The following is a 72,089-nucleotide window of genomic DNA, read 5'->3' on the forward strand; positions in this document are numbered from 1 at the left end:
TTGGAGGAGCTGTTGGAGCTTCATCTTTGAAGAAAGTCAACAAGGGTAACAATCTTACCTTTATATTTCCCTTTTTTGCATTGTATTTTTACCTATCTTAAAATCGTTTTTGAGCTTGGTGTATAATACAAAAAAGTTCTATTTTTTAGCCCTCTTGATTGTTTATTAAGAGTGTTTTTTGGTTTGGAGGTGTTTGACCCCTCTTAGGCCTTGAAAGGCCCCATTTTGTGCTATTTTGTGCAAGTTTCGAGACTTTGGTGTTTGGGCCTCTTCACCACTGAAATCTTGAGGGATTTTAGTGGTGGAGATGGTGCCTTGAAGTCTCCAAAAGGGGAGGGCCACCCCCTCTCCTTGTTGTCCTTGAAAAGGACCCCTTTTGGCCTCTTGAGAGAACATCATGTTAGAGTGTGTATTGATCATATCTTGGTTGTTTTCCATGCTTATTATGCCATGATATAACCTTGTTGTGTGTTGGTTTTGGTACACCATGCATGCTTAGCATACCTACCATGTAATGCCATGTTATTGCCTTAATATGCCTTAGGTTGTTAGCCTTTGTTCGAGCATGTTTTAGGCTTAGCCTTGTGAAGAATTTGTGCTCATTTTGCCATGTTTTAGGTCTGTCCTAGGTTGTTTGGGTCGGATTTGGCATGTTTAATATAGCCCCTTTGCATTTTGGCTTGTTGGCCTCAAGTGTGTGAGTATATAGCATGCATTACTTGCTTCATTCTAATGATTTGGCATCATTTATAGCATAATTTCAGACCTTATAGCATGCTTGTATGCTTGCCTTGGACACCTCTTTAATGCTTTGAAAGCTTGTGTAGCATGTTCCATGTTTTGGCCATTGTGCATGCCTTTGATTTTGAGCCGCTTAGATGCCATCTAGGGGTCCCTTTTGCATGGTCTAGGTCTGCCTTGAGCCTATTTTAAGCCCTCTTAGCCTTGTGAGGCTTGGTTGGCTTAGCCATGGTTCAAGTCTCTTTGACTTGCTTCAAGTACTTGGGCCATCCATTGCATGCTTGGTCTATTTTGTTTGCTTGGTTTGACACCATTCTAACATGAGTTTCAATGCTTACCTTGCATGCAATATGCCCATGATTGCCTCATTCAAATGTGCTTAGAAGTAGCCCTTTGAGGCTTGAGCATTTGTGCCTAAGTGTTGGTCCAACTTACTTGCATGTGTGTATGTATGTTTGATTCCAATTCCTTGACTTTTGGCCACTGTTTTGGCCCTTTTTAGAGCTGCCCAAATCATGTTTAAGTCCAATCTTTACATGTTGTTACATGTCTCACACTTCGCATGCTTTGATTGCACCGTGTCTTGCATGACCATTAGCTTGTATGCTTGTTCATTGCTTGCTTGCTTGCATTGCCATGTTGCATCCCTAACTAACATGCCTAGGTTGCATTGAACATGCATGTCTTGTCCCTTGATTTAGTGATAGGGATTGGACCCCCTTGGTTTGTTGGTTTCCATTACACTTAACATCAAAATGTGCACACTTGGTCACTTGGACCATCACGCATGGAAATGCGCGATTGATGGTCCGAGAACCAAGGAGTATGTCCCTTTGAGTCACAAACATGATAAGGGACATGATTGGTGCATATATGCCTTGAATTGTGCTGCCATGCTCTGCCTTGCCTTCTGTTGCTGTCAATTGCAGATTCTGCAGGAACACTCTGCCGACCGGCAGTGCCAAGTGCCGACCGGCACTCCTATCTCTGCCGATAGCTTCACCAATGGCCGGTAGCTATATATCACTACCGGTGGTAATCCCACTCGGCCGGTGATGTCTTCCAGTATCCAGAGAAGCAATCCCGAGGTTTTGGCAGCCTCCAGAGGAGTAAAAGAAGGAAAACAGAGGCAGCCTATGCATGGCGGTGCACTTCTGAGCAAGACCCGAACACGCGCTGCATCTGGCTCTCCTCCCGAGGCGGTTTATTGCTTAACTTAATTAGTTTGTTAGCTAATTAGGTAATTTGTAATATTTAATTAGCTTGCGTAGTTAATTAATTTGTATTATTTATTTGGTCCCTCCGAGCGAGGGCAAATCTGTAATAAGTGTGGGTGAGTGTGTGTATGTCTTCTAATCCCCACTTCTTTCTTCCCTTTTATTTACCTGCTTTGATGGTTAGTATTAGGGCACGTTTAAATTAGCATACCTCATGCAATGCATGCGTGCATTCATACACTTGCTTTGCATGCACCGGGCTCGGTACATCATGCTAACTGCATTTGTACTTCAATTCCAAATTGAATACGTGCATCAATTGACTGCATTTCACATGCCATGCTTAGGTTAGCCGAGCCTACTCTAATTGCATTTTGCATGCGTTGCATTAGCCACTCTAACATGAACTAGGATCACGCATGTTTGCTAACTAGTTTATTGTTTTGGCACGGAGTACTATGTAAGTATTTATGCTTTAGCATCTCGCATGCGTGTGAATGTTGCCATGACAGTATGTTTTCCATGTGGCTAAATGCTTATGTGATATTACTGTTTGAATGCCCGTGGGTGGAGGTTGGATTGTTTGAGTTGGAAAAACTCGTTGAAATCCATATTTTAGCCTACTTGCGAGTAGCAAATTCCAAAGCGCTTTTCAAAACAAACGGATATGCAATGCTTATTTCCAAATTAGACAATCTAGTCTATACTTGTTTGCTGTGCGCATAACATAGTAACGCTAGGCTAAATAATTGGAATAAGAATACATAACGTTTTCAAAATCGGATATCATGGTTAGTAGAGGCCGGTCTTCGGACCGAGCGAAAGGGGGTGCTCATAGCTGACCTTCTCCGATCGTACCCTAGCTCCCGAGCCGAGACAACTCCGGTGATGACGGACATGTGGCCTTCGGCACCGAGTCAGGGTTTCCTAAATTCCCCCATTTTAAAATATTTAGGTGGCGACTCTGTATCTGGCAAAGCAGTCCATGTTTGGCACTTCTTTTCAAAAATCTGTTTCTCAAAACGATTTGTCGGATTTGGACTCTTTGGTTCAAGATTAAGAACCGTGACAATTTGAGAGTCCGAACTGTAGTGACCCCACAAATGAACAGAACGGGACTCACCCTCCCGGGGCATTCGGGGGACGTCTACAAGAAGCCTTACTACTGACAGACATAAATAATTACAATAGCTATTGTCATTTTTTGGCTTGAATTTTGCTGCTTGTTGAAGTGAGGCATTATCTTCTACAGACTGGCTATTTGTCTTTTTCCTCTGATCATCTTGAAACCAATTATTGATGTGGACATGTAGATGCTTGGCTGATGAAGAGAGTCTTCACAGTTGATTGAGTAGTAAGAAAGTGCCAAGTATGATGTCGGAATCAACAGCAGCAACAGCAACATCTTTTGAGATTCATGAATTGCTAGGGTTTCAATTTCATCCCACAAAGGAAGAACTTCTTGGATTCTACCTCAAAAAAGTAATTTTCGGCAAAAAAATTGCGCAATGATATCATCGGTTTCCTCAACATCTACCATCATGATCCATGGGACTTGCCTGGTATGCATTGCTTTTCAACTCTTACAAATGTTTTTCTGCTTTGTTTATTTTAATTGAAAAATATTTGTCAAACAGAGTTATATATATATATATATTAAAGGTCTCATGGAGTGATTTAGAGAAAAAAAAAATTCTATTAGTTTCAATCTTCTCTTTAGATTGTTAAAGATGAGAGAAATCGGAAAAAATGAAGAAAAACTTATTTATCTTACAAACACTTTTTTAATCTCTCCATCTTTCACAACCACCATTACCCACCCCTTGCTATCCTACCCACCTCATGCCATCTCCACCTCATTTTTAACTTCATGACGTTGAGAGAAGGTGGTGAAGCAGTAAGTTTCCTTCTTTTTTTTTCTTTCTTTTTTTTTTCCTTTTACTCTTGTACTCGTTTTTCCTTAACTAATAATTATTGCTTTAGGTCTATGAGCATAGAGGCATTTGAGAGATGGGTTTCTTATATTATTTTAGTCACAATTGAATTTGTTGGATGAGGTGGTTGAACTTGGTGTGCCAAGTGTGGAAGGTAACACATGGTTCTCATTATTTAGGTATATAACTCATGTGCATCAATATACCAATAAAATCATTGTGTAGCTCGATTCAATTCATTTTAAATGTAGGTCACACAGTATACGAGTTAAATCTAGACTACACAATAATTTTTAAAATATTTTTGCGTACACGTACATATCTTTAGGTTGTATTCTTTAAATAAAAAGTGAAATATTTGTGTCTGTTTTATTTGTTTGTCTAACAGTGAGTAAAGTCATTACAAAAATCAAGATAGAATTTTTGTTGTCCCAAGAAGTACTGAATGTAGAATGCATTGTCTAAATGGTGTCGGATGTTAATAGATGTCATGTTTAAAAAATTATTAGATAATTGTAGTATATCATGTAATATTACTAATGTGATTGTGTGATTCATTCAATAAATAAAATAACGGCAAAAACACAAATCATCTTTTGTTTTTTGTTCTTGTTTTTTTTTTTTTTTTTGTGGTAAAGATGGGCGTTCATTCATTAAACAGAAGAAACATTATAGTACAAACGGGGGGATGCATGACTCCTCTAATGTCATCAAGTAACAATTTAGCAATACATAAAGAAGGGAAAGTAAAAACATGAAAGTCATCATCCCGCAATAGTTCTAAGTTTGCAAAGGCATTTGTATATGAATTTGCTTCTCAATAGATATGACTAGATATAACTAAACATTGGTGATCCTACTTGAGCCATGTGCTAAGCTGATGATGTGTATCTAACTCACCCAACACAAGTTGTTTTATCATGAAAGTGTCGAGTTCAATATCCAATCATCTTCTGTTTTTCAATTAGATAGGATAACTAAGATAGATAGAAAAAATATATCTTTAACTCTAAAATTTTGATATTACAAGACTATTAAATAATACCCACCATGTTTAAGTCAAGAATTGGAGGATGTCCATTTTCCTTTCAACAGTGTATATCATTTTATGGTCCTATGAACAAAAAAGATGAAGATTGGGCATAAAAATAATTTGATGCCACTACTAGTAAGTGAATGTAAAATGTTGAATTCTTGCAATTGATGATTAACACTAATTATTCACATCCATTTATAAAAGAAGTTCATTACAATCGTGGGCATACATTCCTACATGAAGAGCTACAGAAAATCAATTTAACTTCTCATGAAATCTTCATGTGCAAATCCTTCAAAATACAGACACTTCTGTAGTTCCACAACCAACATAGGAAAGGTAGTTAACATCAATTTACCAGTAAGTGAATGTAAAATATTGAATTCTTGCAATTGATGATTAGCATTGATCATTCACATCCATTCATAAAAGAAGTTCATTACAATCGTGGGCATACATTCCTAGATGAAGAGCTACAGAAAATCAATTTAACTTCTCATGAAATCTTAATGTTCAAATCCTTCAAAATACAGACACTTTTGTAGTTCCACCATCAACATAGGAAAGGTAGTTGATATCAATCTATCAACTTCTGTATGGTTGATTAGCTTGCCTTATTCAAAAAATATATTGAGTATTAATTATTATTGACAAACAATTATAATGATTGTTTTAAACAATACTAACTAAATTAAAAAATAATTAGCACCTTACATTCTTTGAATAATTTCCAATATGGGTGACCACATTTCTTACAAAGCGAACAAGTTCCTCAAGAGTATTACCATAATGACAATAGCTATATACATCATTCAACGAGTTGGGTTTAGGAATAAAATTATTCCGAATGCGGTGGTTAGCCACCTACCATTGCAGACGTATTTTTGCCACAGCTGAGTTGTGCCTTTGCCTATCAAGTCTTGATAGGAAATGTCATATGTCCCAAACATTTCTCATGAAGGTCAATCTTTCCTCTGATTTCCACAGGCAACAATGGTTATGAACCAAGTTCTCATCGGTGGACCTGTCAAACAAAATAGCATATGTTAACAAAATCACTCATAAATAAATTTAAATAAATGGTAATGTAAACAACCATCTCGACAAGGTATGAATAAAGTCATCCAGCTCTGAAAGCTTCTGAACTCCAACATAACTCTATGCTAGTTCTTCAAATTGTTGACATAGGCTCTTAAACTTCTTAAGTAGTTCTCATAAACAACATAGTATTCATCTGTGGCATTATCCTGGACACTTTTGTGTCCATGAAATGACCGTAACATGGTTTCATTCCATAACTCATCAAACCATGTTACAGTCATTTCATGGACACAAAAGTGTCCAGGATAATGCCACAGATGAATACTATGTTGTTTATGAGAACTACTCAAGAAGTTTAAGAGCCTATGTCAACAATTTGAAGAACCAGCCTAGAGTTATGTTGGAGTTCAGAAGCCTTCAGAGCTAGATGACTTCATTCATACCTTGTCAAGATGGTTGTTTACATTACCATTTATTTAAATTTATTTATAAGTGATTTTGTTGACATATGCTATTTTGTTTGACAGGTACATCAATGAGAACTTGGTTCATAACCATTGTTGCATGTAGGAATCAGAGGAAAGATTGACCTTCATGAGAAATGTTTGGGACAGATGGCATTTCCTATCAAGACTTGATAAGCAAAGGCAAACTCAGCTGTGGCAAAAATACGTCTGCAATGGTAGGTGGCTAACCACCGCATTTGGAATAATTTTATTCCAAAACCCAACTCGTTGAATGATGTATATAGCTATCGTCATTATGGTAATACTCTTGAGGAACTTGTTCACTTTGTAAGAAATGTTGTCACCCATATTGGAAATTATTCAAAGAATGTAAGTTGCTAATTATTTTTTAATTTAGTTAGTACTGTTTAAAACAATTATTATAATTGTTTGTCAATAATAATTAATACTTAATATATTTTTTGAATAGGGCAAGATAATCAACCATAGAGAAGTTGATAGATTGATATCAACTACCTTTCCTATGTTGATGGTGAAACTACAAAAGTGTCTGTATTTTGAAGGATTTGAACATGAAGATTTCATGAGAAGTTAAATTGATTTTTTGTAGCTCTTCGTCTAGGAATATATGCCCACGATTGTAATGAACTTTTTTTATGAATGGATATGAATGATCAGTGTTAATCATCAATTGCAAGAATTCAATATTTTACATTCACTTACTGGTAAATTGATGTTAACTACCTTTCCTATGTTGGTTGTGGAACTACAGAAGTGTCTGTATTTTGAAGGATTTGCACATGAAGATTTCATGAGAAGTTAAATTGATTTTCTGTAGCTCTTCGTGTAGGAATGTATGCCCACAATTGTAATGAACTTCTTTTATAAATGGATGTGAATGATCAGTGTTAATCATCAATTGCAAGAATTCAACATTTTACATTCACTTACTGGTAGTGGCATCAAATTATACTTATGCCCAATCTTCATCTTTTTTGTTCATAGGACCATAAAATGATATACACTGTTGAAATGAAAATGGACATTCTCCAATTCTTGACTTAAACATGATGGGTATTATTTAATAGTCTTGTAATATCAAAATTTTAGAGTTAAAAATATATTTTTTCTATCTATCGTAGTTATCTTATCTAATTGAAAAACATAAGATGATTAGATATTGAACCTGACACTTTGATGATAAAACAACTTGTGTTGGGTGAGTTAGATACACATCGTCAGCTTAGCACATGGCTCAGATAGGATCACCAATGTTTAGTTATATCTTTAGTCATATCTATTGAGAAGCAAATTCATATACGAATGCCTTTGCAAACTTGGAACTATTGCAGGATGAAGATTTTCATGTTTTTATTGTCCCTTCTTTATGTATTGCTAAATTGTTACTTGATGACATTAGAGGCGTCATGCATCCCCCCGTTTGTACTGCAATGTTTCTTCTGTTTAATAAATGAATGTCCATCTTTACCCAAAAAAAACAAAAGATGATTTGTGTTTTTGCTGTTCTTTTATTTATTGAATGAGTCGCACAATCACATTAGTAATATTACATGACATACTACAATTATCTGATAATTTTTTAAACATGACATCTATTAACATCCGGGACCATTTAGACAATGCATTCTACATTCAGTAATTCTAGGGACAAGAAAAATTCTATCTCGATTTTTGTAACGACACTCCTCACTATTAGACAAACAAATAAAATGAACACAAATATTTCACTTTTTATTTAAAGAATACAACTTAAAGATATGTATGTGTACATAAAAATATTTTAAAAATTATTGTGTAGTCTAGATTTAACTCGTATATTGTGTGACCTACATTTAAAATGAATTGAATCCCAATGATTTTATTGGTATATTGATGTACATGAGTTATATACCTAAATAATGAGAACCATGTGTTACCTTCCACACTTGGCACACCAAGTTCAACCACCTCATCCAACACATGCAATTGTCACTAAAATAATATAAGAAACCCACCTCTCAAATACCTCTATGCTCATAGACCTAAAGCAATAATTATTAATTAAGGGAAAACGAGTACAAGAGTAAAAGGAAAAGAAAAAAAAATGAAACTTACTGCTCCACCACCTTCTCTCAACGTGATGAAGTGTAAAAATGAGGTGGGGATAGTATGAGGTGGGTAGGATGGTAAGGAGTAGGCAGGATGGTAAGGGGTGGGTAATGGTGGTTGTGAAAGATGGAAATGAAAATGATGGTGGCAGTAGTTGGGTTGTTGATCTCGAGAGAGATGAGAAAAGAGTGTAATGGAGTTAGAGCAATATTGTAATATCAACTTTTTAGTTTTGGGTATTTTGGTCATTGTATATTTTTTGTTTATTCGTTGGACACCCCACTCTTTTTTTTTTTTTTTTTAAATACAATTCTATCCCTGTATGAAGGGGTGGTGACCACTATTAGATCGCCTGCTGGAGAAACAAATGAATTTCCTATCACTATAGGGTTATACCAAGGATCTACCTTAAGTCCTTATCGCTTTAGTTATGGATGAATTGACGAGAAATATCCAGGATGACGTGATGTATGCTTTTTATAGACGATATAGTGCTAGTGGATGAGACTAGAGAAGAAGTTAATACAAAGTTAGAGATTTGGAGAAAAGCTCTTGAATCTAAAGGATTTCGGATAAGTAGAACTAAGACAGAGTACATGGAGTGTAAATTTAGTAACAGTAACAATGAAAGCAGAGGAGAAGTCAAGATTGAAAACCAAGAACTGCCTAAAAGTGAACATTTTTGTTATTTAGGGTCAATTATTACAACAACAGTGGAGATTGATGCGGATGTGGCCCATAGGATTAAGGCGGGATGGTGTAAGTGGAGAAGTGCGTCTGGGGCACTGTGCGATAAACGAATACCCCCTAGACTTAAAGGTAAGTTTTATAGAGCGGCTATTAGATCAACGATGTTGTATGGGACAGAGTGTTGGGCAACCAAGAAACAACATGTAGATAAGATGAGTGTGGCTGAGATGAGAATGCTAAGGTGGATATATGTCAAGACTAGACAAGACAGAATTAGGAATGAGTGTATTTGGGAATGGGTAAGAGTAGCATCGATAGAAGATAAGTTGAGAGAGAATCGATTGAAATGGTTTGGTCATATTCAACGGAGACCAACAGAGGCAGTAGTGAAGAGATGCGATACTGTAACGATAGATGGAAGTGCTAGGGGACGGGGTAGGCCTAGATTAACATTGGTTAGCGTTGTGAATAGAGATATGGATCTACTTAATTTGACTAACGAAATAGCCTTTGATAAGGCCGCGTGGAGAAGAAGCATTCATGTAACCGACTCCATTTGATGGGACATAAGGCTTGGTAAGGCTTTGTTTGATTTGGTTTGGTTTGGTTTACAATTCTATCCCTAAATAAAATTACCAGAAAACCTAATTCAATACCCTAACCCCCACCTCACCCAATTCCTCTGCCGCCCCCGCCACAGCAATCACTGGTAGCACCATAACTCCCCCTCTTCACCATGCTCCAGCTCTCATCGCCACTTTTCAGCCTTTTCCCACCTCCCGCCGCCAAACCTAGCCCCTTTCCAGTTCATCGTCAACCTCCAAACCCTTTTTTTCGCAACTTGCAAGCTGCCACTTCCTCCCCATCGCTGCCACCTCTTTCCCTTCTTCTTTTTCTTCATCTTCTTCTTCTTCTTATTTGCCATAGTGATCCATTCCTCGTCTCTGCCCTCTTCTTCTTCTTCTTCTTCTTCTTCTTCCACTGCTTACTACTTCTTCTTCTCGATGTCTCCTCCCGCCACAGCGACCTACTCATCTTCTTCTTTTTCTTCTTCATCTTCATTTTCTTCGCTATGATCTCTCTCTCCACCGCAAAATCCTAATCCAACCACCACCCCAATTCAACTCCTCTTCCCATCATGAATCCATTTCACAGCCTCTCATTCACTGCAACCTGCTTCCACTATCTTCCATGTCGAAACCCTAGATCTAAGGTCTTTAAATCTAGGGTTTAGAAAGAAAATGATAAGAGGAGGTTGTGGACGGCGGGATAAGGAGGAAAATGAGAAGAAGAAAAAGGGATGCCGGTGGCAGTGGCGGAAGAGTGGGGTAGGGAAGTGGTGATGGGTTGTCAAAATAAATGAGGGTAAGATTGGGGATTATTTGGGGTGTTCAACAAAATTTCCAAAACTTCAAATTTTTTCTTTGGGAGTCTTAAGCAATGGGGTGTCCAACCAAACCTTTGGGGTGCATTTAGAACCACTCTTCAGTTAAAAGACAAACATTGATCAGGAGGTCAGTGTAATTTTTAAAACGTTGAGGGGGAATCTATAATAAAAGCAAACTTTAGGGGGTGTCATAATTTACCCAAAAGGAAAAAAAAAAAGTGAATTATATATGCATACGAACAACTCTGTTCTCAACCCTAGGGTTTTGATCTACTGTCTATTGCGTTTGGGTCTTCCTAGGGTTTCGATCGATACGAACGCTCTCTGCAACAAAAAAAAAGGTATGCTCCTTTCTTATTTCCTTCATGCAAGCAGCCATGTCATTTTTCTTTTTCTTTTTTTTTTTCTTGTTTGTTCATTTTGTCGTGTATGCACCCACAAATACACACTCGCATATATGCATGTGTAGAGGAGTGGAAGGGTCGAGTCGGCTTGGTTTTATCATAGAACCATCACTCAAACCACCCTATTTTGGATAGAGAAATGTTCATCCAATTTCGCCTGAGATAATGATCAAAACCATGTATATCGGGTGTTCGGTTTGGCATGCGGTTTTCAATCGAGTGATTTTCATTCGCCATTTCAGTTTTTATGGCTTCTATTCATCTCGCCTACAAAATAAATACCAAAAAAATATACACAAAACAAAAGCACACACATACTATACAAATCTACCTCTCTTACATACACACTAGATATGATAGAAAACAGTGGACAAAATTGAAAATAAAGAGGAGAAACTAGGGATGGCAATTTAAACCCGGCCTGATGGGAGCCTGATCTCCTGACCCCGTTTAGAATGGTTTTTCCCTGAAAAATACCCCCGTGGGGACGGGGATGGTATTTCAAATTAAATCCCCGATCAGTTTTGGGCTGGGGACGGTGATCAGTGTTCAAGCCTTGGCCCCGTCCCTGACCCCGAATTTCCCCGAAGTAAAATTACCATTTTATCCCTCTATATATATATATATATAAACCAACCCTTTCACTCACACAGCACTGTGCACCTCAAACTCACTCTTTACTACCTCTCTTCTCTCTCTCTCTCTCTCTCTCTCTCTCTCTCTCTCTCTCTCTCTGTGTAAAACCCTCCGCCAATCTCCATCCTCCCATCACCCCCGAGATCTGAGTTCACTTTCCCCGACCTCCGTCACTATCTCCGACCGCCGATTGAGCCACCACAACTCTACCCCGAAGTGATATACATATATATGCTTTCTGATGTTCTTTCTCTTTCATTTCATATTTCTTTGATTTTATATATATATATATATATATGCTTTCTGACGTTCTCTCTCTTTTATATATGATTTTTTTTTTCATTTTATAGTTGCAAGACTACTTCGTGAGATCTTGGTGATGAAGATGGTGAAGCATCCCAACATTGTCATGATTAAGATCTACTCTGCCATGGAGACGAAGATCTACTTCTACTCTTCCATGGTTCCAAGACTTTTTTGAACAAATCTGTGTGTGTGTGGATTCAGATCTGGTTTTTTTTTTTTTTTAACATATCTAAATTTTTTGATTTTTTTTTTGGATTCAGATCTTTATTCTCTGATTCAGACCCTCATTCTCTAATAATCTGAATCTTTAGATATATATATATATATATGGATTAAAATCAGATCTTTTTTTTTTTTTTTTGGGATTCAGATCTTTATTCTTTGATTTTATTTTTTTTTTTGGCTGGAAAATTTTCAGGGCCGGGGAACCCCGATCTCCGTTAGGGGACGATGATAGGTTCCCCGTCGGGGATCGGGAACGGGGACGGGGGAATTTGCACCATCGGGGACGGGGGTGTGATCCCGGGTCCCGTCCCGCCCTGTTGCCATTCCTAGGAGAAACTTACCTTTCTACCAGGGCACAATGTCACCATCATCCTTACCTGTTGTGCATCTCTTCAATCGACATTCTTTTGCAAGAAAAGTTTCAGATTCGGTAGATTTATAAATTGAAGATTAGGATTTTAGTGTTCAATCAGGTAAATTGAGAAAGAGCGAGGAGAGAGATGGAGACAAGAATTGAGGGAGAGGATAAATCCATGAGAGACTTGAAGAGAGAGAGAGAGAGGGATGGGATCAGTTGGTGTGAGAGAGAAAGAGAGATATATCAATAAAGAAGATTTTAATGTTTTGAGAGAGACAGATGCAATGGAGAAATGGAGAGAGAGCATGTGAGAGAATTGAGGAGAGAGGGAGACAGAGAGGTTGGTGAGACGTCAATGTCTCTACACTTGGGAGAAGTGCAATTTATCTTGGAAATATTTTTTTTATTAAAAAATATTTATATTTTGAATAGTGGGGTTGAGTTAAGATAAAGGTAATACCTTTATCAATGCTTTGACATAATAATAATGAAAGTGTATTATATATATTTGTATATAATTCGGTCGGTTGTATAATAATTTTTTTATTTTTTGTTTAAACTCAATCACCGACTGAAAATAGATGAAAATTTCAAAACAGAACCGCGGCCGACCGTTAAAGTGGTCGAAAATATCCGTAGCACTAGCGGGTCAGCCGGGTCCGGGCGAATTCGTGGGTAATTTGAATTTTTGCACACCCCTAGGCATGTGTATATGTGTATATCTAAAAATCGAATCTCCCTTTTGTCCAGTGCCTATTTCTTGATGTCGAATTTTTGCACAGCCCTAGGGATGTGTATATGTGTATATCTAAAAATCGAATCTCCCTTTTCTCCAGTGCCTATTTCTTGATGTCGACGAAGAGGACTGTTTCGGGTGTCTAGCTGGACTTGACATCAAAGAAACCAAGGATCGAAGAGGATTCTATATACTTTCTTCACTTTCATGAGGAGGGTCCTGTTGGATATGCCATGTACAAGATTGATGTTGGTGCTTTTTCTATTGATGAAAATGCCAGTAACAATGCTATAGCGATCAGCCCTATATATATCTTTTGCATTTCTACTATATGTTCCTTCAATTTTTGGTGTTCGTGGTGTGTGGGCAGGCTTGGCTCTTTTTATGGGGCTGCGTACATTGGCAGGATATATCAAGTAAACTGTAGGATATTATGACATGTCTGTTAACCAAACCAAACCAAGCCTTAAGTCCTATCAAATGGGGTCGGCTACATGAATCCTTCTTCTTCACGCGGCCCTATCCAAGGCCATTTCGTTAGTCTAATTAAGTAGATCCATATCTCTATTTACAAAGCTAACCAACGTTAATCTAAGCCTACCCCGTCCTCTAACACTTTCATCTACCGTTACAGCATCGCATCTCTTCACTACTGCCTCTATTAGTCTTCGTTGAATATAACCAAACCACCTTAATCGATTCTCTCTCAACTTATCTTCTATCGATGCTACTCCTACCCATTCCCGAATACACTCATTCCTAATTCTGTCTTGTCTAGTCTTACCACACATCCACCTCAGTATTCTCATCTCAGCCACACTCATCTTATCCACATGTTGTTTCTTTGTTGCCCAACACTCCGTCCCATTTAACATCGCTGGTCTAATAGCCATTCAATAGAACTTACCTTTAAGTCTAGTGGGTATTCGTTTATCGCACAATATCCTAGACGCACTTCTCCACTTATATCATCCCACCTTAATCCTATGGGCCACATCCGCATCAATCTCCCCCGCTATTGTGATAATCAACCCTAAATAACAAAAATGTTCACTCTTAGGCAGTTCTTGGTTCTCAATCTTCACTTCTCCTCTACTTTCAATGTTGCTGTTACTAAATTTACACTCCATGTACTCTGTCTTAGTTCTGCTTATTCGAAATCATTTAGATTCAAGAGTCTTTCTCCAAATCTCCAACTTTGTATTAGCTCCTTCTCTAGTCTCATCCACTAGTAATATATCGTCTGCAAAAAGCATACACCATGGCACGTCATCCTGGATATTTCTCGTCAACTCATCCATAACTAAAGTAAAAAGATAAGGACTTAAGGTAGATCCTTGGTGTAACCCTACAGTAATAGGAAATTCATTTGTCTCTCCAGCAGGCGATCTAATAGTGGTCACCACCCCTTCATACATGTCCCTAATCATATCAATGTAACCTTTTGTCACCCCTTTCTTCGCCAACACCCACCGTATTATATCTCGGGGCACTCTATCATAAGCTTTCTCAAGGTCAATAAACACCATATAAATGTCTCTTTTCTTTTCTCTATACTTTTCTATTACTCTCCTCTAAAGATAGATCGCTTCCATTGTTGACCTGCCAAGCATAAACCCAAATTGATTCTCTGACACCTCTGTTATATCTCATAATCGACGTTCTATCACTCTCTTCCACACTTTCATTATATGACACATTAGCTTGATTCCTCTATAGTTGTTGCAATTCTAGACATCTCCTTTATTCTTATAGATTGGCACTAAAATACTCTTCCTCCACTCATCTGGCATGTTCCTGGTCAACAAAATTTTGCTAAACAACCTGGTCAACCAAGCAACCCCCTTTTTATCCAAACACTTCCAAGCTTCAATAGGGATATCATATGGTCCTAAAGCCTTATTTGACTTCATCTTCTTAAGTGCAATCTCCACTTCAAAGTTCCTAATCCTGCGATAGAACCTATAGTCTTAGTTTATCGTATTACTGACTATTTTTTCCCTATTGTTGTATCTCTATGTTCCTCATTTAATAGTTTCTCAAAATAGTTCTTTCATCTTTCCTTAATCTCTTCATCCCTCACCAATACCTTAGAATCTTCACTCTTGATGCACTTGTCTATTGTCTCTTAAAAATTTCCATTAGCAATTCGGGTTTTCGTGTCTATGATGTGATTATTCTATTTTTACCATCAACCTCCATTTCAGTTTAATTGAAAACTAGTGTAATTTGTGAGATAGGGCATTGGTTACGTTGTTTAGAGTTGGTTTTCCGATAAATAATTTCATGAACATATTTGTGGTTTAAAGGCATGCTCAAATTTTTGTTACTGCTTTCTAGTGCAATTTTGATGACAATGTTATTGAAGAACTGTGCTGCGTTTTTCTTGCATTTTTCACCAGGATAGTATATTTATTGGTCCTCTCTTTTCTTTCGCTTTCTTTTTTTACTTTTTTTCGATAGATATTAATTGTTATTCTACTTGCATGTTCAGAATATCATCCAAAAATGATCCATGGTGGTTTCTACATCAGGACTTGAAGGGATCTGAGGTTGGTAGTTTTTTGTTCATTGCTTTCTCTAAGTTATATTAGTTAAAACAATCTGCCTTTTTGTTGTTGCTTTTCCTCTTATTTTTACCTGTTTGTCTTGTTTTTGTCATTGTCACTGATTTACTAATTTTTACCTATCTTGCATCAATGCTCGAGATGGGTGTAATCAGGATTCAGAAATCTATTGCTTGTCATTATCCATTCTTTAAGTATGACTTGTAATCCCTGGTTCCTATCTAAAATGGTGAGTAATGCTATTTGATGATTTAGTCCTACGGGCTGATGCCCACCTTTTGGTTTTCAAATGTTACAATGAGAATACTTTTACTAGAGCCTTGGAAATCTCTCTCTCTCTCCCTCTCTCTCTCTCTCTCTCAACACTAAAAAGTGAAACTACATTTAAATTGAAAATTTCTTGTTTATGTACTGATGCCCACTTTTTGGTTTTCAATTGTTACAATGAGAATACTTCTAATAGTCTTGGAAATCTCTCTCTCTCTCTCTCTCTCTCTCTCTCTCTCTCTTTAAGCCTCGACGGTTTAACCGAAAGAAAGTGTTGGTTTAGTTTGGATGTATGCATTTTCGAAATCCAGCTGTGGTCATCGTTGTTTGAATCCTAGTTTGTTTACTAGGAACATAATTTCCAGTTCTCCAACTTCATTCATGGTTGGTTTTTTTTTTGGATCAGCAACAGAAAGTGTTTATTAATAATGAAAAAGGAGATACAAAGGGAGGACAAGGAGTCCTCTTACAAGGAAAGAAAGAAAAGAAAGTCAACTGACTAACCAAATGAAATAATTAATCCGCCCGTAGTACACCAACATCTTTTTTTAGCACACCTTGAGCTTTAGCTTTAAAGTTGAGCATAATCCATTGGGCCGTAAGGTCGATTAACTTGGGAATGTATCCCTTCTTCCTCTTAGGGTTCCATCCTATGTCCTTGCAGAGTAGATCATTGTACCATATATGAAGGGCACCAATGCAAGATCTCTGGTAGTACTTGTCAGAGTACCGCATCATGTATTTATCCCATTCCAATACATCGTTTTCCATCTCTTTAATGCTGGGTAGCTTGAATGTGCCATCAAGAAGCTCTAATAGCCATCGACACCTTATCTTCGAAGTATACAGGTTTGCTACACTCACTGAGAATCCAATTATTGCTAGCTGTGGAATTTGGGGATGAATGCATTTCTTTTTAAAACAAAAAGTTAGTATTGATATGCTTCTCTTGTGATTTAGAACTGTCATATCAACCTCTATGAAATGCTTAGATATCAATCTATACTTATATTGCAGAATTCTGTATGATGTTAGATGCTAACCTGTAGAGAGGTACTGTTTTATTGGGTGACCATGCTATGTGGTCCTTGTAACGCCCTCAAAATAATACATAAAACCCATCACTTTAGACATGCATTGATATAAAAGAAACCAACCATTTATATTCATCAGAGTAATTCTTACAACTTTATTACATGTTAACAACAAAAGCAAATGCCCTATGGGCTTACAGCTTTCCAAGTTAACACTTGGTTACAAAAAGAAGAGTACTAACTCAATACATATTAAGCCATTAGCTTGAATTTACATGTAATACATCAAAATAAACAAACAAAAAAAAAAGAGTCTTCAACTCTCATCATCATCCAAGCTATGCCCTTGGAGGTGGCATACTACCTGTACCTAAAAATAATGTCCCATATAGGGTGAGCCAACACCCAGTAGAGATATGCTAAACACAGTATGAGCAATAACTAAGCCATTAGCAATTGATAAATGTTCAATTTCCATAACCCATTTCCATTTCATGACCACTATGTTCATGTTTTACTTCAATTTCCATTTCTTATCCATTTCACAATTTACATCAACGGCTCAGAACCTAGCCAACCACTTATATGAGACAATGACTCATATTAAACATTTTCCATTTTACAATAGATAAACATACTAGTTGTATCAACATCTCAACAGATAAGCATACAAGCTGTATCCACATTTCAACAGATATGCATATTAGCTATATCAACACTTCCACAGATAAGCATATGAGCTGTATCAACACTTCCAAAGATAAGCATATGAGCTTTATCATCACATTATCTGACAAGCATATGAGCTGTATCAGTGGAGTTCATGCCCTATCTCCTCCCAAATAACATCCGGTTTAGAGGTCCATCCCCTATCTTCCCCTAAACCATGGAGTACATCCCCTATCTCCTCCTCCCACACACACAATGCATATATACACAAAGGTCATATACACAATCAATCAATACATAACGTTAATGTATTCTATCAACCGTCATACTCTATGACATATCCAATTGATTAGTTTTAGTTTGCCTAATCATCATGCATTTTCTATAACAATCAAAACTACTCTCCACCGGTAGCCCAAGCAATTATTTCTAAACAGATAATAAAAGCTCCAACAGATAAAATATCAATGTTTTCAAAAGTGAGCGATTAATAAATCTAACTCCACTATTCTACCATATAATGAGCCAATTTCATTATTTCCAACTCAAATCCATATAGCTACAATTTTCCCAAATTAATTATACAAATTAATTTTAAACAACAAATTAGGGCTTTTACCCCCAACTCTCAATATCAACTCAAAAGTTCAAATACCACCAACCAACAACTATATCATCATTTTGAAACCCAAAATACATATTATGCGCCCAAAATCACAAAGCCCTCTTTAACACATTTTGAAACCCTAAGCCCCAAAATCAACCATTTAAACAATAAGCTCAAAATCTAGGTTAAAACCCATAAGAGTGAATAGGAATCCCTACCTCAAATTCGGAGCTCAAAAAAGGAAGGTGAAGAAACTCAACGTGCTCCAAAACTCAATATTCTCGGATCAATGGATAGCCCTCGACGATCAACCCAACTTTTACAAAGGCCGGAGGAGAGGAAAACACTCTAACTAGATCAAACCCTAGAGAGAAGGGAGTTTCTAGAGAGAGGAACTCTCAAAATGGCTTTTTAGAAAGTAAGAGAGAGAGAGAGAGAATGTAAAAAGTGATTTTAAAATGCTCAGCTACCAACTGATATACGACATTCCCACTCGAGCGGAGAACACAACGTTCGAGCGTCAAGAACAAAAAACTAGGTACGCTCGAGCGCAAAAAGGCCCGCTTGAGCGCCAAGACACAAGAATAAAGTTCATCCGCTCGAGCGCGAAAACCAGTTCGCTCGAGCGTAGATTTCCCCCTCCCAGAACTTACGCCAAAAAGTACTACCCGCTCGAGCGCCAGGGTACCCGCTCAAGCGCCACCGCTCAAGCGTAGAGAAACCCGCTCGAGCGTAAAAATCACACCTGCAGAAGTTTTGCAGGGACACGAAAAACTGGAAGTGTGCAATCTCCGCTCGAGCGCAAGAAGACCCGCTCGAGCGGACCTCCTAAAAACTGGGCAACAAAGAATTGAAACCAAAGCCTAACCAACCTGTAACAACTCTACCCAATACATCCTAAAACCCGAACACATGGAATTAAAGGATGACAACAAGGTAGATACAACTACCAACTCCACGGAACTGAGTCCGGAATACAACAGAACAGTAAAGGGACAACCAGGATCGCTATAACCTCCCCCCCTTAAAGAATTTCGTCTCCGAAATTAAACACAAGTTTTTCAAAAACAGGTTTTCTCCATTCTCAACGATGCTACAACATAATATTAAACAATCCGACCCATTACCGGTCAATCCCCTCACTTTTCAAGAGGCATATCACATTACACATAACAACCTGCATTATCAACAAGCATTCTTTTGAAATTTACCAATTTTAACTCATTTTCCACAATTCCACAATACATGCAACATTATCATCATGCTTGCACTTCCACAGTATACTTAACATATGCAATGTTAAAACAAACTTCCATTAACCAAAACATTCACAATGTTTTACAACTTAAGACACATATAATGTTCTTAAAGTTCAACGATATTACAAAATTACCAATACATGGTTACACATCAATAAACAAGTCCGGATATTTCTCGCGGACTTCCAACTCACGTTCCCAAGTGGCCTCCTCCACTCCGTGATGTTTCTACAAAACCTTCACCAACGGAATGGTCTTGCCACGCAAGACTTGATCCCGCCTATCCAAGACCCGTACCGGTCTCTCCTTATACGAGGCATCCTTATCTACCTCCAAGTCGGTCCAATCTAATACATGGGACGGATCCGGCTCATACTTCCGAAGCATACTCACATGAAACACGTCATGCACTCCGGACAACTGCGGCGGCAAAGCTAAGCGATAAGCAACCTCGCCAATCCTCTCAAGGATCTCAAAGGGACCAATAAACCGAGAGGATAACTTCCCACTCTTTCCGAACCTCATCAAACCTCGCTTAGGTGATATTTTCAAGAAGACATGATCACCTACCTCAAACGCCAAAGGCCTCCTCCTACGGTCGGCATAACTCTTTTGGCGACTCTGGGCTGTAACAAGCCTCTTACGGATAAGCTCAACTTTCTCCGTCGTCTCCCTAACCAACTCCGGACCCAACAAAGGTGTATCACCCACCTCGGCCCAACACACTGGAGACCTACACGGTCGGCCATACAAGGCCTCAAACGATGCCATACCGATGTTAGACTGAAAACTGTTGTTGTAGGCAAACTCCACCAAGGGCAAGTGCCTCTCCCACATCCCACTAAAGTCAAGGATACAACCTCGAAGCATATCCTCAAGGATCTGAATAGTACGCTCGGACTGCCCGTCAATCTGAGGATGATAAGCTATACTGAAGGTCAACTTAGTGCCCAAGGCACTCTGCAAACTCTGCCACAACCTAGCAGTAAAACGAGGATCTCTATCTGAGACGATTGTCACTGGGACCTCGTGCAATCTCACTATGTCCCGAATATACAAGTCGGCGAGATGATCTACCGAATCTCTCACGCGCATAGGAATGAAGTGCGCTGACTTAGTCAACCGGTCTACAACCACCCAAATGGCATCACTACCCCGCTGAGTCCTCGGAAGACCTACAACGAAGTCCATAGTGACATGCTCTCACTTCCACTCGGCAATAGGCAAGGGTTGCAACAAACCCGTTGGCCTCTGATGCTCGACCTTCACTTGTTGACAAGTAAGGCACTTAGACACGAAAACAGCCACATCTCTCTTCATACCCCGCCACCAAAACTGGCGACCCAAATCCCGATACATCTTAGTGCCTCCCGGATGCACCGCAAGACGTGAATGATGGAACTCTCGGAGTACTTCCTCTCGGCATGACTCCGGCACAAACAAACGGTCTTGGTATCTCACACTCAGGTCGGGATACACCGTCAAACCCTTCTCAACCTTCCCATTTGAGATCTTCTCTCGGAGGGATTCTACCTCAAGGTCACCTCTCTGTGCCTCTAACACTCAGGTCACAAGTGTAGGCTGCGCAACAACAGAAAACAAGGCCACAGCCTCAGCTGATTCACTCAGAAGCAAGTCAAACTCGCCAAGTGCATCCAACAACTCCCATTCCCGGATGGCTATACAAGCTACATCACTAATGGATTTCCTACTAAGGGCATCAGCCACAACATTGGCCTTCCTCGGGTGATAATGCAACTCAAAATCATAGTCCTCAATGAACTCCATCCACCTCATCTGCCTCAAATTCAAGTCCCTCTGTGTAAACAGATACTTCAAACTCTTGTGGTCCGAGAATACCTCAAACCTCTCACCATAAAGGTAATGCCTCCAAATCTTCAAGGCAAAGATCACTGCTGCTAACTCTAGGTCGTGTGTAGGGTAATTCTTCTCGTGTATTTTCAACTGATGTGAGCCATAAGCTACCACTTTCCCCTCTTACATCAACACACAACCCAAACCCTCTCGTGAGGCATCACAATAGACTGCATAACCCAACCCTCTCTCTGGAATAATCAAGACCGGAGCGGTGGTCAATCTAACTTTCAACTCTTGGAACGAATTTTCACAAGTCTCACTCCATACAAATTTGACTCCTTTTCGCGTCAATCTAGTCAACGGCGAAGCTAGCCTAGAGAAATCTTTCACAAACCGATGATAATACCCAGTTAATCCCAGAAAACTGCGGATCTCAAACACACTCTTAGGCTGTGCCCAATCTTGCACCGCCTCTACCTTGGATGTATCAACAGACACCCCTTCCCCAGATACCACATGGTCTAAGAATTTGACCTCTCCTAGCCAGAACTCACACTTCCCAAACTTGGCATACAGCCTATGGGCTCTAAGCAACTCAAGCACCACTCTCAAGTGTTCCCCGTGCTCCTCCTCAGAAGGCGAATAGATAAGAATGTCGTCTACGAAAATGACTACAAACCGATCCAAGAATTCCCGGAAGATCCGGTTCATCAAGTCCATAAAGACTGCTGGTGCATTGGTAAGCTCGAATGGCGTCACCAGAAACTCATAATGGCCATACCGCGTACGGAATGCTGTCTTAGGAATATCCTCCCCCCTGACCCTCAACTGGTGGTAACCCGATCTCAAGTCTATCTTAGAGAAACAATGGGAACCCTTCAACTGGTCAAACAGATCATCTATACGGGGCATAGGGTACTTATTCTTGACCGTAGCCCGATTCAACTTCCGGCAGTCTATACACAATCTCAAGGCACCATCTTTCTTTTTAGCAAAGAAGGTCAGTGCTCCCCACGGCGAAACACTAGGGTGAACAAAACCCTTATCTAGCAATTCCTGGAGCTGAATCTTCAACTCACTCAACTCGGCTGGGGCAAAACGATAAGGTGCCATAGAAATCGGCGCTGTGCCGGGCACTAAATCAATAGAGAACTCTATCTCTCGGTGAGGTGGCAAACTAACGAGATCCTCGGGAAAAACGTCCGAGTACTCACAAACCACTCTCGGCAGCACAGCCTGGGTCTCATCACACTCACCACTCAAAAAGCTAGCAAGTAGACCACTAAGCTCACTCCGCCCTCGCGGATCATACATCGGTGGCAACACACTACCAACCCGATCCCCCAAGAAATGAAAACACTCCCCGCTCAAGGTACAAACCGTGACCCTCTGGCGGTAATAATCAATAGCATCTCGGTATGACGATAGCCAATCCATACCCAAAATAACATCAAAACCCTTCATAGGCATGACAACAAAGGGAAAAGGAAGCCTATAGTCGGCGACCTCTATATCACAACCCCTAACACCTTGTTTCAAAATCAACTCACCACCAATCGGCGATACTACACATATAGGAGATGCTAACTGTGCCAACTCCAATTCCAAAACAGATGCAAATACAGCAGATACAAAAGAATGAGATGCACCCGTATCAATCAACACACTAGCAACTGAGTTGCAAAACAGAAAGGTACCTCTCACTACTGATGGAGCCGGCACTAGGTCCTGCGCGGTAACAGCATACACGCACCCTGTAGGCCCCTGATCTACCTGCTCACCTTTAGGAGCAAAAGACTGCTGCACTGACCGGGATGACGAAGCTCCCGGATTGGCCCTCGAGGCCTGCACAGACTGAGCTGACTGATAACCCTGCGTCTGCCTAGAACCAAACGCTCCTAAAGTAGCACTCAACTGTGGGCAATACCTCTTCAGGTGCCCAGGCTGACTACATTGATAGCAAGACAAAGGCTGGCCCCTGCCCTGACTCTGGCCCTGAGGTCTAGCTGAAGAAGAAGCAACTCGCTGACCCCCTCCCTTCTACGGGCAAACCAAAGACTTCCAGCTGGCCACACGCAAAACAAGTCAAGCCTCCATGACTACCTCTCCCAAAACCCGAACTCGGCACTAGAAAGGTTGATCTAGCCAAATCACCCTGAGACTGCTGAGGGTTAAAACCCCTCTGTCTCCTGCTGTCACCCTGACCATCTTGGCTCCTCTTGGAGCCTCTCTGTCCCTCATCTTCCTCCTGCATCATAATCTCCATATGAGCAGCAGCATCAATCAAACGCCTGTACTCTCGGATAAAGAACCCTCCAACCCTCAACTTGAGTCCACGCCTCAACTTCCGTTCAAACTCAAAACAACGGCGTTTCTCGGACACCACCAGTTCAGGTGCAAACCTGGACAAACTAGTAAAAGTAGCCTCAAACTCGGCCACTGACAAGCCCTGCTGTCTAAGCTGGCAAAACTGCTCCCTCAGCTTCTCCCTAGCAGCTGAAGATAAAAACTTCCCCTGGAAAGCATTCACGCCTCCCATGCACCACCAACACTGCCCTTCTCGTACTTCCACCATTGACCCGCATCTCCCTTCAGCTGGAAGGATGCCAAGGTCACCTTTAAAGTCCCGTCCTCGATGCCAAGCATCTCGAACGTCTTCTCCATCTGTTCCAACCACTCGTCAGCCTTAAGTGGCTCCTTCAGATCCCCAACAAACTCGTCCGGATTGGACCGGAAGAATTCCCTCTTCAAGAAGGAAGACCCTGCCTCAACAACCTGGGCCTGAACTGGAGCCTGAACTGGATTCTCAGCTCGGAAAATACCCACAGACTCCTTCAAAGCATCGGCTATCCCTCGGGCTAAAGCACCCATAGCCTCCTGACCTGCTGGCTCAGTCACATTGGCCTGGCCAACCCCCTCCTGCTGTGCCAGAATATCATCCGGTAAAGGCATCTCCTGCCTACCTCGTCTGCCTCGTCTACCGCGTCCTCGTCCTGACAGCCTAATAAAGGTAACGAAGAACATTAGCACATTCATAAATGTGCCAAAACTAAACACTCGCGTCCTGATACATGGACAACTGTAATTCACTCTACGTAAGCACATAAACACATAAGCACTTACAAATTTCATTTCCGGATAATGATAGTCCCGAGGCGTTACTAGAGTTCCGGTTAGAAACAGCATTGATCAAGTGCTTTTCCAACAAGACTCCCAGAAACCCAAGGATCCAATCAACATCCTAGAAACTAAATTCCATACCCACATAGTCACATAAGCATGTTATCAATTAAGCACATAGCATACGACACTACATCTAAGTCTCTATCAAGTGAGACAAACCCATTGTGATCCTAATCACTTCCCACGTACCCAAAGTATTCGAACCCGGTAAGCTCTGATACCAAGTTGTAACGCCCTCAAAATAATACATAAAACCCATCACTTTAGACATGCATTGATATAAAAGAAACCAACCATTTATATTCATCAGAGTAATTCTTACAACTATATTACATGTTAACAACAAAAGCAAATGCCCTATGGGCTTACAGCTTTCCAAGTTAACACTTGGTTACAAAAAGAAGAGTACTAACTCAATACATATTAAGCCATTAGCTTGAATTTACATGTAATACATCAAAATAAACAAACAAAAAAAAAGAGTCTTCAACTCTCATCATCATCCAAGCTATGCCCTTGGAGGTGGCATACTACCTGTACCTAAAAATAATGTCCCATATAGGGTGAGCCAACACCCAGTAGAGATATGCTAAACACAGTATGAGCAATAACTAAGCCATTAGCAATTGATAAATGTTCAATTTCCATAACCCATTTCCATTTCATGACCACTATGTTCATGTTTTACTTCAATTTCCATTTCTTATCCATTTCACAATTTACATCAACGGCTCAGAACCTGGCTAACCACTTATATGAGACAATGACTCATATTAAACATTTCCCATTTTACAATAGATAAACATACTAGTTGTATTAACATCTCAATAGATAAGCATACAAGTTGTATCCACATTTCAACAGATATGCATATTAGCTATATCAACGCTTCCACAGATAAGCATATGAGTTGTATCAACACTTCCAAAGATAAGCATATGAGCTATATCATCACATTATCTGACAAGCATATGAGCTGTATCAGTGGAGTCCATCCTCTATCTCCTCCCAAACAACATCCGGTTTAGAGGTCCATCCCCTATTTTCCCCTAAACCGTGGAGTACATCCCCTATCTCCTCCCACATACATAATGCATATATACACAAAGGTCATATACACAATCAATCAATACATAACGTTAATGTATTCTATCAACCGTCATACTCTATGACATATCCAATTGATTAGTTTTAGTTTGCCTAATCATCATGCATTGTCTACAACAATCAAAACTACCCTCCACCGGTAGCCTAAGCAATTATTTCTAAACAGATAATAAAAGCTCCAACAAATAAAATATCAATGTTTTCAAAAGTGAGCGATTAATAAATCTAACTCCACTATTCTACCATATAATGAGCCAATTTCATTATTTCCAACTCAAATCCATATAGCTACAATTTTTCCAAATTAATTATACAAATTAATTTTAAACAACAAATTAGGGCTTTTACCCCTAACTCTCAATATCAACTCAAAAGTTCAAATACCACCAACCAACAACTATATCATCATTTTGAAACCCAAAATACATATTATGCGCCCAAAATCACAAAGCCCTCTTTAACACATTTTGAAACCCTAAGCCCCAAAATCAACCATTTAAACAATAAGCTCAAAATCTAGGTTAAAACCCATAAGAGTGAATAGGAATCCCTACCTCAAATTCGGAGCTCAAAAAAGGAAGGTGAAGAAACTCAACGTGCTCCAAAACTCAATATTCTCGGATCAATGGATAGCCCTCGACGATCAACCCAACTTTTACAAAGGCCGGAGGAGAGGAAAACACTCTAACTAGATCAAACCCTAGAGAGAAGGGAGTTTCTAGAGAGAGGAACTCTCAAAATGGCTTTTTAGAAAGTAAGAGAGAGAGAGAGAATGTAAAAAGTGATTTTAAAATGCTCAGCTGCCAACTGATATACGACATTCCCACTCGAGCGGAGAACACAACGCTCGAGCGTCAAGAACAAAAAACTAGGTATGCTCGAGCGCAGAAAGGCCCGCTCGAGCGCCAAGACACAAGAATAAAGTTCATCTGCTCGAGCGCGAAAACCAGTCCGCTCGAGCGTAGGTTTCTCCCTCCCAGAACTTACACCAAAAAATACTACCCGCTCGAGCGCCAAGGTACCCGCTCGAGCGCCACCACTCGAGCGTAGAGAAACCCGCTCGAGCGTAAAAATCACACCTGCAGAAGTTTTGCAGGGAAACGAAAAACTGGAAGTGTGCAATCTCCGCTTGAGCGCAAGAAGACCCGCTCGAGCGGACCTCCTAAAAACTGGGCAACAAAGAATTGAAACCAAAGCCTAACCAACCTGTAACAACTCTGCCCAATACATTCTAAAACCCAAACAAATGGAATTAAAGGATGACAACAAGGTAGATACAACTGCCAACTCCAGGAAACTAAGTTCGGAATACAACAGAACAGTAAAGGGACAACCGGGATCGCTATAACCTGAAAGGTTAGGGACATAGGAATGTCTTTGAGCTTTTCAACACCCTTGAACCCAGTAGCCAATATGACCATAACTGTCTCTACAGCTTCAGTGTCACCATCAACCAAAATGCCTTCTTTATAGAAACTGAAACTTGGAGCTTTCTTCAATTTGATGCTTCCCTTCTCAACCCGATTGTAGAAGTCCTCTGGCACGGTTGAGATCAAACAAGAGTTTAGTTCTTGTAAGAAACTGTGTTTTGGGACCATACCGAACGAAGCAAGACGAAGCTTGTGTTGTATATGAGTTTCGACGAATTTCGAAAATGCCTATCTCTGTTATTTAAAATAGGTTCACTATTCAGAGGATTGAATTTATTATCTAGGAACTGTGAATTAGGAGAGAGAGGTTGCCAGAGGTGAAAGCAATGTTGCTAGGAGACAAAGGAGAAACCCCTCATGGCTGGTAGTCAGGGATGTTCCAGTGTTCAGTCCTGTATATCTGTCACGCCCCAAACCAGCCCCTAAAAGTTTGGGCATGATCACTTCAGAAACTGACAGTTAATTCGATATGTACAACATATGGGGCCTGAATGGAAGCATTTAACAACGTAAAATAACATCCATTGAGCTAGTACTAACATGCCAAGATCATACACTTAATATCAGGTAGTTATTGTATAAGAAACACATATGTAATTATATACATATATAGATATACAGACCCATTTCCAAGCCTGAGGATGTAATAAAACTAGGTTAAGGGAAGTTAATCATGTTTTGCAACATCAGACAAACAATTTAGTGCATCAAGCTAAAAGCTCTGTAAGGGTTCCACAAAATGAGTGAGCTTCATCTAAGTGTTTGGACGCACGGAGGTTGACAAAGAGAAATGGGCATGATGGGTTAAGACTGACCTCCAGGCTGGTTACCTACAGAGACAGACAAAACACAGGGTGAGCAAAGCTCAGTGAATAATGATGCATAAACAATGTAATGATTAACTTAAACTATAATGTATATAAATGCAGAGAACAGATGATTAATCTTATTCTGTAACTATTTCCAGAACGGCCTCGAGCCCAATCTTTAAACAGAGTGGCTTCAAGCCCAGTAACATACAGAACAGAATGGCCTTGGGCCCAACAGATTTCACAGATCGGCCTCAGGCCCAACAGAATTTATAGATCGGCCTCAGCCCACAGATAATACAGAACGGCTTTACAAGCCCAAATGTGATACAGAATGGCTTTAAGCCCACGAATAATACAAAACAGCCATAGGCCTAACAGATTATACAGAGCGGCCATAGACCCAGATATCATCAGAGCAGACTAGTTCCAGAGTCATACAGAGGTACATATCACAGATTGACATAATTGTCTTGCGTATAACAGAATAGTAATAACAGTTATTAACAGAAGGCACATGTATCATTACAGTACGCTTAATAGGGACAAAACAATTCACATTCTAGCGTGGGTTATATAACGATGTCAGACCTTTGTATTCATATCATAGGTTCTGAACGACCTCGGGACCATGTACAACACGACAGAATAATCTTAGAATCACACAGCTACCATTGTTCAAGGATGAACATAAGTTCCATTTATTCGTTAAAAAACGACGTAGTTTACTTATGGACAACAGAGGGTTAATATTAACTATTAACAATAAACCAAATGTACTACACAATACTATTACTCACAGTGCACTGATAGCGCAACAGCTCCTTCCGGTATGTGACCTATGCACATATATAACCCACAAATTAGTCTAATTCCTTTTTTTAACTCACGTTTGATTCGATAACTTCCAGTAAATTAATAAGCATTTTAAAAACTTCAAATACTAATTTTAACCATCCCAGAGGGTCAAACAGATAAAACGGAGCAGACAGAATTTTACAACATGGGTCGCACGTGCGGCTGTGAGCCCCGCACGTGCGACAAGGGTTCCTGCACGTGCGGCTGTGAGGTCCCGCACATGCATATTTAGCAGAATTCAAAGCTCAAAATGCTCTATTTTCCCGCACGTGCGGCCATGACTCCCGCTCATGCGGCAGTGTTCCCGTACGTACGGCCATGACCCCCGCACATGCGGCGATCTGCTCTGTTTTGCAGTCTGAAATTTCAAGCAACTCTTCACTTGGCAAATTCAATATGAAACACAAAATAAAGAAGATTAATACAATACAATGGTTCAATATTACATTAATATGGACCACAAGTATATAATGTTGCAAGAATCATGAGTCACAAACTCAATTAAGTTACTCATTTTTGATTTCATAAACACAACTTGGTCTTCTTAAACACACAAGCATTATACATCTACCAACATATAATTCTAACATGAAAATTTTAGGCATGAGTCACAATTCCCCCATATAACCCAAATTAGCTCCCAAACAAGCAAATAAAAAGTATAATTTTCCAATTAAACCATGATCACATACAACACTTCAACCATAAACCCTAGCTCACCCAAATGAAAGGGCATGCTTACACAAATTCAAGAAAGGGTTTATTTAAGGTAAAGTTTACATACCTTGAGCTTAAATTTCCATAAACCCTCTTAAATTCCCCAATCTTCCTTGTTGAACTTCCCCTCTTCCTATAAAACTCTCCTCTTCCAATTCTCTCTCTAAGGAGATATTTATGAAGTGAATTCCCAAGTCAAATGTTTAAGGGACAATCATATATATAAAGGTGAATAAGACGAAAATCAATTAGTTTAATCATTCCTAATCATATATATATATATAGGTGAATTCACAGAAAATTACATTAGGAGTTAAAAATCATGCTGACTTCAGATATAAAGTCAATTTCAGATAATTAAGCTTCTGCGGCGTTCAATTTCTGATCGGAACATTATAATCATAACAGATATTTCTTTTGTTAGACAAATATGATTCTCTAATCAGAAAATTCACCCACTTAGCTTGATTTCACATGAAATTTCACAGTAAGCATATAATGGTTCAGAGTAAGGGACTAAAAATATACGAGAAACATATACGAGGGTCGGGTCATTACAATATCACTGTACATGGATGATCCACCCTTGTAAATCAACCTCGAAAAAAAAAAAATGAAAACATGGATAACAAACACAACCTTGCAAATGAAAATGATGTTATGAAATTGTTCAGAGCAGCTCTTCGAAATAGACGGTATTGTGCACTAAGGGTCGACATTGGGTTTGGCCAGTCTGGCCCAACTTGTGAAATTAGTGGCCAAGCATACCTGACAAGCTTTTCTTGGCAGGCCACGCTGGCCTACTGGCTGAAGGCAAGAAACCTTAGGCCCAAACTTTGGGTTGTGGGTTAAGCCCAACTGGCTAAGATTTGTTCGGCGGAAAAAATTTTCTGCCTTTTTCCTTCTTTTTTTTTTTTTTGTTTTTTTGTGGCTTTTGGTATGACAAAAAACAGATGTCAACAAAAATATTTTTCGTGTATCAATGAAAAAAAAAATTTTTTGAGCAGAAAATGTTTTTTACTTTTAAAAAGTAAAAAAAAGTTTTCAGACTAAAATTTTACTAATACCATTATATTACCACCGCTATTGCCACTTCTATCATAGCACCACCACCGCCACCTCACCACTGCCACTACTGCTACTACCACATACATTAGTTCACAACCAAACATAGGAAAATATTTTCTGTGAAAAATATCTTTTGTAGGAAAATGTTTTTCAAATAAACAGAGATTTACTTTTTATTATTATTTCCTCTTGGGCTAGCGGGCTAGGCCGGTAGATTGCCTCTCATGGGCCAATGAATTGCACTATCGAGCATGTTCAGGTTTCAACACCTAGCCCCAGCTCTAGCCTCGCCTGTTTGAGGTACAAGCTTGGGTTAAGTAAAAGTCAGACTGGCCTGGCCGGGCAGGTTGGCCTGGGGGCAACTCATACTGTGCACAACGGAAAAAGGGGTTGCAAAACCAAATGATCTGAAAAATTCTGAGTGTTTTTCTTTTTTGTGTGGTGTTATCAATTCTCACCATTTGCTGTGGAGCACTCCATGGCAATGTCAAGTGCTGATTCTGGAGGCCGATGACGGCGACACGCTTTCCTCAGACCAATTCTTTGGCAGTCTGATGATCCATGGAAGCATAGTCCATGGGGTGTAGGACCTGCCCTTCAAACACCTGAGGACCCTTCACTGGAGGAAATTCTGGAATCTTGGGAACCCCACTAAACCTTCCTACGCAAAGGATCACAAAATCAACTTCATAAGCCTGTTCAAGTTATCATATCACCATGAGAACGTGAGATGAAAATACATAAGATTAATATGTCTTTGAAGAAATGAAATTTTGTATATTACTATTAGGTGGAAAATGGGCATATATATATATATATACTAGATGTTGTGCACACCTACATGGCGTGCTTAAAATTTCCTTATGAGTTGAAATTGACAGTTACAGAAGAATTTGAATTGTGGGTAATTTGGGAATAAAAATTTATGACAAAAAAGTGTCTAACAACATCTCAGGCTTTTGTATTATATAATAGAATAGATATATAATTAAGAATTTTTTGTAAAAAACATTTGAAATGCAATATTAATTTTCATCAATACAAAATGTGAAAAATATCACAAAATTATATCATTATATATTTTTATTTAACGTGCATTATTTTGTCGTGGTGGTTGGGACTGTAATGCCACTATTAATTACTTCATTTATGAGTTTTATAGTTATAGAAATATGTATCCTATCGACATAAAATTTATAACTTGTTATCTTCTTGTCTAAGCTGCAAAAACTTGTATCCATAGAAAAGATGATTGATAGTGGTCCTAAAACACCTTTTGTCCTATCTTACCAAAACAAAAAACACCTTCCACTTTGAGAACGCAACCCATTGTTTTGTCACGCTCATTTATTATAGCTTTATTTTTACAATGATAGGACATAGATAGAGCCCTTCATCATTATTATCAGCACGATAGGTTGCTCAAGCCTTTTTTTTCCTTGGCCCTTACTTCGTTCCAAACAATGTACTGTTGGAAATGGTTATAAAATTCTGGATAAAACTAGAATTTTTTCCTAAGTTCGGTCTATTTTTTAGGTGGGCCCCGAGTGTCGATTTACTCGGGTCAAAGTGGTAACGCGTTCTATGCCGCGTTGTGATTCACGTGGTATATTTGGTTGATCAAAACCATTACCGAGTGAATGGGAAATTGAAGCCAAAGTGTGCTCCATGGAAATGGAGTTTTGGTGGAAATTCCTTAAGGTTGTAAATTGGCTTGTCCCACATTGATTTGGTGGGAAGTTTTGAAAGGGTTTATAAGGCTTAGGGTGAGATACTTGGGGTGTGCCCCAAGGGGTACCCAAGTGTTTTAGAGGGAGAGGTTATGGGCAAAATGGGCTAGACCCATTGGACCCAAAAATCACCACACGCGCGCCGCCGCCGCCGCCCGTCCGGTCGGGCGGGCTGGGCTTGGGCGCGGGTGCGTGGTGTGTGGTTGGGTTGGGCTTCTAATCTTTTTGAGCCAAAAACTTTTGAATTTAATTTTATGGGCTTCTAATCTGTTTGAATGTTCAATTCAAAACCAAGAGCCACCTTCACATCTATAAATAGGACCACCCTCATTTGGATTTTGAAACTCTAATTTTCGTCCTTCATAATTCTGCAAACTTCCTCTTCATTTTGCTGCATTATTTTCTTGTCAGAGAGAGTATAAACACTTAGTGTGTTCGTAAGGCAAACAATTTGTAGTGCTGCTATTGTTTGTAGTAGATCATTTTATCCTGGGAGATAGACGTCCACATTCTGAAAGCACCGTGGAGAGGACGAATCTGTCTTAAGGACACAGTGTCAAACACTGGACTTGATCAAATAATTATTCAAAGAAATTAATCAAGTAAGTTGTTTAATTTATTATTCTGTTTTATTTGTTTATTTAAATCAGATTTTAATTTTGTTTTGGTAACAAAATAAAATCTGTTTTTATTTATTTATTTTTATTTTGAGTTTGTTTTTTGTAATCAAACATATTCTCTCCTTTTCTTTATTTCTTTATATTCTGGTTGTTGTTTTGTACACAACAGAATTTAATCCTTTTAAATACAGTGAAGATTGTCGTACAATCTTAAGACAGATTCCTTTTTGGGTATCTTCATTGTATTTAATTTTCTGTGTTTTCAAATTAATATTCTGGTTGGAAAAACAAATAGTGATTTATGCTATTTGACAGATAGTAGTAATATACTGTCTCTTTTCTTTGACAACTACTAGTAGTACGATACTGGTGTCATTAACAATTCAGAATATTATTTGGTATTACAGAAAATTCATGTGATATTTTATTTTTCAAGTTTTAGTAACAAGGAAAATAAAATTATTTTGTTGTTATAATTATTTTCTGGTTTTAGTAACTAGAAAATTAATTTGTGTTTTAATTTGTTCTGATTTTTGTAATCAGTTTTGTGGTATTTTATTTTCTAGTTTCAGTAACAAGGAAAATAAAATTGCAGTATTTTCTAGTTTTAGTAACAAGAAAAATAAAATGATTTTGTGTTATAATTTATTTTCTGGTTTAAGTAACTAGAAAATTAAGTTGTGGTTTGGTTTTCTGATTTTTGTAATCAGATATTATTTCGGTATTTTATTTTACTAGTTTTAGTAACAAGGAAAATAAAATTATTTTGTATTGTAATTTATTTTCTGGTTTTAGTAACTAGAAAATTAATTTTGTTAATAAATCATGTAACTCTGTGACTCGGTCACAATCTGTTATTTTTGTAAGTAATTTATGGTTTCGTTTGGTAGACCACTTATTTTTGAACCCTTTGTGAAAAGGTGTTAATTATTTTAACTTTATCATAGTTCATCGTGAGTATACATGGAAGAATTTGTTTCTAGAGTAAAATATTAGTTTTACAAACTAATTTTATTTTTATTACAATGTGGATTCATAGTCTTGAATTGTTTCTGCATTTGAGTCGGAAAATATATATATATATATATATATTCAGAAGAACATTTTAATGCATATTAATTTGTTTATTTATGTACAAATCAAACTGATTAAATGAAGGTATGTTTTGTCATTTTGAAGTTTAATGTTTAAATGCGTTGGATTTTATTTATGAGTTGAGAATTCTTTTATTTCATGATGCAAGCAATGGGATCACGCATGATTAATTTATTTTGTTGATTCATTATTTTTAGTTGATGCGTTTGATATGCATGTATGATATCAACTCAAGTTATTTCTTAACAATAATTTCAAGTGATTTGGAATGATAAATTGTTATGTCGACTTTGGACATAAGCAGGTTAATTTGAATATTTCTAATCAATTTTGAATGGGTGTTTAAATACTAGAGAAATTTAAACATGAAGATGTATGTAATTATATCGGTCCGTTTAATTGGGAAGTAATTTAAGAAATCTTTTATGTTGATTATTGAATTATGTGACATGAGATGTCATTAATAATTATTTTACTTGCGTAGTAGAATTTGTTAAACCATGAACCATTTTATTTATATGGGGGTGTATCTCTTGCATTAGTTGAGATAATTTAATTTTCTTCTGTCACAAATATTTTTATGACAGTGTCATTTATTTGTTATTAAGTTGCAAGAATGTATACAATCAAATGGGTTTTTGAATTGTTTGATTCTTAGGCAAAATTTTTTATGAGGATATGATTTTGTCAAAACATTAATTCTGACTTAAGTAGTCATAATTATTTTGAATTTGTTTTAAAAATTCATTGATTTATAATAGAAGTGATAGGGGTGGTGAATATGATGCACCATTAAATGAATTTTGTGCACAACATGGCATTATTCACCAAACTACAGCCCCTTATTCTCCACAGCAAAATGGAATTGCTGAAAGGAAGAATAGAACTCTAAAAGAAATGATGAATGCCATGTTACTAAGTTCAGGCTTACCACAGAACTTGTGGGGGGAAGCAATTTTGTCTGCTAATTATGTTCTTAATAGAATACCCCACAAGAAAACCAAAAGCATTCCTTATGAATTGTGGAAAGGTCGACCACCTTCCTACAAATACTTAAAAGTGTGGGGGTGTTTGGCAAAAGTTGAAGTACCTGTTCCTAAAAAGACTAAAATTGGACCAAAAACAGTAGATTGTGTGTTTATTGGTTATGCTCAGAATAGTAGTGCATATCGGTTTCTGACTTATAAATCAGATATACCTGATATAAATGTGAACACTATTATAGAGTCAAGGAATGCTGTGTTTTTTGAACATGTCTTTCCTTACAAGAAAGGACAGGAATTAAGTTCACAGAAAAGAACTTATGATTGTACACAAAGTCAAGAGACTAATGACAATCAAACACAAGAGACTAGTAATAGTCTTGACCAACAGGATTTAACTAATGATGAACCTAGACGAAGTAAGAGAGCGAGAACATCAAAATCCTTTGGTCCAGATTTTCTGACATACTTGTTAGAAAATGAACCTCAAAGCTTTAAGGCAGCAATGACAGGTCCTGAAGCACCTTTGTGGAAAGAGGCTGTTAATAATGAAATTGAATCAATTATGCAAAATCATACTTGGGAATTGGTGGATCTTCCACCAGGTTCTAAACCTCTTGGATATAAATGGATATTCAAGAGAAAAATGAAAGCAGATGGTTCAATTGACAAGTATAAAGCAAGACTTGTTGTTAAAGGTTACAGACAAAAGGAAGGTCTGGACTATTTTGACACATATTCCCCTGTGACAAGAATAACATCCATTCGCATGCTTATTGCTATAGCAGCGTTGTTTAATTTAGAAATACATCAAATGGATGTTAAGACAGCTTTCTTAAACGGTGATCTAAATGAAGAGATCTATATGGAACAACCCGAAGGGTTTGTAGTATCAGGGCAAGAAAAGAAAGTTTGTCGACTTGTAAAATCCCTTTATGGATTAAAACAAGCACCTAAGCAATGGCATGAAAAATTTGATCATGCAATGCTTACTAATGGGTTTAAGATAAACGAATGTGACAAATGCGTCTATGTAAAAAACACTGACCAAGGATATGTCATAGTTTGTCTTTATGTGGATGACATGCTTATCATTGGAAGCAGTCAAAACATGATCAAATCAACTAAGCAGATGCTTAGTAAAAGATTTGATATGAAAGATATGGGGGTCGCAGATGTTATATTAGGAATGAAAATTACTAAAACATCTGACGAATTTGCATTATCTCAATCTCATTATATTGAGAAAATTCTTGATAAATTTATCAAGGATGATTTGAATTTAGCTAGAACACCTGTAGACATCAGTCTTTATTTATCGAAAAATAAAGGTGATGCAGTATCTCAGTTAAAATACTCCCAAATCATTGGAAGCCTAATGTACCTAATGAATTGTACTCGTCCTGATATAGTTTATGCTATAAGTAAATTGAGTAGGTACACTAGTAATCCTGGAGAAGACCATTGGAAAGCGATCATTCGGGTTCTTAGATATCTAAGATTTACTCGTGATCATGGTTTGAACTTTACTCAATATCCAGCAGTACTCGAAGGTTATTGTGATGCCAATTGGATATCGGATACTAAAGATTCAAAATCCACTAGTGGATATGTCTTTACTCTAGGAGGCGCTGCTGTTTCTTGGAAGTCCACGAAACAAACTTGCATCGCACGATCCACAATGGAATCCGAGTTCATTGCTTTAGACAAAGCAGGTGAAGAAGCAGAATGGCTTCGTCACTTCTTAGAAGACATTCCAATGTGGCCAAAACCTGTGCCAGCTATTTGCATTCATTGTGATAGTCAATCTGCAATAGGCAGGGCACAGAATCATATGTATAATGGTAAGTCACGACATATTCGTCGTCGACATAATACCGTAAGGCAATTGTTGTCAAACGGAATAATCTCAATAGATTATATAAAATCTAAAGAGAATATTGCGGATCCGTTAACAAAAGGTTTGACAAAAGAGCTAGTGTATAGTTCATCAAAGGGGATGGGATTAAAGCCTATTACATAAGAGTCGTCATAATGGTAACCCTACTTATATGACTGGAGATCCCAAGAACTAAGTTCAAAGGGACAACTAAGTTATGTATGGCTCGCCAGAAATCACCAAGGGATTAAAATTCCTACCCATTCCTATGGTGAGAGTGATATCTGCAACATATGTTGTATGCAGGGGTATAAGGATAAGCTTTGCTTTTAATGATTACTTATATCTTGATTAAGGCATAAAATCAAGACGAGTATAAAGAGATACTCACAATAAGAATCACCTATATGAGTGTTGAACTGGGGCCGGTTCTATGAGCATGAAGAGGCTAAATTCTCTAGAAACACTTATGAAAACCAGGTGCGTTCAAGGCCAAAATGAACACAACAGTGAGAACCACGATGTGTTAGAAGATATTTTGTGTGAAATCTGTTGTCTTGGCTTACACAAACGGCTGAACAATTCAAGGCATCGCGTCCATTGGTTAGCCAGTAAGTCCGATAGGTTATCACTAGGGAAGGTTCAAGGCCGAAAACTACCTATCCTGATGCAAGATATTTTCGACTTATACTCTTTCGATAAATCTGCATATTGTTGCATTTCCGTTGTCATCAAATTCCATTCATGTGGGGGATTGTTGGAAATGGTTATAAAATTCTGGATAAAACCAGAATTTTTTCCTAAGTTCGGTCTATTTTTTAGGTGGGCCCCGAGTGTCGATTTACTCGGGTCAAAGTGGTAACGCGTTCTATGCCGCGTTGTGATTCACGTGGTATATTTGGTTGATCAAAACCATTACCGAGTGAATGGGAAATTGAAGCCAAAGTGTGCTCCATGGAAATGGAGTTTTGGTGGAAATTCCTTAAGGTTGTAAATTGGCTTGTCCCACATTGATTTGGTGGGAAGTTTTGAAAGGGTTTATAAGGCTTAGGGTGAGATACTTGGGGTGTGCCCCAAGGGGTACCCAAGTGTTTTAGAGGGAGAGGTTATGGGCAAAATGGGCTAGACCCATTGGACCCAAAAATCACCACACGCGCGCGCGCCGCCGCCGCCGTCCGTCCGGTCGGTCGGGCGGGCTGGGCCTGGGCTTGGGCTTGGGCGCGGGTGCGTGGTGTGTGGTTGGGTTGGGCTTCTAATCTTTTTGAGCCAAAAACTTTTGAATTTAATTTTATTTTTTTATTAAAATAAAATCCAGAATTCAAATTAAATTGGTTTGAATTTTTTGTACATCCAAACAGGGCCCTTCCCGTTTTCAAACAGAAATAAACTGTTTTGGAATTAGTGTACATCCAAACAGAGCCCTTCCCGTTTTCAAACAGAAATAAACTGTTTTGGAATTAATGCACACCCAAACAGGGCCCTTCCCGTTTTACTATCTGTTTGAATTAATTCAAATCTGTTTGAATTCAAAACCCAACAGGTATGATACCTGTTCAATTCAAAACCAAGAGCCACCTTCACATCTATAAATAGGACCACCCTCATTTGGATTTTGAAACTCTAATTTTCGTCCTTCATAATTCTGCAAACTTCCTCTTCATTTTGCTGCATTATTTTCTTGTCAGAGAGAGTATAAACACTTAGTGTGTTCGTAAGGCAAACAATTTGTAGTGCTGCTATTGTTTGTAGTAGATCATTTTATCCTGGGAGATAGACGTCCACATTCTGAAAGCACCGTGGAGAGGACGAATCTGTCTTAAGGACACAGTGTCAAACACTGGACTTGATCAAATAATTATTCAAAGAAATTAATCAAGTAAGTTGTTTAATTTATTATTCTGTTTTATTTGTTTATTTAAATCAGATTTTAATTTTGTTTTGGTAACAAAATAAAATCTGTTTTTATTTATTTATTTTTATTTTGAGTTTGTTTTTTGTAATCAAACATATTCTCTCATTTTCTTTATTTCTTTATATTCTGGTTGTTGTTTTGTACACAACAGAATTTAATCCTTTTAAATACAGTGAAGATTGTCCTACATGTACTACTATCGGCCTATTAGGCGATCATCATACATTTTTATTTCGAACAAAAGTTGTTCAAGAGTATAAATCTCATAATTTTACAATTGAAATTTCAAATTCAGTTTTCTTACTGTGCAAGTTATTGAGAAAAACTTTATTTAGACACTTGCAAATATCTTCAATTTTGAAAAACATATAACCATCCTAGAATATGAAGCAAAGTTAATAATAAGTAACTCCATCACATCCTCCTTAAACTGGTTGTTCAATTTTTGCAAATATTTTTAATTTTTAAAAGATTGATGAAGAATAAGAAGAAAAAAGAAAGAACCAAAATAGAGAAATAAGAAAAGGAGAAAGAATTAAAACAACAATGAAGTTTTGAAATAGGTATGGAAAAAAGGAAGAAGGAATCAAAATAGAGACACTACAGGAAAACATAGCAAAAAACACGGAGTTTTTAGCGACGCCGCGCCCCCCGTCGCAAAAAACAGTTTTTTGCGACGGTAACTTCACCTGTCGCAAATAATAGCCTTTAGCGACGGCACTTACCCGTCGGTAATGAAACTAAGCGGAGGGGTCAGAAATGCGGAAGTATTAGCGACGGTAAATAAAACCGTCGCAAAAAACCTTTTTTTTGAGACGGCATATATCATTTGCGACGGAAATTTGCCGTCGCAAAAAAGGATTAATTCAAACGGCGCCGTTTTGCCTTCTATTTGCGACGGTCTACATCATACCGTCGCAAAAAGTCAAAAAAAAAAAACCCCCCCCTTCTTTTTCCTGTTGCCGCTCAATCCTCCTCCCCAAATCCCTAACTTCACCCCCAAATTTCCCAAACGGGCTACGAGGAAGACAGCGGTGGTGCGACGGCGACAGCTCCGGCGACAAGAGTGGTGCTCCGGCGATGACTCTCTCTCCCTCTGCGTATGCTCTCTCTCTCTCTCTCTCTCTCTCTCTCTGTATATATATATATATAGATGAATGTCTGAAATCTGTCTATATATATATATATGCAATGTATATAAATCTATATATATATATATAAATCTGAAATCTGTCTATATATATATAAATCTGAAATCTGTCTATATATATATATAAATCTGTCTATATATATGTATATAAATCTGTTTATTAATAACATACTTTAATTAATAACATACTTTAATTAATAAATCTGTCTATATATATGTATATAAATCTGAAATCTGTCTATATATATATATATATATAAATCTGTTTATTAATGTAATTGGGTTTGGCCCCCTTGGTGAAAACGAAACAACAAACGGTGAGGATTCATCTTTAACCTCAATACTCTTCACTATCTTTGCCATTGGCTTGCTGTACAACTATTATCAATTAGTGTTTTTAATTTTTTTTAATTATTTTTATGGTTGTTTTCATTTATATCTCTTCAACTATTATCATTTTTTTTTTCTATTTCATCCATAAATTATCAATTTTACCATTCAATCCTTCAAGTTTTTTATTTTTTTATTTTTTCCAAATCATATGCTCTAATTAGAAATAGTTTGTCAAAATCAGTAACAGTAGCAACCTAACATAATGTGAAAAATTTTAATCTTATAATTTAGACAACCACATCATCCGGCCAAACAACTATTTTCTTATTCATATTATATTAGAGCATCTCTATCAAAATAGTTATTTTTATTTTTTAATTAAAACAGTGATTAAATCACTAAATTTCAACTCCATTGAACTAATAACTATCAAGTTAGCTATTTTAGTTTTCGTAGTTTTGGCTCAGTAAATGCAGTTAGTAGTTTTAGCTAGTCAAACATTAAAAATATATTATTTTTGGTATTTTTTAGTTACTTGTGTTGAGTTTACGAACTTAAGAACGAAATAAATTAAACTAATACTTTAATTGTTTAAATCGTCTCAAATTATATTGGTGTTTAAGAAGATTCAATTACAAATAACCATGAGACAAACTCAATTATAAAGTTTTAATAATAATATAAACTCAATTATAAAGTCATGAAGTTTTATCTTTAATTAATGGGGGTGTTTTTAACCACGGAAAGTCAGTGGAGGTCTGAAAAAACTTTACTAACGAAATAAAATTTTGACAATGGGGGTTTGATATCATACACATGTAATGGTTCGATTACAAATTTAAATTGCAAATGTTTAAATAAGTCATAAAAATATTTAAGAGAAAATAAAAAAAAATACAAAAAAAAAAACAGGATTTTAACCCTTATAATAAAATAAATCTTAAATTTTTAATTTAATTAATTTAAACCTTAAATAGGAATTTTAGACATTTCGTTAATTTGCCAAATAGGATGTCGAGTGAATATTTATGTGTAGGTATTATATTTAGAGTTACTTTGGTGAGATATTCTTGTGGATGTGTACAGATGATGGATAAGAGTTGGATTGATTTGCCAAATAGGATGTCGAGTGAATACATTAATGGGATTGATGAATTCCTTGTGTTTGCCTACACCAATAGGGTTGAAGGTTCGATGATCAGTTGTCCGTGTAGGAAGTGTGAGAATCGATACTATTTTGTACGAGATGGTGTACGGGAGCATCTGATTTTGAATGGTTTTTTTAAAAAATACAAACATTGGATTAATCATGGGGAATCTTACATATCTCTGCATAGTAATCGAGAGAATGAAACATTAGCTAATTTAGACATTGGAGATGATATGATTGGAATGATACAAGGGGCTATGGGAAATCCACATGCCGGTACAAGTGTTGAGGGTGATGAACCACAGGGGCCTGATCCCCGTGCATCTGAACCCCAGCTCGGTCCAAATGCAGAGACTGCAAAGTATTTCAAACTTCTTCAAGATTCACAAAGTGAATTGTATCCGGGTTGTCGGAAGTTCACATCTTTGTCATTCATTGTTCGACTTCTATATTTGAAGGTGCTTAATCAGTGGACGGACAAGTCTGTTGACATGTTGCTTGAGTTATTGAATGAGGCGTTTCCGTTGGGTGTGAAACTCCCGGACTCATATTATAAAGCTCAAAAGGTCACAACAGATTTGGGCTTCACGTATGAGACGTGAGATGCATGTCCCAACAGTTGCATGTTGTTTCGAAACGAGGACGCCAATCTTGATAAATGTGTCATATGCAACAGTTCTAGATGGAAATCAAATGGTGATGGTGGTTCAAATGGTCCTAACACAGGTGGCAAACAAGTAGCTGCAAAACAGATGAGGTATTTTCCTTTAAAGTCAAGGTTACAGAGGTTGTTTATGTCATCCAAGACGGCCAAGTTAATGAGATGGCATGCAGAGGAACGAACTGATGATGGTGTCTTCAGGCATCCTGCTGACTCCCTTGCATGGAAAGATTTTGACCGTCGGAATATTGACTTTAGTAATGATTGCCGAAGTGTAAGGCTTGGCTTAGCATCTGATGGTTTTAACCCATTCAGGACGATGAACATAGTTCATAGCACTTGGCCTGTTGTGCTCATTCCATACAACTTGCCGCCATGGATGTGCATGAAGCAACCATTTCTAATTTTATCTGTGCTTATTGACGGCCCGAAAGGACCTGGTGACAAGATTGATGTTTATATGCAACCGTTGATTGAGGAGTTGAAAGAACTATGGAATGAGGGTGTGTCAACATTTGATGCATCAACAAATCAAATGTTTCAAATGCATGCAGCTTTACTGTGGACAATTAGTGATTTTCCTGCATACGCAAACTTGTCAGGATGGAGCACTAAAGGAGAATATGCATGTCCTTGTTGCAATAAGGAAACTACATCGTGTTGGTTGAAGCATAGTAGGAAACAATCATACTTGGGTCATCGCAGATTTTTACCTACTGGCCATAAATTCCGGAAGGATAAAGTATCATTTGATGGTAGTCGGGAAGTCAGACTCAAACCAAAATTGTTGTCTGGAACTGAGATGTTGCTACAATTAGAATCTGAGGGTATTTTAACCCAATACAATAGGGATGACCTTAAGGAGAGGTATAGGAGACAGGTAGAGAAGGAGAAAGCTGGACATCGCACCCATAGTTGGAAGAAAAAGAGTATCTTTTATGAATTGCCATATTGGGAGCACAATCTAATAAGACACAACCTCGATGTGATGCATATAGAGAAGAATGTTTGTGACAATGTGTTGTGGACAATATTAGGGGTTGCAGGAAAATCGAAGGATGGTGTTAATGCTCGGCGTGATTTACAAGATATGAATATTAGAAAACCCCTACATTTGCAGTTAAGAGGGTCGAATAAGGCCTATTTACCACCAGCACAATTCACGATGACCAAGGATGAGAAAGATTTGTTCTTGAAAGTGTTGAAGGAAGTAAGAGTTCCCGACGGGTATTCATCCAATATATCACGTCGTGTGCGCTTACATGATAGAAGCATTGGGGGTCTTAAGAGCCACGATAGTCATATTCTGATGCAACAACTTATTCCATTGGCTATTCGCAGATCGTTACCGAAGAATGTAATTGAACCCTTGATTGAATTGAGCAATTTCTTTAGACAATTGTGTTCGAAAGTGAATCGTGCGACGGATTTGCAATATATTAAAGATCGTATCGCTGTAACACTTTGTCATCTAGAGAAAATATTTCCTCCGAGTTTTTTTGATATAATGGAGCACTTGCCTATACATTTAGCTGATGAAGCGTTATTGGGTGGAGCGATTCAGTTTCGATGGATGTATCCAATTGAGAGGTATCTTCTTACTTTGAAGCAATACGTGCGTAATAGAGCTCGTCCTGAATGATCAATTGCTAAAGGATATCTTATGGAAGAATGCATGAATTTTTGTACACAATATCTCAGTGATGTGGAAACCAAATCTAGTCGACCCGTGAGGAACTATAGTGGTGCTGATAATTTGGGTCATGCTACTGGTGAAAACACAAGCTTTTATTTTGATAATACTTCTTGGGTACAAGCTCATCGGTACATCTTATGCAATACAAGCGCGGTTCAACCATTCATAAAGTAGGTTAAGTCACTCACTCAATATTTTATTATGTTTTATTAAATTTTCAACTAAAATTTTTGTATGGCTAAAATTTCAATCTACACAGCAAACACCTTGAAGTACTTAAGCTCAAAATGCCTCGTGTCGACGATCATCAACTTCGGCGTGAACATTTTGAAACTTTTCACATTTGGTTCAAGGAACATGTATGTATTTAACTCTATAGATTCTAGTTACTTAAGTCGATCTACATTTTAAATTTTACATTTCGTGTTAAATAGGTCCAAACTTTGCGAAGGACTACTGATGTCATACTTTCTGAAGAGATTATTCTATTGGCAAATGGTCCTCATAACCTGGCAAGAAGGTTCAACGGGTATATACTGAATGGGTTTCGGTATCGAGTAAAGGCCATGGATGATCGTCGAGCCACACAAAATTGTGGTGTAGCTTTGAAGGCAGATACCATAAGTTATGCTAGTCGAAAAGACAAGAATCCTCGTCTGGGGTCTGTGTACTATTATGGACAATTGACAGATATTGTTGAGATTCGATATTCCAATGAGAAGAAACATGTGTTGTTTAAGTGTGATTGGATTGACAACATTCACGGAAAGAAAGAAGATGTCTTCAATTTCACGTTGGTGAACTTCAATCATTTGTTGTACCGAGATGATCGAATTACCAATGAACCTTTCATCTTGGCGTCCCAAGCAGAGCAAGTTTGGTATGTTGCAGACCCGTTACAACCAGACTGGCAAGTCGTGGTGAAGATGTCTCAAAGAGGTTTATTTGATATGAGTTCAACTGATCCACAAATCGAGCCATACATGAGCCAACAATTGGAAGAAAATATAATGCTTCGTGATGAAGAAGTTGGTTGGGTGAGGGAAGCCGCAGAAGGGGAAACAGTTGATGTTCAAATAGGCTGATATGTAATCAACATTAGTAATTCAATTAAGGCCAAGGTTGTAATTAATCATCAATTTCTTAATTTACTTTGTCTTTGTAATTGTATTAGTTCAATTCATGTCATATTATAGTTGATGACAAATGTAACGCCCTCAAAATAAACCCATTATATTTATATCATTAACATGCAATATTAAAAGAAAACAATTCATTATCTCACTCATCAGAGTATTTCTAAATGAAAACATTACATGTAATATCAAATTAAATGCCCTATGGGCTTACATCTTTCCAAGCCAACACTTGGACACAAAAATATGAGTTCTAACTCAAATACAAATAAAGCCCTAGGCTTGAATGTTGACATGTACTAACAAATAAAAGCAAACAACTGAAAATAGTCTTCAAAATCCAAGTCCTTCCAAGCTAAGTCCTTGGAGGTAGCTTATCACCTGAACCTGAAAATGATGTTCCCATATAGGGTGAGCCACAGCCCAGTAGAAATATACTAAACCAAATATAAGCAATGAATAAAGCAATAGCATTCAATAGATGGTTAACCAAGATAATCAATTACAACATTATCCAGTCTCATGACACTATTGTCAATGACACGTTCCACTTTCCAACATTATCAATATGGCTCAGAACCTGGCCAAACTTACAACAGTGAATCATATATATCATATTCACATTCTTCCAATGTCAACAAACAAATGAGACTCAAGCTCAAATCAAAACACTTCATACTTCCAGTTTGATACACATTTTAGTGCTGTATCAATAAAAACACTTCAATATAAATAAGCACACATAAAAGTGATGCTAATGGAGTCCATCCCCTATCTCCTCCCAAACAAAATCCGGTTTAGAGGTCCATCCCCTATCTTCCCCTAAACCGTGGAGTACATCCCCTATCTCCTCCCACACAAAACAATGTATGTAAACTCATAACATATAACACACAATCAATACACATAATGTCTGTATTAATTCAGCAGTCAAAATGAATGACTCAACCAATGTGATTTGTTTCAGTTGTCCCTAATCCACATGCATTGTCTACAACAATCACGACTATCCTCCACCGATAGCCCAAAACAGTTATTTCTAGGTTTGGAAATAAATATATCAACAATTCAATAGGCGAGTGATTTAAATTATCCAACTACACCATTTAATCAATGAATTCCTCAATTTCATGAATTTAACCAAATTCCCCAATTCCATTAAATTAATTATACAAATTAATTAATTAATACAACTATGGCTTTTCTCAAAATTAACAAAGTAACCCCAACATATCAATATACCAAAACTTAGAACAAAACCTATAAAATGGAGTAGGAAATCCCTACCTCGAAGAAAACAACCCAAATGGAGAAGACAGAGATGAACACCCAAATACCAATGTGCTCCAAATCGCTAAATGTTCAAATTAAATGAAAGCCCTCGACTCCCTCTATCTTTTTAATAAAGCAACTAGGGTAGAAACACCCTCTAAATAGATCAAACCTAAGAGAGAAGGTGAGTAGGGAGAGAGAGAAGTCAGACCTAGGGTTTGGAAACAAAAAGAAGATAAAAAAGACTGATCAAAACCCGTTGCTGCGTATATAAACTGGACAGGCTCGTTCGAGCGAAGACTTGGTCGCTCGAGCGACCAGAAACAAGAGATCCTCGCTCGAGCAAAGAAAAGCTCGCTCGAGCCAAGAATGCAATGCTACAGGTCCATACTGGACGCAATCTCTCGCTCGAGCGACCAACTCCTCGCTCGAGCGAAGAACCAAAATTCTGGACAGCAACACTTGGTTTCTAAACCCAACCAACCTGAAACAAACCTGCCCACACATCCTATAACTCCAAATAAGAAAATATAAGACAACAACAACAATTATATAATGACAGAATCTACGGAACCTAAGTCCGGATACAATAATCAAATGGGAAAAGACCGGGGTCGCTATAACAAACCATTGTCTATGTTTCTAATGTCAATTAATGTTATATTGCTTGCAGATTATTATGGGAAGGAAGAGGAAGCCTGATCATCCCCGGCGCATGATGTCTGATGTGCTACATAACAGGACATCAGTAGCACCACCATTAGAGGAGGCATCACATCGGCCAGCATCGGAGGGGCCATTAGTGCCACCACCATCTGAGGGGCCATTACCAACGTATCGACCACCATCAGTGGCACCACAGCAGCTACCATGTACTCGGGCTCCACGCCTACCATCGGTGCGTCCACCATCAATGGCACCACAGCAGCTATCATCATCAGCTTATGAGCCATCCGCAGGTATTTAAATTTGCTTTAATTTGCATGAAAATTATTTACACATACATTTATTTATGCTCATTATATATAACTTGTTTATTCTCATTGTATTTTGCAGACCCTTCGACTTCTTCACAGCCCACATCAGGTTTATTTGATATGATTTGTATTCACATTATTTAAATTTGCATTTGGTTGTTACCATTGCATATTGTTTATTATTATTGTATATCGCAGGTCATGTTAGTTCTTCATCAACCTCGACTAGGCGTGGTAGAGGATGTGCCAAGGGCATTAAAGAGTGGGGTACTGGTAAAAAGCTGCACATACAATTTGATGGAAATTACTGCCCAATAGGGGATAACGTGGCCAAGTTAACTAGTCAACTTGGCATTATTGTCCGGAATGGTAACATTGTTCCTCTTACTTTTGTTGACTGGAACAGTGTGCCTGATGATATTGTTGATGCTATCTGGAAGGATGTGAAGGTAAAAGTATATTTTTGTCCACAAATTCGAATTCCAAACTTGTGTTATACTTAGCCTTAAACTTTGTGTTTTATAGGACAATTTGAATATATGTCCAGAGGAGTACAAGCCAATCTGCATGAAAAACTGCAACAGCATATGGAAGGATCACAAGAACGAGCTTAAGGCTAAGTATTTCAAGCCTAGAAGCTCTGATCCTAATCTGAAGGATGATGTTCCTATGAACGTTGTGCCAAGCCAGTGGGAACAACTTGTGGAGTATTGGTGTACTTCCGATGCTGAGGTATACAATTACGTTATATTTATGATATGTAAACATACAAATCATATTTTGTTAAAACCTATCACCTACTTCACCCACTTAAACCTACTCCACTAAACCTAACCCACTACACCACTACCACCTCACCTACTCCACTAAACCTAACCCACTACACCACTACCACCTCCACTTCACCTACTCCTTACCTACTACACACTCACCCTCTTCTATATATAGGAATCATGAATCATTGTAATATATATCACTACCACCTCACCTACTCCTTACCCACTACACCACTACCACCTCACCTACTCCACTAAACCTAACCCACTACACCACTACCACCTCCACTTCACCTACTCCTTACCTACTACACACTCACCCTCTTCTATATATAGGAATCATGAATCATTGTAATATATATCAATATAAATCAATCAATAATACAATTCTCTATTTCTCTTTATACATTAAATTTCTACATGGTATCAGAGCAAGGTTAAGCACTTAGTATTTTTCGTTTCACCGGCGGGCGGCAACCTCGCCTTGGCCGCCCGCCGGACCTCAACCTATTCCGCTTATTTTCTACACATACCTTCCCATCACTGCCTAAATCCTCTCTCTTGAGGCCAATGTGAATTCCTCTTCTTCATAATCTGCACTAACTGTGGCATCTTTTCCTGGGGCAAACTCTGCAACCCAACACTCAATCTATGCTTCTCCTCCATGCTCATTTGCCTCTTGTTAGGATCCTTCGCCTTCGGCTTTGGTTTGGGCTTCGCCACAGCCTTGAGCTTCACTATAGCTTTCAGCTTCACAGCAGCCTTCGGTTTCACAGCAGCTTTTGGCTTCGCAGCTGGCTTGGCCTTTGCCGCTGGCTTGGGCTTCATAGCGGCTTTAGCTTTTGGCGCAGCAGCTTTTGTCTTAGCCGGAGCCTTCTTTTCCTTTTTCGCTTTTACAGCCTTCGGCTTTGCAGCAGCCTTCGGCTTTGCTTCCCTCTAGTGGCTCCCCAGGTTCCACCTGAGCTGCATGATTCATTTATAGCTACAATTGATGAGGGAAGTATTAGAACAATGCCCAATAGAAGTATGCCAGCTGCTCCTTACCTTACTCCTGGAGCACTATTAATAGGTGATGCTTTCAACATGCGTCATCCTTTAACTGGTGGAGGAATGACTGGAGCCCTGTATAAGGTGTTTTGTGCATCTCCTGATCAAGCAAGGAAGGAAATGCGTGAAGCATGTTTTGATTATTTGAGCCTTGGAGGTGTGTGTTCAACAGGACCAGTGGCTTTACTCTCTGGTCTAAATCCTAGCCCATTGAGCTTGATACTCCATTTCTTTGCTATAGCCATATATGGTGTTGGCCGTCTCTTGCTACCATTTCCTTCCCCTAAGCGCCTGTGGATAGCAGCTAGATTATTTTTGGGTGCATCGGCTATCATTTTTCCCCTCTTTCTCTCACATGGGCTAGTCCCCTCTCTCTCCTCCGTTTGATTTCAAAATCCATTATTTTTATTTATTTTCTCCAAACCACTTTCCTTATTTCCCCCATCTTTCATTTTGATTTCAAATATATTTTTATTATTTCTTTCTTTATTTTTCTTTCACATTATTTTTTAATCTTTTTCAAATTCCATTCATACCATATAGCTTTGCACACCAAACCATCTTTTATTCATCTCAGGGATCAACCCCGATCACAATTTTAACAAAAAAAAAAAAAAAAACAACCACAATAACACAAACCACAACACCACAAGATTTGTTTTCTTTTCTGCAGACGGCCACCCACCGACCTCACTTTTTCGCCTATTCCGCCGGTCTTTTCTTCTTGCCTCCGTCCTGGGCGGTCCTTGACGTTGTTGCCTCCGTGTTTCCCACTCCACTGGGCACGATCACTACTCCCTGCTCCTCCACTGCAGCATATGGCGGCCCTCCAAATCGGAACATCACGGTGGCCTTCCGCTTCAGCTCCTTGTTTTCTGCCTTTAGCACACTTATCTCTGCTCGCGCATCCTTATACATGCGTTGGAGTAGAGCCAGCTGGGAGTTTAACTGTTGCACCTCATTTGTCCTGCTCTGCAGCCGGTGCGACAAGTTTGTGACCGCAGTCATGGTTTCCACACATGACTTCAGAGTATACTGATTGGCCTCAATATCAGTTTGCACCGCCATTTTTTGCTCCACCGACCGCATCGGAAAGTTCAACGGAGCAAACCCAGAGGCGCTTGGTTGAGGTTCACTGGCCACCGCACCAGTTATCTCTCTTGTTGACTCGTTGAGGTCGGGAAAGAGAGTGAGCAGACCACGGGACGAAGAGGCCATATTCTGGGTAGCTGAACGGGAAGAAGAGGCCATTTTTTGGGCAACCGAGTAGTACAGAGTGTTTCAAGATTTGCAGCTCTTAGAGACAATCTCTCAGAAATATCTCTCTCAGAAAATGAAGAGTTTTTTCAAAAGTTTTTTCACAAAGTTTTTTTGTCTTCGCTTCTGTCTCAAGCACAGCCTCCGCCTCAGTTTATAAAGACCCTGACGAAAAGGCAGACACGCGCATCATGCGCCACTTGACGCCAGACGACAAAACGGGCGCGCAAGCCAATGTGGTGACGCGCCTCGCCATCATGTCCGGCACATTTTTTTATGACTTGGGCTCGCCTTTTGATGGCACGCCTTTTTATGGATTGGGCACGCCTTTTGATGGCACGCCTTTTGAAAGATTGGGCACGCCTTTTGAGGGTGCGACTTTTTAAGGATCCGACAAGACTCTGTAAACTGTCCCGACATTGATTCCGGTTAGCTCCTTCATGGGTCCGACAAGACTCTGTAAACTGTCCCGACATTGATTCCGGTTAGCTCCTTTATGGGTCCGACAAGACTCTGTAAACTGTCCCGACATTGATTTCGGTTAGCTCCTTTATGGGTCCGACAAGACTCTATAAACTGTTCCGACATTGATTCCGGTTAGTTTCTACAAGGGTCCAGCAAGACTCCGTAAACTGTCACAACAACTGTCACAACATTGTCTGCTACAACGGTCCGACATGACCCCATAAACTGTCTTCTACATCAGTCTGACACCACCATATAGTGTCCTCTACAACGTTATGACACCCCCATACAGTGTCCTCTACACCGTTATGACACCACCATACAGTGTCTTCACCAACGGTCTGGCACGACCATACAGTGCCTCCTATCCTCTTTTATTTTATGTATTAATCTATTTTCTTGTTTTGTTACTCTCTCCAAACTCAAGTTGGCTAGTTCCTATCCCCCTTGAGTTTGCGGGGGGCTGTTAAAACCTATCACCTACTTCACCCATTTAAACCTACTCCACTAAACCTAACCCACTACACCACTACCACCTCACCTACTCCACTAAACCTAACCCACTACACCACTACCACCTCCACTTCACCTACTCCTTACCTACTACACACTCACCCTCTTCTATATATAGGAATCATGAATCATTGTAATATATATCACTACCACCTCACCTACTCCTTACCCACTACACCACTACCACCTCACCTACTCCACTAAACCTAACCCACTACACCACTACCACCTCCACTTCACCTACTCCTTACCTACTACACACTCACCCTCTTCTATATATAGGAATCATGAATCATTGTAATATATATCAATATAAATCAATCAATAATACAATTCTCTATTTCTCTTTATACATTAAATTTCTACATATTTACATACTTACATTTGTTGAACTTGTTATAGAAAATTGCAAGTAGGAACGCTAAAAATCGGCGAGCTCACGGCATAGCTCATACCACAGGGCGTACTACTTTCTCTCAGATACGGCATGAGGTTTACATTTTATTGTTTTATTTTTCTATATAAATAAACATTGTATATTTGCAAATTATTTGGATTCTAATTTTCATATTTCTAAAAAAAATTTAGATGACCAGTAAGGGGGAGTCTACTGATAAGATGAATGTTTGGCTTATGACACGTAGAGTAGATGACCCAAAGGTTATCCAGACCTTGGTAGTTTCCAAACACCTTTGATTGTATTTAAAGTTTATTTTTTGTGTGTCAACCATCTTAATTTGGCGTATACTTGTGTGTCTTATTCAATACAAGATGAGTTTAATCGTCAACTCTCTATGCTACCTGAGGATGGTCGGACTTTGGAGGCTAGGAATGCCATTTTCCATGAGTTGATAGGTCATGACAGACATGGATATTGTCGCACATACGGGAGAATCGTGCCTCGGAGAGTGGTGTATAAGGATGGTGCTGGGCCATCACAGTCAACACCCCAGCCATCGACTATTGATCAGATCACGCAGCAGGTTCGTGCTGAGCTAAGGGATGAGTTGAGGGAGGAGCTGCGAGCAGAGTTCTCTACACATTTGCAGCAGATGAGAGCTGAGATGATGGCCCTTGTGTCACAGGGGGCGAGTGTGGATCCCAACAGACAGGTTCCATATAAACATCACAATTGTTTGATAGTTTAATTTTCACTCAAGATTATGTATGAAATTCGAATATGATTAACACATTATGCACTGACTAACATAGGTTCCTGATGCATCGAGTGGCCACCGGGCATTTAGGGAATCTGCAGAAGACGAGAATCCATATACACCACCACCAGAAGATCAGGTATAAAATGTATCTTTGCATTCTAAGCTAAAATGCATCTTTGCGTTCTTTACTTGAATTCGAGGCGTTAACTCTCCAAAATCACCAAACGGCGTCGGTTTAGGACAAAACTTGGCACACACGACCGCCTAGGCACGAGAGACTTGTGGGAGAAGACGGGGCTCGAATCGGGTTCCCGGTTTGGGAGTTAGAGTCGGATTTCACTTTAGGCAAACTACTTCTTTAAAAAACTTCTTTTCGAGGCGTTAACACCCCAAAATCACCAAACGGCGTCGGTTTAGCACGAAACTTTGCACACACGACCGCCTAGGCACGAGAGACTTGTGGGAGAAGACGGGGCTCGAATCGGGTTCCCGGTTTGGGAGTTAGAGTCGGATTTCACTTTAGGCAAGCTACTTCTTTAAGAAACTTCTTTTCGAGGCGTTAACGCCCCAAAATCACCAAACGGCGTCGGTTTGGCACGAAACTTGGCACACACGACCGCCTAGGCACGAGAGACTTGTGGGAGAAGACGGGGCTCGAATCGGGTTTCCGGTTTGGGAGTTAGAGCCGGATTTCACTTTCGGCAAATTACTTCCTTAAGAAACTTGAATTCGAGGAGTTAACGCCCCAAAATCACCAAACGACGTCGGTTTAGCACGAAACTTGGCACACACGACCGCCTAGGCACGAGAAACTTGTGGAAGAAGACGGGGCTCGAATCGGGTTCCCGGTTTGGGAGTTAGAGCCGGATTTCACTTTTGGCAAATTACTTCCTTAAGAAACTTGAATTCGAGGAGTTAACGCCCCAAAATCACCAACCGGCGTCGGTTTAGCACGAAACTTGGCACACACGACCGCCTAGGCACGAGAGACTTGTGGGAGAAGACGGGGCTCGAATCGGGTTCTCGGTTTGGGAGTTAGAGTCGGATTTCACTTTAGGCAAACTACTTCTTTAAGAAACTTCTTTTCGAGGCGTTAACGCCCCAAAATCACCAAACGGTGTCGGTTTAGCACGAAACTTGGCACACACGACCGCCTAGGCACGAGAGACTTGTGGGAGAAGACGGGGCTCGAATCGGGTTCTCGGTTTGGGAGTTAGAGTCGGATTTCACTTTAGGCAAACTACTTTTTTAAGAAACTTCTTTTCGAGGCGTTAACGCCCCAAAATCACCAAACGGCGTCGGTTTAGCACGAAACTTGGCACACACAACCGCCTAGGCACGAGAGACTTGTGGGAGAAGACGGGGCTCGAATCGGGTTCTCGGTTTGGGAGTTAGAGTCGGATTTCACTTTAGGCAAACTATTTCTTTAAGAAACTTGAATTCGAGGCGTTAACGCCCCAAAATCACCAAACGGCGTCGATTTAGCACGAAACTTGGCACACACGACCGCCTAGGCACGAGAGACTTGTGGGAGAAGACAGGGCTCGAATCGGGTTCCCGGTTTGGGAGTTAGAGTCGGATTTCACTTTAGGCAAACTACTTCTTTAAGAGACTTCTTTTCGAGGCGTTAACGCCCCAAAATCACCAAACGGCGTCGGTTTGGCACGAAACTTGGCACACACGACCGCCTAGGCACAAGAGACTTGTGGGAGAAGACGGGGCTCGAATCGGGTTCCCGGTTTGGGAGTTAGAGCCGGATTTCACTTTAGGCAAATTACTTCCTTAAGAAACTTGAATTCGAGGAGTTAACGCCCCAAAATCACCAAACGGCATCGGTTTAGCACGAAACTTGGCACACACGACCGCCTAGGCACGAGAGACTTGTGGGAGAAGACGGGGCTCGAATCGGGTTCCCGGTTTGGGAGTTAGAGTCGAATTTCACTTTAGGCAAACTACTTCTTTAAGAAACTTCTTTTCGAGGCGTTAACGCCCCAAAATCACCAAACGGCGTCGGTTTAGCACGAAACTTGGCACACACGACCGCCTAGGCATGAGAGACTTGTGGGAGAAGACGGGGCTCGAATCGGGTTCCCGGTTTGGGAGTTAGAGCCGGATTTCACTTTAGGCAAATTACTTCCTTAAGAAACTTGAATTTGAGGAGTTAACGCCCCAAAATCACCAAACGGCGTCGGTTTAGCATGAAACTTGGCACACATGACCGCCTAGGCACGAGAGACTTGTGGGAGAAGACGGGGCTCGAATCGGGTTCCCGGTTTGGGAGTTAGAGCCAGATTTCGGTCCAGTCAAAATTATTTACTAAACTATCTTTCTAATTATATAGTAGTCAATTTTTTTTTATATTTTTCTATAATTAAAATATTAACACATTATATGGTTTTTAATTATTTTTATCTTGTTTTTTTCAGATATTTCCTGAGTAGCAGTTGGCTTTTTCTGGAATGCGGGCGTATCAAGATTATGACCAATTTTTGTTTTTGTAACCCACGAACGAATGAAGACGAAAACTTTTGGTTTTGATTTTGATTTATGTTATTTAAATTTGTGAGCAACATTATGTATGTATTATGCGACGTTATGTAGTGGCATAATTTTTATTGTTATGAATTTTTATTTATGTATTGCTATGAATGGAACAATATTATTAATTTTCATTATTTGTCAATTTTTGTTTATGTACGTATTTATATTATTCTGTAATTTTTCAATTTTTTATACTTATTTTTTATCTAATACAGGTTATTTTAATTTTTTTAATAATTTATCAGCAGGTTTTTTTTTTTTTTTTTTTTTTAGAGGGGAGAAGAACCCGTCGCAAAAACCATTAATAGGCTTTTGCGACGGTGCCAACACAGTCGCAAAAGCTGTCTTATTGGAATGTACAAGACACCTTTAGCGACGGTAACCGTGCCATCGCCAATACTTATAAGATGCCAGAGCCTTTAACGACGGTAATGTTCCCGTCTCAAAAACTCACTTTTAGCGACGGGAATTACGTGCCATCGCGAAAAGTGATTTTTTTCCCATTATTTGCGACAGGAAAAGTGCCGTCGCAAAAACACACCTTACCGTCGCAGAAACTAATGGCGACGGTATTTACCGTCGCGAAAGCTCTTTTGCAACCCCATCTGTCGCGACCCCCCCTTACCGTCGCAAAAAGCCACATTACCGTCGCAAAAGGTATTAGCGACGGCTTCCGGGAGCATTTGCGACGGCCATTTACCGTCGCAAAAAACTAATTTTTTTGTAGTGAGATCAAATTGATAACAAAACCAAAACAAAAAAATAAAACAGAAATAGAAATAAGAAGAACAAGAAGAGAGAAAGAGAAAAAGAGAGAGAGAGAGAAATACACGTCAAACTAAATTGTGAAAATTAAACTTAAGGGAAAGATTTAAGTTGTAACAAGTTGCTTCGATAAAAAAATTAAATAATTTTAAGCTTTTATTTAAAAAAATATTAGGAAAACATATATTAGGGAGACATTTATTAATTTTTTAAAATATTACAAAATGACAAACTTATATATCCTGTCAATCTCTGAAACAAGTTTATGTAGAGACTGTTGGAAATGGTTATAAAATTCTGGATAAAACCAGAATTTTTTCCTAAGTTCGGTCTATTTTTTAGGTGGGCCCCGAGTGTCGATTTACTCGGGTCAAAGTGGTAACGCGTTCTATGCCGCGTTGTGATTCACGTGGTATATTTGGTTGATCAAAACCATTACCGAGTGAATGGGAAATTGAAGCCAAAGTGTGCTCCATGGAAATGGAGTTTTGGTGGAAATTCCTTAAGGTTGTAAATTGGCTTGTCCCACATTGATTTGGTGGGAAGTTTTGAAAGGGTTTATAAGGCTTAGGGTGAGATACTTGGGATGTGCCCCAAGAGGTACCCAAGTGTTTTAGAGGGAGAGGTTATGGGCAAAATGGGCTAGACCCATTGGACCCAAAAATCACCACACACGCGCGGGTGTGTGGTTGGGTTGGGCTTCTAATCTTTTTGGGCCAAAAACATTTGAATTTAATTTTATTTTTTATTAAAATAAAATCCAGAATTCAAATTAAATTGGTTTGGATTTTTTGTTCATCCAAACAGGGCCCTTCCCATTTTCAAACAGAAATAAACTGTTTTGGAATTAGTGCACACCCAAACAGGGCCCTTCCCGTAATTGCTATCTGTTTGAATTGTTGAATCTGTTTGAATTCAAAACCCAACAGGTATCATACCTGTTCAATTCAAAACCAAGAGCCACATACCTGTTCAATTCAAATCTAAGAGCTACCTTCACATCTATAAATAGGACCACCCTCATTTGATGTTTTCCATTCAGAAATTTCGTATTTCACCTCTGTTAATTCTATTTTTCATCTTGCTGCATTTTATTTCCGAAAGAAAGAGTGTAAACACTTAGTGTGTTCGTAAGGCAAACAATTAGTAGTGCTGCTATTGTTTGTGGTAGATCATTTCATCCTGGGAGATAGACGTCCGAATTCTGAAAGCACCGTGGAGAGGACGAATCTGTCTTAAGGACACAGTGTTAAACACTGGACTTGATCAGAAAATAACTCGAAGAAATTAAATCAAGTAAGTTATTTAATTTATTTTCAGTGTTGTTTTTATTTATTTAAATCAGATTTTAATTTTGTTTTTGTAACAAAATAAAATCTGTTTTTATTTATTTATTTTTATTTCGAGTTTGATTTTTGTAATCAAACATATTCTCTCCTTTTCTTTATTTCTTTAAATTCTATTTGTTGTTGTGTACACAATAGAATTAAATCTTTTAAATACAGTGAAGATTGTCCAACAGAGACAACTTTGAGTATATGATTTTTCTTTGATTTACTGTGATTAAAAATCGCAAAATATTAAAATAGTTTTTGTATATTTTTTTGCATTATTTTTTAATATTACCAGCGGTCTTAAAGATTATTTTTTAACGTTTTTCTTTTTTTTTTTTTCTTTTTATTGATTTGAATAGATAACTAATTGCAACCACGACATGGTGGACACAACTCTCAATAGATATTGACGATGGTGATGTCATCACTCACGTGCTCATTTTTGTCCACTTTCATCACTCATCTCAAGCCGTGTCTCATTTTGATAATTTTAATTATTTATTTTATTGAATTAGTTAATAATATTATATCTATATAATAAGAAAGTTCTATTTTTCAAATTAGATGGAACATTTATCTTAAGTGACAATGAGATTGAAAGGCTGAGATTAATTTGAGAGTTGTCTTTTTACCTTGACCGTTGGATATACACTTCAATTTTGAAACACATTTTAGTCATTTCGGGTTCGTTTGAGAAGTGTGTTGACTTTTTGACTTTTTAACTATTTTAACCTGAGGTTAAAAAGTTTCGTTTGAAAAAGACTTTTTGACTTTTTTGACTTTTTGTGAGAGAAATAATGTAATGATAATGAATTAGATGTGATGTTTTATTTTATTGGACTAAAAAACCTATTTTTTCTTTTTGTGGCTAAAATAGCCCTAACCCTTCTTCCCAAACGAAGCTCTCATCATCTCTCTCTTCAAACCCATTTCACTGTTTCTCTCTTCAAACCCATCTCTCTCTCTCTCTACAGTGGTTGTATTCAAACCCATTCCTCATCACTGCTTCGGTGGTTCTTCGTTTCTTCACCAGCTCTTCGTTGCTTCGGTGGTTGTCGTCGGTAGCAGCTGTTCGCCTTCAGGTAACACCTCTCTCTTTCCCTCAAGGTCTCAGTCCGCCCTCTCTTCCCAACCCCACCTCAATCTCCCTACTCTCGCCTTCAGGTAGCAGCTGTTCGTTGCTTCGATTGTTTTTCTATAGCGATCCCGGGTTTACCCTTGTTGTACAGTGATCCGGACATGTGTCCGTGAATGTTGGTAGTTGTTTATTTTCTAGTTTGCATCCTCTTTACTTTGTATATTGGGTTATGGGATGTGTTGGGCAGGTTTGTTACAGGTTGGTTGTGCTTGGGAGCCTAGTGTTGCTGCCCAGATTTTTGGTCCTTCGCTCGAGCGAGGAGTTTGTCGCTCGAGCGAGAGTAGTGTTGCCCCGGTTCTGGACCTGAGAGTTGTAGTTTCTGGCTCGAGCGAGCTTTTCGTGGCTCGAGCGGTCTGGGTTTTTCTTCGCTCGATCGAGAACTTCTTGGCTCGAGCGAGAGTTTTCTGTGTCTGGTCGCTCGAGCGACCAATCCTTCGCTCGAGCGAGAGTGTTTTATATCAGCGGACAGCAGCCTCTAAAACATCACTTTTTCACCTCTTTTCTTTGAGCAAAACCTAAATCCGAGCCTCTCTCACTCTAAACTTACACTCTCTCTAAGATTTCATCTCCCTAGAGTGTGAATCTAGCCTAGGGCCTTTGTTAAAAAGATAGAGGGTGTTGAGAGCTTCGATTTAATCTGAAAAAGTTTGGATTTGGAGCAAGTTGATCTTGGAGTCTTCATCTCCTTTGTGGCTTAAACTTCAAGGTAGGGATATCCTACTCCTCTCTATGGGTTTTGTCTTTAAATTTTGGTATTTTGAGATGTTGGGCTTGGTTTGGTAATTTTGTAAAGTTTGGGGCTTTTGTGTAATTTTACAAAAGTTGGGGTTTTATTCATAATAAACCTAGATGCATGTTTGGCATAGAAAAATGGAATGATTGTTGAATCATTGATGAAAATGGAACCTAAGGGTTGAAATGTTAATTATGGGAATTGACCTAATTACATTGTTTAATTAATTGGGATAATTAATTGAGAAGGATGAGGAATGAAATGTTGATTATCCATTGTGCATTTATTTTCTGTTTAGAAATAACTGCTTGGGGCTATCGGTGGAGGATAGTCGTGATTGTTGTAGACAATGCATGATGATTAGGTAAACTGAAACTAATCAATGAAATGTGTCATGGAACTTGACGGTTAATTGAATACATTAATTGTATGTATTGTGTGATTGTATATAGAACCAATGTGTTTATATACGTTATGTGTAGAGGAGGAGATAGGGGATGTACTCCGCGGTTTAGGGGAAGATAGGGGATGTACCTCTAAACCGGATAGGTATTTGGAGGAGATAGGGGATGTACTCCGTAGACAGAGCTCATATGCTTGTCTAGAGAAGTGAAGATAGAGCTCATATGCTTATCTTTGTGAAGTGTGGATACAGCTTTTATGCTTATCTGTGGATATTGTTGATATACATATCTGTTGTAGAATGTGGATACAGCTTGTATGCTTATCTGTGGATATTGTTGATATACATATCTGTTGAGATTGTGGATATAGCTTTTATGCTTATCTGAATGTGAGATATAGTTTTTATACATATCTGTGGAAATGATGATAGAGCTAGCATGCTTATCTGTTGAAAAAGGGAAAATGAAAGGTAATTGGGACTTGTAAGTCGTTGACATAAATAGGTAATTTATGTGATTGTATCAGTGTTGACCAACTATCAATTGCTAATGTTTTAGTCATTGTCCATGGTTGGTTTAGTGTATTTCTACTGGGCTGTGGCTCACCCTATATGGGATTATCATTTTCAGGTGCAGGAAGCATGCCACCTCCAAGGACATAGCTGGGAGGCTAGTGGCGGGCATAGTTTTGTTGTTGTACTTTTGATGTATTACATGTAATTTCAAGCCAAGGGCTTAATGTGTAAACGAGTTAGAACTCTTTGTTGTAACCAAGTGTTAACTTGGAAAGCTGTAAGCCCGTAGGGCATTTTGTTATGAGGTTAACATGTAATACTTATGTAACGGAACTCTAATGAATGAAGAATGTGGTTAGTTTATATGTAAATGTATGTCTTACTAGATGGGTTTATTGTTATTATTTTGAGGGCGTTACAACTTGGTATCAGAGCGTACCGGGTTCGAATACTTTGGGTACGTGGGAAGTGATTAGTATCACAATGGGTTTGTCTCGCTTGATAGAGACTTAGGTGTGGTATCATATGCTATGTGCTTACTTGATAACATGCTTATGTGACTATGTGGGTATGGGATTTAATTTCTAGGATGTTGATTGGATCCTTGAGTTTCTGGGAGTCTTGTTGGAAAAGCACTTGATCAATGCTATTTCTAACCGGAACTCTAGTAACGCCTTGGGACTATCATTATCCGGAAATGAAATTCGTAAGTGCTTATGTGTTTATGTGCTTATGTGGAGTGAATTACACTTGTCCATGCATTAGGACGTGAGTGTTTAGTTTCGGCACACCTATGAATGTGCTAACGTTCTGTGTTACCTTTATTAGGATGTCAGGACGAGGAAGAGGAGCTAGGCGAGGTAGACCTGCGAGGCAGGAAGCACCGTTACAGGGTGAGATTCCGGCAGTGCAGGAGGGAGTGGGGCAGGCCAATGTGGCCGAACCAGTGGGTCAGCAGGCTATGGGTGCCTTGGCCAGAGAGATAGCAGGAGCTTTGGGTATTCTTAGGGCTGAGAATCAGGCAGTTGAGGCAGGGCCTTCCTTCTTGAAGAGGGAGTTCTTTCGGTGTAATCCGGACGAGTTTATCGGGGATCCTAAAGAGCCGCTTAAGGCAGATGAATGGCTCGAACAGACAACGAAGACGTTTGAGATGCTTGGCATCGAGGACGGAGCATTGAAAGTGACCTTGGCATCCTTCCAGCTGAAGGGAGATGCGGGTCAATGGTGGAAGTACGAGAAAGCTCGTGTTGGTGGTACTTGGGAGGCATTTGTGAATGCTTTTCAGGAGAGGTTTTTATCAGCAGCAGCTAGGGAAAAGCTAAGGGATCAGTTTAGCCGGCTTAATCAGCAGGGCTTGTCAGTGGCCGAGTTTGAGGCTACTTTTACCAGTCTGTCTAGGTTTGCGCCTGAACTGGTGGCGTCTGAGGAACGCCGTTGCTATGAGTTTGAGCGGAAGTTGAGGCGGGGCCTCAAGTTGAGAGTTGGTGGGTCCTATATCCGGGAGTATAGACACTTGGTAGATGCTGCAGCTCATATGGAGCTTATGATGCAGGAGGAGGATGAGGGGCAGAGAGGCTCCAAGAGGAGCCAAGATAGTCAGAGTGATGGCAGGAGGCAGAGGGGTTCTAACCCTCAGCAATCGCAGGGTGGTGTTGCTAGATCGACCTTCCCAGTCCCGAGTGCAGGCTCCGGGAGAGGTGGTCAGGGGGATTTTACCTGTTACAAGTGTGGCCAGCTGGGTCACAAGGTTTCTGTTTGCCCGCAGAAGGGTGGGGGTCAGAAAGCTGCTTCTTCTTCAGCTAGACCGCAGAGTCAGAGTTTGGGCAGGGGGCAGCTCTTGACTTGTTATCAGTGTAGACAACCTGGGCACATGAAAAGGTTTTGCCCACAGTTGAGTGCCACTTCGGGAGCGTCTGGCTCTAGGCAGACGCAGGGTTTTCAGCCAGCTTAGTCTGTGCAGGCCTCGAGGGCCAATCCGGGAGTTTCGTCATCCCAGTCTGTGCAGCAGTCTTTTGCTCCGAGAGGTGAGCAGGTAGACCAGGGGCCTACGGGACGCGTGTATGCTGTTACCGCGCAGGATTTAGTACCGGCTCCATCAGTAGTGAGAGGTACTTTTCTGTTTTGCAACTCGGTTGCTAATGTGTTGATAGACACGGGTGCATCTCATTCTTTTGTATCTGCTGCATTTGCATCTGTTTTGGAATTGGAGTTAGCACAGTTAGCATCTCCTATTTGTGTGGTATCGCCTTTGGGTGGTGAGTTGATTCTGAAACAGGGTGTTAGAGGATGTGATATAGAGGTCGCCGACTATAGGCTTCCTTTTCCGTTTGTTGTCATGCCCATGAAGGGCTTTGATGTTATTTTGGGTATGGACTGGTTATCGTCATACCGGGCTGTTATTGATTGCTACCGCCAGAGGGTCACGTTATGTACCTTGAGCGGGGAGTGGTTCCATTTCTTGGGAGACCGGGTTGGTAGTGTTTTGCCATCGGGGTATGATTCGCGAGGGCGAAGTGAGCTTAGTGGTTTACTTGCTAGCTTTGAGAGTAGCGAGTGTGTTGAGACTCAGAGTGTGTTGCTAAGGGTGGTTTGTGAGTATTCGGATGTCTTTCCCGAAGATCTTGTTAGTTTGCCACCTCACCGAGAGATAGAGTTCTCTATTGATTTAGTGCCTGGTACGGCGCCGATTTCTATGGCACCTTACCGTTTTGCTCCAGCAGAGTTGGTTGAGTTGAAAGTTCAGCTCCAGGAATTGTTAAATAAGGGTTTTGTTCGCCCTAGTGTTTCGCCGTGGGGAGCACCGGCCCTCTTTGTTAAAAAGAAAGATGGTGCCTTGAGACTGTGTATTGACTATCGAAAGTTGAATCGGGCTACGGTTAAGAATAAGTATCCTATGCCCCGTATAGATGATTTGTTTGACCAGTTGAAGGGTTCCCGTTGTTTCTCTAAGATAGACTTGAGATCGGGTTACCATCAGTTGAGGGTCAGGGAGGAAGATATTCCTAAGACGGCATTCCGTACACGGTATGGCCATTATGAGTTTCTGGTGATGCCATTTGGGCTTACCAATGCACCGGCAGTCTTTATGGACTTGATGAACCGGATTTTCCGGGAGTTCTTAGACCGATTTGTGGTCGTCTTCGTGGACGACATTCTTATCTATTCGCCTACTGAGGAGGAGCACGAGGAACACTTGAGAGTGGTGCTTGAATTGCTTAGAGCCCATAGGCTATATGCCAAGTTTGGGAAGTGTGAGTTCTGGCTGAGGGAAGTCAAATTCTTAGGCCACGTGGTATCCGGGAAAGGGGTGTCTGTTGATACATCCAAGGTTGAGGCAGTGCAGGATTGGGCACAGCCTAAGAGTGTGTTTGAGATCCGCAGTTTTCTGGGATTAGCTGGGTATTACCGTCGGTTTGTGAAAGATTTCTCCAGGTTAGCGTCACCATTGACTAGACTGACTAGGAAGGGAGTCAAGTTTGTGTGGAGTGAGACTTGTGAAAAGTCGTTCCAAGAGCTGAAAGTTAGATTGACCACCGCTCCGGTGTTGATTATTCCGGAGAGAGGGTTGGGTTACTCGGTTTATTGTGATGCCTCACGAGAGGGTTTGGGTTGTGTGTTGATGCAAGAGGGGAAAGTGGTAGCTTATGGCTCACGTCAGTTGAAACTACATGAGAAGAATTACCCCACACACGACCTAGAGTTAGCAGCTGTGATCTTTGCCTTGAAAATCTGGAGGCACTACCTTTATGGTGAGAGGTTCGAGGTATTCTCGGATCATAAGAGTTTGAAGTATCTGTTTACACAGAGAGACTTGAATTTGAGGCAGAGGAGATGGATGGAGTTCATCGAGGATTATGATTTTGAGTTGCATTATCATCCGGGAAAGGCCAATGTTGTGGCCGATGCCCTTAGTAGGAAAACCATTAGTGATGTAGCTTGTATAGCCATCCGGGAATGGGAGATGTTGGGAGCACTTGGCGAGTTTGATTTGCTACTGGGCGAATCTGTTGAGACTGCGGCTTTGTTTTCTGTTGTTGCGCAGCCTACACTTTTGACTAGAGTGTTAGAGGCACAGAGAGGTGACCTTGAGGTAGAATCCCTCCGAGAGAAGATCTCCAGTGGGAAAGCTGAGAAGGGTTTGACGGTGTATCCCGATCTGAGTGTGAGATACCGAGACCGTTTGTTTGTACCGGAGTCTTGCCGAGAGGAAGTACTCCGAGAGTTTCATCATTCGCGCCTTGCGGTGCATCCGGGAGGTACTTAGATGTATCAGGATTTGGGTTGCCAGTTTTGGTGGCGGGGTATGAAGAGAGATGTGGCTGTTTTCGTATCGAAGTGTCTTACTTGCCAGCAAGTGAAGGCCGAGCATCAGAGGCCAGCGGGTTTGTTGCAACCCTTGCCTATTGCCGAGTGGAAGTGGGAGCATGTCACTATGGACTTCGTTGTAGGTCTTCCGAGGACTCAACGGGGTAGTGATGTTATTTGGGTGGTTGTAGACCGGTTGACTAAGTCGGCGCACTTTATTCCTATGCGCGTGAGAGATTCGGTAGATCATCTTGCCGATTTGTATATTCGGGATGTAGTGCGATTGCACGGGGTCCCAGTGACGATCGTCTCAGATAGAGATCCTCGTTTTACTGCTAGGCTGTGGCAGAGTTTGCAGAGTGCCTTGGGCACTAAGTTGACCTTTAGTACAGCTTATCATCCTCAGACTGACGGGCAGTCCGAGCGTACTATTCAGATCCTCGAGGATATGCTTCGGGGTTGTGTCCTGGACTTCTGTGGGACGTGGGAGAGGCACTTGCCATTGGTAGAGTTTGCCTACAACAACAGTTTTCAGTCTAGCATCGGTATGGCACCGTTTGAGGCCTTGTATGGCCGACCGTGTAGGTCTCCAGTTTGTTGGGCCGAGGTAGGTGATGCACCTTTGTTGGGTCCGGAGTTGGTTAGGGAGACGACGGAGAAAGTTGAGCTTATCCGTAGGAGGCTTGTTACAGCCCAGAGTCGACAAAAGAGTTATGCCGACCGTAGGAGGAGGCCTTTGGCGTTTGAGGTAGGTGATCATGTCTTTCTGAAGATATCACCTAGGCGAGGCTTGATGAGGTTTGGGAAGAGTGGGAAGTTATCCCCTCGGTTTATTGGTCCTTTTGAGATCCTTGAGAGGATAGGTGAGGTTGCTTATCGGTTAGCCTTACCGCCGCAGTTGTCCGGCGTACATGACGTGTTTCATGTGAGTATGCTTCGGAAGTATGAGCCAGATCCATCACATGTGTTGGATTGGACCGATTTAGAGGTAGATGCGGATGCCTCGTATGAGGAGAGACCGGTTCGGGTCTTGGATAGGCGGGATCAGGTCCTGCGTGGCAAGACCATTCCTTTGGTGAAAGTCTTGTGGAAACATCACGGAGTGGGGGAAGCCACTTGGGAACGTGAGTTGGAAGTCCGAGAGAAATATCCGGACTTGTTTATTGATATGTAATTTTGTATTTAAATTTTACATTTTGTTGAACTTAAGAGCTTTTATATATGTCTTAAGTTGTGAAACATTGAAAATGTTTTGGTTATTGGAAGTATGTTTGGAACTTGCCTCATATGGAAGTTAAATGTAACATTATAGGTGTTAAGTATATTGTTGACATTGGAAAGTTAGTGCATAATGTTGATGCATGTTAATAATACATATGTTGTTTACATATTGTGATATGTCTCTTGTTAAAGGGATGGGATGACCGGTAATGGGTCGAATTGTTGAATGTTAAATTGTAACATCGTTTAAAATGGAGGAAAACCTGTTTTTGAAAACTTGTGCTTAATTTCGGGGGCGAAATTCTTTAAGGGGGGGAGGTTATAGCGATCCCGGGTTTACCCTTGTTGTACAGTGATCCGGACATGTGTCCGTGAATGTTGGTAGTTGTTTATTTTCTAGTTTGCATCCTCTTTACTTTGTATATTGGGTTATGGGATGTGTTGGGCAGGTTTGTTACAGGTTGGTTGTGCTTGGGAGCCTAGTGTTGCTGCCCAGATTTTTGGTCCTTCGCTCGAGCGAGGAGTTTGTCGCTCGAGCGAGAGTAGTGTTGCCCCGGTTCTGGACCTGAGAGTTGTAGTTTCTGGCTCGAGCGAGCTTTTCGTGGCTCGAGCGGTCTGGTTTTTCTTCGCTCGATCGAGAACTTCTTGGCTCGAGCGAGAGTTTTCTGTGTCTGGTCGCTCGAGCGACCAATCCTTCGCTCGAGCGAGAGTGTTTTATATCAGCGGACAGCAGCCTCTAAAACATCACTTTTTCACCTCTTTTCTTTGAGCAAAACCTAAATCCGAGCCTCTCTCACTCTAAACTTACACTCTCTCTAAGATTTCATCTCCCTAGAGTGTGAATCTAGCCTAGGGCCTTTGTTAAAAAGATAGAGGGTGTTGAGAGCTTCGATTTAATCTGAAAAAGTTTGGATTTGGAGCAAGTTGATCTTGGAGTCTTCATCTCCTTTGTGGCTTAAACTTCAAGGTAGGGATATCCTACTCCTCTCTATGGGTTTTGTCTTTAAATTTTGGTATTTTGAGATGTTGGGCTTGGTTTGGTAATTTTGTAAAGTTTGGGGCTTTTGTGTAATTTTACAAAAGTTGGGGTTTTATTCATAATAAACCTAGATGCATGTTTGGCATAGAAAAATGGAATGATTGTTGAATCATTGATGAAAATGGAACCTAAGGGTTGAAATGTTAATTATGGGAATTGACCTAATTACATTGTTTAATTAATTGGGATAATTAATTGAGAAGGATGAGGAATGAAATGTTGATTATCCATTGTGCATTTATTTTCTGTTTAGAAATAACTGCTTGGGGCTATCGGTGGAGGATAGTCGTGATTGTTGTAGACAATGCATGATGATTAGGTAAACTGAAACTAATCAATGAAATGTGTCATGGAACTTGACGGTTAATTGAATACATTAATTGTATGTATTGTGTGATTGTATATAGAACCAATGTGTTTATATACGTTATGTGTAGAGGAGGAGATAGGGGATGTACTCCGCGGTTTAGGGGAAGATAGGGGATGTACCTCTAAACCGGATAGGTATTTGGAGGAGATAGGGGATGTACTCCGTAGACAGAGCTCATATGCTTGTCTAGAGAAGTGAAGATAGAGCTCATATGCTTATCTTTGTAAAGTGTGGATACAGCTTTTATGCTTATCTGTGGATATTGTTGATATACATATCTGTTGTAGAATGTGGATACAGCTTGTATGCTTATCTGTGGATATTGTTGATATACATATCTGTTGAGATTGTGGATATAGCTTTTATGCTTATCTGAATGTGAGATATAGTTTTTATACATATCTGTGGAAATGATGATAGAGCTAGCATGCTTATCTGTTGAAAAAGGGAAAATGAAAGGTAATTGGGACTTGTAAGTCGTTGACATAAATAGGTAATTTATGTGATTGTATCAGTGTTGACCAACTATCAATTGCTAATGTTTTAGTCATTGTCCATGGTTGGTTTAGTGTATTTCTACTGGGCTGTGGCTCACCCTATATGGGATTATCATTTTCAGGTGCAGGAAGCATGCCACCTCCAAGGACATAGCTGGGAGGCTAGTGGCGGGCATAGTTTTGTTGTTGTACTTTTGATGTATTACATGTAATTTCAAGCCAAGGGCTTAATGTGTAAACGAGTTAGAACTCTTTGTTGTAACCAAGTGTTAACTTGGAAAGCTGTAAGCCCGTAGGGCATTTTGTTATGAGGTTAACATGTAATACTTATGTAACGGAACTCTAATGAATGAAGAATGTGGTTAGTTTATATGTAAATGTATGTCTTACTAGATGGGTTTATTGTTATTATTTTGAGGGCGTTACATTTTCTTTGTTGTTTTCTCTCCAATTTGACAGTTTTTCTATTTTTGTTTTACCATAATAATCAACAAAACCAAATTTAAACCCTTAGTTAATGACTTCGGAAGAACGAATTTTAAACCAATTTTATTTTTGTCTTCATGTCTTCATGGGCTTACTCTGTTAAAAAAAACACAGACAAAGCATCGATCAAATGAATTGGGGCAATGATTACACTGAAGATCTCGAATCAAGTCCATTTCTCTCTCTAATGCTCAATACGCTTATTGGGGTTTCACTTATCATCAACATCTCATTAGGTTTTTCAATTACTTCTCAGAATCAGACTTTAATTTTAATCATCTTATTCTAATTCTGGTCATCTTACTTTGTTCATCTTTCTCTCGATTTTGTTCTAATTTTTGTTCATCTCACTTCAACGATCACACACTTTTTTTTTCCCCTTTTGTATTTGGGTTTGTTTTTCTTTTTCTTTTTTGTTGTTGTTGTTGTTGTTGTTGTTGTTGTTGTTGTTGTCAACACAAAAACCATTCTTTTTATTAGATGTTGTTCTACAAAAATATTTCTGTCTTATTTGGTTGCCGAGAAAGTGACGGCAGAAGTAAAGAAAATGGAATTTTGGCTACTATCATTTCTAGGTTTGACTGAAAGGTCTGTTATAATTGTATTTTTATCAAAATTAATTTTTTTTTATTGGGTTTTGTACTCAAGAACAAGTGTTGATGTTCTTAATTGTTATTTTTCTTATTTGACTTGGGCTATTTGTTCGAGCACTATTAATCTATCTCTTTATATTTTTTCTGCTCTATCTTTAAGCACCATTATGTTTTCTGCTTCATATGGTGCAACGACTTGAACGGCGAGCATATAAAGGTTGTGGATATTCATCTTGGTCTTGTTGGCTTTGTTTCAGTGCCTTGGTCTTGGTGGAGATGTTATCCCAAACAGGTATTTTAATTAGCTAGTTGTGCCAGATATGTTGAAACCATGGGAAAAGTTGCTGGAAACCTTAATTAATTTGATTTGTAGTTAATTATGATGGATTTGTATTTTAAGTAGTTTGTTTTATTGCTAAATTTTGGTAAATTTTGAGTTACATTGGGAATAACTTTGTGCTAAGTTTTGGAATCCCACTATTGTCAAAATCAAAATTAATATCTAATTGTCTCTTAAATTGGTTTTTTTGCTCATATATTTTTAGGATTTATAAATTTACATTTTATTTAAGAGAAAACTAAAATTGTAGGTTCTTTTTTCCTTTCTATTTATGTCTTCTCTTTTTTAACCTCTTGGAATATGAGGACAACGAAGTCGCAGTGTTATGGAACTAATCTGTGATGTTGTGGAACTAGTCTATGGAACTAATCTGTGATGTCAGGTAAAAGGCCCCAACTTAGATTCAGTTTTGGAACTAAAATTTGACAATATTATATGTTGTGTTATGTGATGTTGTATGTGTGTGTAACTTTGCCCAGTAATTTGTGATGTTATGTGATGTTGTGTGTGAGTGTGTGTCTTTGACAGTATGTGATGATTTCGATGGCTTCTACTAGGAATCAAATTTTTTTTCTTTCAATCTAAATTTTGTTTTTGTTGTGGCAACGGGTTGGCTGCTTCCCATGAGCAAATTAAATGGATTCAAATGGTTGGTTTCATATTTTGCTTATGGGTGGATTTGAATAGTTTGAGCATTTTTTTTTTTTTTTACAGCTGCTATTCGTAGCATTTCAGTGCACTATGTTAACCCGTTAAAAGCATCCTAATTCTTTAATAGGATGATTGGCTTCCATTGGGAATTAAATTGTTCAATCTGTTTTTAGTTTACGGAATTTTTTAAATTTAATATTGTTATTTCTAAGTTACTGAAATAAAACATATATACTCATTTCTCATTACAGTACATTTGTTTTGTCATGTAGTTGCTTGGTCTAATTATAGTTCCCTATTATTTGTCAGGAGTCATTTTAGCTACCATTTAGCAGGTTTGTTTATGTAGTATTGATTGAATTTTTTTTTCTACAATTTCTTTATGGATAATTGAAAGAGGAGTGAAGAGAAGTTGGCCATAATTGTTTGTGTTTCTTTATGATTTTGATTTCATTTATATGAATATGAAATAGTTTACTATGAGATGAGATAAGTCTTTTTCAATGAAATGAGTTTCTATGAATGGGTGACTTCTATTTGTTTTTGTGCTCTAAGATGAGATAAGTCTTTTTCAATGAATGGATCTTTCATGTTCAAAAATTGTCACTTAGTATGGAGGGTTGAAACAGTGATTGTGCTTAATTGCTATTTACTACCTTTAGCTTGGTTTGTTTCGTCATATGTTTATAGAAATGATTTTTCATGCTTTTTGGCACTTACGTTTGTGGATTGAAATGTCACATTTGTTTGGTTACTAATTGATATTTGTAAAGAGCATGCATTTGTCTATTCTCTCTCAAATTGGCTCCTCTATAAAATATGTATTGGTACCATTCCATCAACAAAAATAATTATGCTTAGGTATGTAAGGTTGTGTTTGAATCATAATAACTTTATATTTCCCTCATCTTTTTTTTTTCCTTTTCAAATCCCTATCTAAGTTTAAATTGATATTCTCAGACATTTCAAGTTCTTAGCCATTGACTGTTAACTATCCTAAAGAATCTGCTTCAACTCATTTTGTTTATTTCATGTGCTTTAGGAGGGTGCATACTAATTTACATCTTTTGGTTGCACCATTATGAACATTTTGTATCCTTGGAGTCAGAATTTTGTTTGAATATTTGATTTGATGATACATAAAACATCTTAGGATAAAATTTTTCATTTATTTATTTATTTATTTTATAGGTTTTTGATCTTAAAACTTTGTTGTGGTCTAATCTGAAGCTGAACATTGAACCAAATGAAGCAGAAAATTCTTCCAGTACATCTAGTCACAATATGGTAAGATATTGAGACAATTTTTATTCCATTGCTATTTTGGGTCAATCTGATTAAATAAGGACATTCACTTCTATATAATAAAATAAAAAAAAATACAATTTCTTAAAATATCCATCGCTTACAATCAGTTAGAACTGTTCATATCATTATCTCACTTTCTTACATTAGTTCTATGCGACACATCAATGGTGTACCATACATTAAAGTAGGTGGTCTTTTTTTATTTATATTTTTTAAATACACTTCTTTTCCCCTCTATAAGTTCCTTCTAATAAAATTTTCTATTTTCTCCAAGTGACAGTTGTTTAAGACAATTTCAGTCTCATATTCAAGTTTGGAAAGTCTTGAATCTCTTCTTCTATAAGGTTTCACTTTAATTTTTCTTTTTATTTTTTGAGATTGCAGAGCATTGGCTGGTGTGCATTGTTTATTATTTATTTTAAATTTAATTTTTTGGTATTGCAGAACACTGGCTGGTGTGCATTGTTTGTTATTTAATTTTGAATTCTATTTTTAAGGATTGCATAGCACTGATTGGTGTGCTTCATTTGGTGTTTGGTAAAATTTTTTTTTTATTGTAAAGTATTGATATATGTACAATAGTTTTGATTGGTATTATTTGGTAATGAATGAATAATGAAAATGGAATATTTTTTATTAAACAAAAAATATATATACACGTGCCTAGGGGTTGCTATTTTTAATTGAGTTCTATGGACTGTGTGAGACCAAGAAAATTGTTGGAAGTGTTTTAAAAACAATAGATATACCTATGCATAGGGGTTGTTATTTCTTAGTGTAGTATGTTTTTCGATAAATTACATTTGTATTCAACTATATTTTGATCTCGATATTATTTACATCTTGCCTTTAAGGACGAGCATACCTCTTATTCTTCCCTTCTTCCACTTCTTCTCCTCTCATTACGAAATCATTTAACACTAAAGTAAATGATGGGATGGGAAGTGAGCATTGGTTTGAGGATTGCAAAAAGTCCTGAATTTATGGAAACTTTGTCGTATCATTAAGATTGCAAAATTAATACTTTTTCATAACTTGCTATTTCATGTAATGAATTCTTTTTTCTTATTTTTGTTTCTTTGTTTGTGTAGTATTAAATAATTTGATAAGCATGAAGGGATTGAATTAGCTTGAAATCAGGTAAAACTTCATGATTTCTAGGAAAGCCCTGAAGATCTAAAGAGGTATTGTGAAATTCATCTACTAAAGACCTTGACTAGATTAAGTTGCTTTTGTTTATTAAACTCTATCTTTCATTATTTATGTGTTTGGGTTTCTCTTTCTTTTTTTGGGTTTGTGTTCTGTTTCTTTTTTTGTGTTCTATTTCTTTTTTATTTTCCTTTTTTGTGTTCTTTTT

General features: G+C 38.9%; 2 protein-coding genes and 1 pseudogene across 2 annotated transcripts; 2 read left to right on the top strand and 1 right to left on the bottom strand.

The window, feature by feature from the left end:
* Positions 1–16,692: 16,692 nt before the first annotated feature.
* LOC114277478 (putative flavin-containing monooxygenase 1) lies at positions 16,693–27,666 on the bottom strand (annotated as a pseudogene).
* Positions 27,667–31,521: 3,855 nt separating this feature from the next.
* Positions 31,522–47,777, top strand: LOC145805792 (uncharacterized). Its single transcript, XM_082901008.1, has 4 exons — positions 31,522–31,584; positions 46,971–47,256; positions 47,354–47,383; positions 47,473–47,777. Exons 1-4 carry the CDS (start codon positions 31,522–31,524, stop codon positions 47,775–47,777), a joined length of 684 nt encoding a protein of 227 aa, XP_082757134.1.
* A 4,268-nt stretch (positions 47,778–52,045) lies between these two features.
* LOC145806076 (uncharacterized) lies at positions 52,046–55,175 on the top strand. The gene is made up of 3 exons (XM_082901732.1): positions 52,046–52,444; positions 52,545–52,628; positions 54,919–55,175. The coding sequence occupies exons 1-3, from the start codon at positions 52,127–52,129 to the stop codon at positions 54,931–54,933; spliced, it is 417 nt and encodes a 138-aa protein (XP_082757858.1). The 5' UTR covers positions 52,046–52,126; the 3' UTR covers positions 54,934–55,175.
* The last annotated feature ends 16,914 nt before the right edge of the window (positions 55,176–72,089 follow it).

The sequence above is a fragment of the Camellia sinensis genome, chromosome 13, assembly GCF_055761805.1.
Source record: "Camellia sinensis isolate YWXY chromosome 13, ASM5576180v1, whole genome shotgun sequence".
Taxonomy (NCBI): domain Eukaryota; kingdom Viridiplantae; phylum Streptophyta; class Magnoliopsida; order Ericales; family Theaceae; genus Camellia; species Camellia sinensis.

Bases quoted from the DNA above. Each gene is read 5' to 3' on its own strand.
- LOC145805792 (XM_082901008.1), top strand. From the start codon at position 31,522: ATGGCGTGCTTAAAATTTCCTTATGAGTTGAAATTGACAGTTACAGAA. The intron at 47,257-47,353 runs GTATTTAAATTT...TGTATTTTGCAG, and splicing joins AGCTTATGAGCCATCCGCAG to ACCCTTCGACTTCTTCACAG. The intron at 47,384-47,472 runs GTTTATTTGATA...TGTATATCGCAG, and splicing joins TTCTTCACAGCCCACATCAG to GTCATGTTAGTTCTTCATCA.
- LOC145806076 (XM_082901732.1), top strand. From the start codon at position 52,127: ATGCTACCTGAGGATGGTCGGACTTTGGAGGCTAGGAATGCCATTTTC. The intron at 52,445-52,544 runs GTTCCATATAAA...TGACTAACATAG, and splicing joins GTGTGGATCCCAACAGACAG to GTTCCTGATGCATCGAGTGG.